Below are 56,723 nucleotides of genomic sequence, written 5' to 3' on the forward strand. Positions count from 1 at the left end.
CGTTGGTGCGATGGCTAAAAATGGTCAAAATGACTCAATGAGCATGGTGATATGATGGAGTTTTTTCACTCTAATGGAAGAAAACAGCAGGCTGCTGGCGTGACTGACGCATCAAGTGTGCTAATGGCCGTGGCATGCACTGGCAGGCATGGCGATCGATCGGACCTCATCGCTTCTATCGTACGCGTACTGCTTGCAATACATGTGGCTGCGCGTGCGGCGTGACAACTTGGTCATGATGATTATGTTTTGTAGCGAGATGTGCGTTCGATCGACCAACAGACGGGAAAAAGACAATACAGAGGAGTACTGTAGATTCCGTAGGATCGATGAAGGATTTTTTTAATTTTTTTTCTTCTATATTATCTTTAGGGTTTTGTTCTTCGTGATTTTTTTTCGTCGTTTTACTTGGTGATTTGTGAAGTTATTCTTATGTTTATTGTAATAAATAAATAAATAAACAAGGACTTTATTTTAAAAAAGAAGAGAGAGAGAGAGAGATGGATTTTGTCTTCTTCGATTCTTTCTTTTCTGATGGTATATAGCAAATTAGGGTACGGCAACAACCAATCATAAATAGGTAATGATTAATGATTATGACATTAGTGAAGATATTATGATATTTCTATATCAATTTTAGTTTTTTAATTTTTTTAATTTTTAATTTTTCACACCACGCACTCTCTTTTTTTATTCAAAAAGCGAGAAGGGGTGATCAGTGTAATTTTTTTCCTAGGGCGTGACTATCGGGGTTTCTATCTGTTGTGAAATGTTTGGTTTGAGCCATAGCTACTGTCTGGGAAGACAAGTCCATCATCATAGCTCCATCAAAGTGCAAGTTGGTAAAATCTCTTCTTAGTAGCATCTGGTTTGCGGACTACTACCGCAAGCGGGTTCGAACCCATGACCACTAAGAAGAAAGGAGGGAAAAATTGAACCTTATTCCCTGCTGCTTTACCAACTCAACTGCCACCTTGATGATTTATTTGGTGGTTCTCACCCCAACTAAAACAGTGTGATATAGGATCACTTTTAATTCCCTAAAATTATTTTCTGTCATTAAAATGAGAGACATGGCTCATCAAACCATTGACTTTAAAAGTGAATTAATAGATATGATTACAATGATCATGAGAGCCCAACTTTTTTAAGCGTCTCACATGCAGGTATTATTTTTCTTCTACGATAAAGACAAGGTTTATCATTTTGATCACATATAAACTATATATTAAACTAACTCCAACACCCTTAATTATGATCAGAATTAATTTTAAAAAGCTTAATCAACTATATATTAATTAATATCTCTATCTTATTCTATATATATATATATATGTTCTGAGTTTTCCCCCTCTCACTGTCTATTCAACCATCGATCTACCAATTCGGTAAAGGTACAAGCCTACAAGTCAACACACACACACACACACATGTACATCTGCTTGGTTCGTTGGGCAGTCCTATCAACATACATTCCCTTTTGTTTGAACTCCCAGATCACACATATATACCCTGTTATATCTCTTACCTTCCCTAGGCAATCCTCTATTTTTCCGTCTCTTTTATTCTCTCCCACTTTTCTACTCTTCCTCTTCCTCTCCCTTTTACCCCATGGGTGGTCGACGTCGCCGGGCGCAATCCGAAATCACCAGTTTTGAGTCTGAGGGTCAGTGTGCTTTTCCACTTCTTTTGCTTTTATATATATATATATATATATATATATATATATATCTGTGTGTGTGTGTGGGATTTTTTGTTTCTTCTCTTATTTTCTCCTCTTAGATTAAAGTTTTTGTTTTGTTCATTTGTCTGGCAGAGGTTAGTAGTATTGAGTGGGAGATTATAAACATGACTGACCAAGAAGAAGATCTCATCTGTAGAATGTATAGACTTGTTGGGGAGAGGTAAGCTGATCATCACAAAACTGTTAGTAGATAATTATGTCAGTCATTTTTGAATTGAATTGGGTCCCATGCACAGGAGTGAGAGGTATATAAACTTGATATATATTTGTGATTAGTAATTAGTAATAATGATCTATTGACTAATTTTTACTATTACGTTATCTCTAAATATAACATTACTCATTTGTGATTTATATATTAATATTTTTAGCGTTTTCTTTTTTCTACTTTCTAAACAACATCATTAAACAAACGCCGTTAATGGGTTTGACAATCAAACCACACTGTTTTCTACCCAAATTGGAGTGAATTTAGGTGGTAGACAAAGATCCATTTACATGGGCAAGAATTCTTACTTTTTAGATCAGACTGATACCAACGCACATGGGCATGCGTGAAACAGTACTGTATAAAAGATCAAGAAGTACTGACTAGAAGAAACATGTGGACTGTGGCTTTTGGCCACCAGAACCAGAAGAGTCTGAAGAGACTCAGACACCCTAGTAGATAAGGCTAAGCTTACTTGTTGATTCTGCTAGCTGCACAAAATCTTCTTATGATATATAAAATAATGCCTCGGATTTGTTTGTATTACTTATATTATGATTGTCTTTTTTAGTGCAGTAATATAAATTAAAAATTAAAGGTTGTGCTCCAAATCTAGTTTGTCCTTTTATTTTTATTATAATGACTAGTTTTGTGTTGTATGATCTAATTAATATTTATGATAGTTTTAATCATAGCCATTTGTGTAGGGGGATTATTACTTCTGTATTGTCCCTATTTTTGCATTATGGGCACTAATCTAAAAAATTCTTAAGTTAGGGTTTGAATTCATGGTTGATGTTCCGTACTATTTTAAATCATGACTATTCGAATCTCAAAAAGTCTATAATGATGAGGGACAAGAAAGAGATAATTGGGTCTAGTAGTTTTATTTAAGTTTTATTAATTAATGGGTTATTAGTATCTAATTTTATGTTTTGAGTGAATTTGTAAGAGTCATGGGTGTTATTTTATAATTTAACAAATGAGTTTTGTCCAAAGTAAATTCATTAGGTTATGGTTAAGGTTTGGTCCTTTGTCTATTTATTAAGGGTTTGGCTTAAAGTCAATCAAATTAAGGTTAGCATCTAGTTAGTGGGTCTATTAATTTAAGTGTACTTTTGTGCTTCAATAAAAGTAATTAAAAAGATTTTGATGAATAAACATAGTCCTTTCTTTTTAGTGGCTAGACTCCACCGCATTCTATTATTGGTAAATGAAACTCTGGTTAATTTGAAAGTTAATTTGTGATGAGATTCCATGCATGAGTCGTGATTAGGGTTGTAAGACTCAATCCTCCCACGCATATCATTTACTACTTTTTATTCTTTGTTTGTTGTTGATATCCAGCCTACATCACTTAAGTTAATAGAAAAATGGTAATCTTAATCTTTTAAAGTAATATCCTAACACATGTAGGCTAGAATTGAGGGAAGATGAAACCCTATTGCTACTAACCTTGTCCAATATTCATATGAGACTCATGTTGGGGTTATCTCACATCGGTTGTGGAAGAGATTGGTAGCTAGTTTCTAAGTGTGAGGAAAAGTTTCATCTCTTAAGTTAGTTTTTAGGTTAAGAGAGACCCAAGATTATCCAACATTGGTATCAAAGCCCAGGTTCAACCAATAAGTCTCGGGCCAATAGTCCACTGGAGAAACATGTTGTTTCCACTTTGACCTAGGACCCGATGTGTGAAGCGGAGATTGTGTGAATTATCCCATATCGGTTGTGGAGGGAGCTGGTAGTCATTTTATAAATGTGAGGAAAAGCCTCACATCTTAAGCTAATTTTTGAAGTTGAGAGAGGCTCGAGTCACCCTAATACCCTCATTGTTTTGGGCACTTTCAAAAGGAATTAGCCACCCAAATGTTTTAAAAAGCAGATCCGGCTTACATGCTGTAGTTTAAGTAACAATCAAGATTGAATATCTAAAAATGTGTTGCTTACACTACAGCATAAATGCTGTTATTAAGCCAAATGTAACGACCCAGGGAAAAGCGCTAGCCATATCTGCGCTATTACCCCAAAAGGACTAGTCAATTTGGAGTTTTCCTAGAATTCATTATAAAGCCCAGTTTCACCTAGTAACTAGGCAATGTGGGACTTAGCACCCATGACTTATCTCTATAAACCACCCACTCTATGTGGGCTTCTTTTCATCTTCCCAATATGGGACCGGGGTGTTACAAACTCCCCCTCTTAAACTCCTGACGTCCTCGTCAGGTCCACGTCATGCAGTGCTCCAATACCACATGACCTGGCGTTACTAGGTGGCTCTGATACCACTTGTAACAACCCAGGGAAAAGCGCTAGCCATATCTGCGCTATCACCCCAAAAGGACTAGTCAATTTGGAGTTTCCCTAGAATTCATTATAAAGCCCAGTTTCACCTAGTAACTAGGCAATGTGGGACTTAGCACCCATGACTTATCTCTATAAACCACCCACTCTATGTGGGCTTCTTTTCATCTTCCCAATATGGGACCGGGGTGTTACACCAAATCCTTAAAAAGCTTCCAAAATATATGTTTTTATGAGTATCTTCTTTGATCGACAGACTTGAAGATCATGAAGTCTTGGCCACTAGCTAGTCACCAGTGATTATCAAATATTAACACTTGGGATTCCTTTCAGGTGGGATTTATATTAACACTTGGGATTCCTTTCAGGTGGGATTTAATAGCGGGCAGGATTCCAGGCAGAAATGCGGAAGAAATAGAGAGGTTTTGGATAATGAGACGCTGGGAAAAGCTCGCCGATAGAAGAAAATTGCATAAGAAAGAGAATTCCAAAATCTTTGATCATTGATTTTCAATTAATGCTACACAAAAGTTGTTTCTGTCTTTTTAGTTGTATTTTTTGGCTTTTAAATTTAGTAAAAATATATATATATATATTTTTAAACTCTCAATTGCAATGGATATTATCATAATAAAAAATAAATCTTCCCCCTCCCACCTTTACTTTTGGCCAGTGGATCAACAAGTGAGACAAATATATATATATATATATATATATATATATATATATATACAAAGGAATGTATAATTTAAAAAGTTTTTGTGATATATTCAAAGTTTTGCAGTGGAGCAGAAAGGCATCGGTTCCAAGAAACAGCAGCATCTTTGTCCTCAGGTGCTGTCAACGTTACTGCTAAAACCTTATCCTAATTGATATGATATATGAGCTGTACAACATATCCCATTCACGATGAACCACGCTTTGACTAAATAAAGCAAATGAATTATGTTAAATACCAATAATTTTATAAAGAAATTAATAATAATGATTTCACCCCTTTATTAGGGTCAATCCTTGACCAAATAATAATAATAATAATTGTTTTAAACTTGCATTATGATTTATCCATAGATGTTGAAAACATACATTAAGTTCTAAAATGCACCCTTGTACTTGCTTAATTTACTGGGCTGTCATTTGTGCTTCCTATTATTACATTGCCAACATGTCACAACATTGTGAAAATGTGTGAATCCTACCATTGGGAAGAACTAGGGTTTGGGAAAGACCAAATTATTTCGTCACAATCTATAATTTAATTTCATCACATTGATATAATTAATGGGAAGAAAAAAAAATATACATTTCATTTATACATGCCTATCAGCAATGCTGAATACATTTCTATGTTTATCTAGCTTCCTTTTCAGGGTTTTTTTTTTTTTTTTTGGGTTACAATGTTTGGGTTGTTGCAAGACTATATATAATACAGAGAGAGAGAAGTATAGAGAAGGACTTGGCAAGCAGAAACCCTTGTGAGGGAAAGAGTTAATATAGGAGACGTATATGATGCTTCTCTATTCAGTTTATAGTAAATGTTGGCGAAGATAATCCACTCGAGCTGGATGCTTGAGCTTCAGCAAAGCCTTCACTTCATGCTTCCGAACCATTTCTCTTGAAATATTTAAGTTTCCAGCAATCTCTCCCAATGTTCTATCACCTTTACCATCAAGCCCGTATCTTTGCCTCATTACCAAGCTCTCCTTGGGCTTTAGAGAATCAAGCTGGGAAAAGAATTTCGAATACAAGTTTTTAACTTCTGACAGCAAGATTTCAAGTAAAGGTAAAGCCTTACTTTTAAACCCTAGCCCACTAGCTCACTAAAAATAGAAAGAATGAATTTAATCATTAATTTATATTCATTCTAACACTTATCTTCACGTGTGTGTTCAAATTCTTTTTTAAAATAAGTGAGAACTAATAAGTAGAATATATAATTAAAATGAAAAGTAAATGACAGAAACAAAATGCAAACTCAAGACATTTGCTCTATTACCAAATTAAATCATCATTTATCTCAAAAGTTTAAACATATAAAAATGGATGAGTTTGGTCATTTAACTTGATTATTCTAAGATCTAATTCATTAGCAGATGGTGATGAAATTTGTTTAGAAACTAGAGAGAGTAAGGAATGCAGAACGAAATGCAAGGTTGGGGAGGATGAGTGATTACCACATCATCAAGAGCAATCCTAAGAAGAGCAGGTTGCCTCCAGTTATCAGCTCCAACACCATCAACATCAGTGATCCCCTTAATGTACTCTTCTTGTGTGGTTGCATGCCTTGAATGGAGAGAGAGAACAGGTCTCGCGGCTTTCATAACTTCCTGATACCTCTCAGGGGAGATCCCAACTTTTTTTACTATCTCTTCCTCTGTGGGTAATCTATGAAGCTCAAACAACAACTCAAGTTTGGCTCGTTGGATTTCTACTCTAACCTGCATAAACACAAGTGAACACATGCATATTAAGCACGCCTGCCATGTTATTTCTACCTTTTCTTGACTTTTGTATTAATTGCAACAATGTACCACTTTCAAATAATGAATTTTTCCATCCCTCACAGACTACTATTAACAAAGAGAAGCATAGAAAGCTTGGGAGGAAGAAAATAAAGCATACCGATTCAAGGCCAAAAGAAACACGAGTAAAGCTTGAGAGTGTCATGGAGCGTATAATGGCATGCCTAATCCAAAAAAGACTATAAGTGGAGAGCCGGAATCTCCTTTTTGGTTCAAAACGATCAATGGCTGTAATAAGTCCTTTCACTCCTGCCTGGCAAAGGTCTTGAAACCTTGGGCCATTTGCAAAGTCTTGGAAATACTTGTTGATTACAAACAAAATGAGCCGGAGATTGTGCTGCAATGGATATAAGCATTATGTGTTAATCCAAGATCCTTAAGAGCATCAATGCATTCAATGTAATCAGTTCTTGGTAAGTAAACGGAAAGCAACCATGCATGGCTATTTGCTTAATACCATCTGCAGAAAATATAATCAGCCTCAACTCTTGATGAAAAGATACAAAAGCCAAAAATAACAGAGAAAATAGAACAACAGAACACCACAGAGACTGAGTTTTTAGACCATTACAGGAAATTAAAATGTGCCTATTGTAGCTGAAGTCACTTGGACTGGAAGTCAAATGTTGTAATTGTCACTCGCGGCACATTTTATATGCACCATAAAATTTTAAGCCAAATTGACCCTAGGAAGATACCCATTTCTGACATAACTGTCTCAATTCTTTACAGGCGCTCTTTTTAATGTGCATTTTCTCTTTGCTTCAATGTAAATAGTATATATCCTCTACAATGTCTTTTAAATGAAGATGAGAAGATCTCTAGAACTTTCCCTAAATGAAAATGAGAAGACAAGATAATTTGTTGCCAAAAAAAAAAAAAAAAAAAGGAGGAAAAGAAACTTTTAGCAGCAATTCTGCTTAACCAAAGGGAGTGGAAAAAAAAAAAAATAAATAAAAAAATACTACCTTAATGAGCTTGTTTCTTGCAGCTCGACCAACCTCCATGCGTTTTCGCACTTGAACTACATTCATCTTCATTGCTTCAGCTAATTCGCCTTCTGTTGGTTCTCTCCCCAAATCTTTCTGCAAATTCTCTTTCACTTGAAGGAGTGCCTAATTGTCAGAAATCATAACATATCAGCCAAAGCTAACTCAATTTCATTTCAAAAAATAATAGAACTAATACGCAAAATTGAAATACAGAAAAAGGGAAAATTTTGTATCCAAATTTTAAATAGAATGCCCACCTTCATGGGTTGCATCAACTTGAACAACCAAACATGTTCAGAGGAAGGAAGAACAGGAGGTATCCTCATTTTTTTCCAGTTCAAACTAACCAAATCAGTTGAAGCTGAGTACTCCCTTACAAGCTTCTCAATCTTCACATTTTCATCCTTAACATCTTTCCTCTTCCGCATTGGAGCAACCACTTTATCTTCTTTATTCTTTTTCAATGCAATCCTTTTATCAAGACTCAACCTTTTAACCTTCTTTACTTGGTTCTTAATCACATTATAGCCGGTTCTCCTCTCTGCTTTTTCATCACCACCACTAATCTTCCTCCTCCTTCGCTGGCTTTTACTCATCATGCCACCTACATTTTCCACATCAGAAGTATCAGATGTTGGGCTTCGCTTGTATATGTTTTCAAGCTGGGCGGCGGCTTCATTGTAATCCACTTCCAAGGTGGTACTCGGAGAAGCTTCATCTGTAACGACAGCTTTTACTCTTCTCAAAGGTTTGCTAGCTTTTCCTAGTCTCTTCCGTCTATCCTTACTGGTTTCTATGGGCAAAGGGATCTGCTCCTGGGGCGCAACCAATGCACTGCTATTGGATTTATCTGCTTTAAAAGCTACTATCAAGGGTCTTTTCAAAGTAGAGCGTTGAGCTGAGAATTTCCCACTCAAACCAAGCGGAGTTCGAGCAGCTGAGCTGGAAACAGTCACAACTCCCATGCCAAGTTGCCTGAGCAAAGTTTCAAAAGATGAATGTGACACAAATCCTGCAATCACAAAAGAAGCATGTATTCCCAGTTCACTTCAGTCCTCACACAAATTTAGAAACCGTTAAATGGGAAAGGGTAACACTTAACATGTGGGCTCAAACTCGTCCTTACTAAGTATTCGTGGAATATTTAATTAGAAATGACTTTTAACTCTAATAACATGTAATCATTCGTCCTAAAAGCTTAGGCCAATAAAAAATGATAAATTTAATCATTTAATTAATATTCTAACAAGTTCCTCTACATAACTGTAATATATTCCCCAATATTAATTATGTGACCCAATTTAGATATAGCTCTAAGACCAGCAGCAAAATTGCATATACAACTTGATCATCTTCATAAAGCTTGTTTATTGAAGTGTCACAAAACAAACTAGCAATCTAAATCTTGCACCTCTCCTATTTAACGGGTCACCTTACTGATTATTAACCCAAATAGGCTGATTCTAATGAACCCAATTTCATTTTTTTTTTCCCTCCAAAGGAAAATCATGCTGTGATTAATATAAACTTGAAATGAACAAGTACACACCCAAAACGCCCTGATTATACTCATCAAATAACCAAGGGTTTTACATACAATCTCAAACAGGGCACCTTTCTTTTCCACTGATGGTACACTTCAAAAATCTGGCTGCATAATACTTGCCCATATGGACCAATTCGACTTACTAACGATTTTATGCGTCCAAATTCATTATAGTACAGAAAATAATTCACTGCTGAAACATGTCACAACACGTTCTTAGTAAAAGATATCATCAAGATTCTAAAGCAATGTACACCCAACGAATTATTAACGTTTTTTTTTTTTTGGATGAATGAATTCTTAACGTTTCTCTTAGAAGAAATAGAAATGAAGAAGAAAAGGGAATTCAAAGCAGAACCAGAGCAACGTACCTGGATGATTCGTCACTGTCTGATCCTCCTTGCCGAGTTGGTACACAAGTTTTAGGATCTCCGAACTGAGGAAGTTTGGGAGTTTATGTTAGAAACTCATAAACGTGAATTACCGTGTCCACAATTATATATCCGGAAACCAACGGCGGAGATTTTGGGGTCTCATAAAACAACGGCGGATAATGCAAACACGTGGGGAAGTTTAAGTCTTTAATAAGAAGGTGGTCAACGTGGCAATTACAGGAGCAGAGAAATGATCGTTGGGAGGTTCCAACGTGGCGACTTAAGAGTGGAGGAGAAGATATTTTCGGGGTATGGATGGTGTTGGTCCAACGTTCCATTGTTATTGGCTGAGGAATATGACTTCAGTTTTGGGACCCACTTCGTGTGGTGGTCTGCGGAATCTTTACGTTGCTCAATAGCAACCATGTGAAGAACAATGGAGCTAAAGGATTAGAGGTTGGGGATCCTTCAAGCATTTTTCCTTTGTTTATTATAATTTCTTACATATTTATTTTGTCACAGGATATAGGTATTCTTGTTTGTAATTTTGTATTTATTAATTACTGTATTATATATGGTGAGACAAAATACTTCATGCCTAAATAAGGCCCAAATAGAGGCCCGTAGTTAGGAGCCCACGATTAATGGAGGACAGAGGAACCAAGGCTCAAAGCCAGAAGCCCACGACGCAGATCTAGTCCCAAACTGTTCAGTTAAAGCAGGGTCACACGTATCCACAAAATAGGGAAAAACAGAACCTACCTATAACAAACCCAATCTCGCCCATGCAGAATCCAGATACGGTCAAAGACCGTCAAAAACCTTCCAGCGGAGGTTGAGGTAAATCTTCACCTGGACTAACAAACTCCATGGAATTCGGAAGAAGTCAAGCTAAGTGAAAGCCCTGCCGACTCTGGAAAAACCTATAAAAGAGACAGACCTACTACAACACGAGTCCTGCTATGCGGCTGCCAACTTGCGTCGGACATATATTAAAAAAAAAAAAAAAAAAGTTTTTTAGTTAAATTTCTATGAGTTAATATTTAATTTCTAATATCTCAAAACTTTTTTTTTTTATTTAAAATTAAAACTTAGGGGGTGTAAGATTAATCATTTAAGAATGGTGTCATCAAAAAGGGATTCGATCATCCTAAATCTGGTACTAATACCTCAAATTTGGTGCTAATACCTCAAATTTGAATTTTCCTTTAATATCTCTCTTCTTCAATTTAAACAAAACAAAACAAAATGTTTGACGCTTGGCTGCCTCAATTTGGAAGCCAAAAATCTCTATTCCTACAACATAGGGTACAGTGAAAAATACTCTCTCTACTCTCAATCGTCGCATTCGAGGTGGAACGGCAGTCACACCCTCCACTTAAGGTTAAGTATGTATAGTGTTAGAACATTTTTCGGTTTAACAGTTTTCGATTAGTGTGAATCACATGTTCTTCAAGACATTTTTGATCTTCAATCTTCACGTTCTTGCAAGACAACTAGGGCCGACTCAATGTATTTGGGGCCTTAGGCAAAATTTTGAAGTTGGACCTTATTTTTTTAATATTTAAATATTAATTAAATAATATCTATTTTAATAATATTATTATTATTTTCATTCTCATTGTTGTTTCATGACTTTTAAGTTTAACTTTTAACTAATTGCCTAAAAATATTAATGTGGCATATTTGTTTTTTTGGGTTAATTAGTCTTATTTTACAATGTGCTTATTATATTATGGCCTTATTTTAGAGGCCTTAAATTTTTATGGGAAAAAAGTTTGGGCCTTATTTTTCTTTTTTTTTTTAAAAAAAATTAGTCCTTAAGTTAAAATAAAATTAAAAAAATTTTAGGCCCCTCAAAATTTTTTTAGGCCTTATTAAATTTTTTTTTTTGGGCCTTACTAACTGGGGGCTCTAGGCAACTGCCTCAAGCCATTGAGTCGACCCTGAAGACAACAAGTCAATAACCAACCAATTAAGAGATAACTCGCCACCGGTGTGCTGGCGAGTCTCACTCTAATGTTTAAGTCAATCTCTGAGGGAAGAGTATACTCAATAAACAGTAATTGAGTCTAGGGTTTGTATCTAGTGTAAGGGCCTACTTATAGGCTAAGAAGTGGAGTCATACATTGATTATGTGTTCTACTTCAACTTAACCTAGAAGTGCTGAGAATTGTGGCTTAGTATTCTTCTGGTGTGATGGTTTGGTCTTGAGGCCCATGATGTATCTGGTCGGCCAATAGAGTAGGATTATTCCCAACATATAGTGTTAACACAACTATATTATATTAATCACTTGAAATTTTTTATTAAGATTAGTTAAATAGACTTTGAGGCTTAAGCCAACAAATTTAACAAAAACTATTTCTTGTATTAAAATATTAAATAAATTTATTTATTTATTTTAATTTATGATATTTTTATTTTTATTTAAAATTCGTTCTACTTACTTTTTGGAATGCATAATTATTATTTAAGTTTTTTGATGTTAAATTATCATTTCTTACAAAAGCTTAATTATTTAATCAATATTTTAACATTCCCTGTTACATAAAGGCTTAAACTCCATTTTAATAGTGAAACCCAATAAGTGAAATATTTAATTCAAATGAAAAATAAATAACAGAGACATGGTTGGAATTAATAATCAATGGCTTTGATATCACATTAAATTATCATTTATCTCAAAAGTTCAAGTTTATAAAAATATATAAATTTCGTCATTTAATCAATATTTTAATATTTAAAGTCTTATTTTCTAACTACTCATTCAGTCATACACATTTAACAAATTATTATATTTGGTACTCAAAGAACGACCAATTGAATTTAAAAAAAAAAAAAAAAAAAGTGATTGTCACATAACAATCTATAATGGCCCATTTCCATTTGGAAGGGGATGCAAAACTCGTGTCGGAGGCAGTTAATTCAGTGGACCCAATTGGAGTAAGATAGGGCACATCGTGGAGGGTATGAGGAGTCGAGGACGCTGTTGAAAACTTTCTCACAATGGTAGGTATTTTGGGTGAGTCGTGTTGCTAACAGTGCAGCACATACACTTGCTAGATTGGCTACTGCGAAAGGCTTAAATGGAATACGGCTAGGTGTGACCCCTAATTGTATTTATGAGATTTCCTTGATGGAGCGATTTGATTGATTTATAAAAGTGGTAACGCATTTTATTATTTATTTTTTAAAAATAATAATATAAAAATAATTTTAAAAAGAAAAATAGAAGCACCCTCAAAAGAATTAAGTACGTATTAACACGGGCACTACGCTTATGGCCGGTTTCATACTTGCGCACCTATTAGGAATTATCAACGTGCGTGGAGTTTCCACCCATATAACTTTTACGGTCCAAAGCAAAGGAGCAACACGTCTAGAAGACCCACTATTGCGGCTTTCTTCTCGATGACTCATTAATTCCGCATTTCAGAGGGATTTACAGAGTAGCTTCCCTTTTCAAACCTTGTTTTCTCTCCTCCCCAGAAAAAAAGTTGTTCCCTAACTTTGTACAAAGCATTGACATTGAACTGGTCCAAATCTACTTTTGAATGTTTATTCCACAAAAAAAAAAAAAATAAATAAATAAATAAAAAAAAAACAGAATTTATTTGGTTATAGACAAGAAGTAAATTCTTATATATTAAAAAACTAAAGAAAAACCATAGTTACAGCATTCCGAATGATATATATATATATATATATATATATATATATATATATATATAATGACTAATCAAAACTTATTTTAGCTAATGAGTTTTGAAATACATTATACATCCGATTATCTATTTCTTTTTTATTTATGTCATTTTAATTTTTTTTTTTAATAAGGATTGTATTTTTTTTCTTTAAAAATCATATTTTTCAACTTTTGGAAAAAAGAGATGTGGAGATAAATACTAGGAAATTTTTTTGGGAAAACAGAGATGTGGAAGATAAATAATCAGATAAAATTTTGGGAAAAAAGAGATATGTAGAGAGAAATAATATATTAATGAGATGGATGTGTGAACATAGTCTCATCTACATGTAGCGATGCACTGTTCACAAATATTTTGCTTATCTATTTTAAATTAAAATAAGAAATTGCTAAGCCATTGTGAGTGCTCTACATGATTTTTCTTTTTTAGCATTTTAATATAATTTAGTATCAAATATTCTTTTGCACTTGGAGAAAAATATATAAGGATATTTTGATATACATATTTCTTACATGGTGCTTAAGAATGTTAAATTAATCACCAAAAAGATCACACGTACATGCTATTAAAACACGGAAAGGTTAGGTGCTCTCCTATTGTTTTTATAATGTTCTCTTTGTGTCTTTCTGGTCCTAGCATGTGGATATTATTTAAAACAAAAACAAAAGGAAACTGTCTCTTATTTCTCTTACTTGGTTTTTAAAAAATAATATGTACCAGATAACACAAGAAGAACACTAGGAAACCACCTAGCTAGCATTTCCCTCTGATAATTACCACATGTGATAATTACCACAATCTTTTTGAAATGTGAAAAGTTGAACATTTTAACCTTTTGTGAGGGGCTGAATTTCTGCAAAATAACCACAACAAACAAGTATGTGGGATTCTCAGATTTTTTTTTTTTTCGTTCTTATTTTATATAGGGCCTTGATATTATAAACAAATCATATTATTTTTTAAAAAACATGTTGACTGTTGAGGACCTCGTGGCCGTTGTGCAGAAGGTCTCAATCTTATAAAAAAAATAATATTATTTTTTAAAAGCATGTTAAAGGCCTCAAGAAAGCATGTTGGGGCCTTAATATTATAAACAAATAATAATATTTTTTTTAAAGCTTGTTAATAACCTCAAGAAAGCATGTTGATGGCCTTTATACAAAATTTTTTTGGCTTTATTAAAAATATTTTGGGCCCTAAAATTTTTTTTTTTTTAGCATTAAAAATCTGGGGCTCTAGGCATCAGCCTAACTCGCCTAGCGGTTGGGCTACCCCTATATATATATATATATATATATATATTAAACTTTAAATTGCGAAAATATCTCTATCAAGTTCCGATGGTGACTTAGTCAAGTCTCACGAGTCCCAACCGAGTTCAAATAGGGTTCCAACGGGGTCTTGGTGGTGTTCCGATGGGGTCTTGACGGATCTCAATTGGGTCTTAACCGAATCTCGGTAGGTCTGGACTAGATCACAATTGGTTTGAGCGAGTCCCAACAACATCCTAACCGAGTCTCATAGGTGGCTTGATCAAGTTTCACTAGATCATAACTGAATCTTGACAAGTCATCAGGTTCCGACCGTCTCACTGACCAAAAGGCACAAAATTAGTTTGTTTGTGATGTTGTTTACCACCCTTGTCCTCATCTCCCTCTCTCTCTCTCTGTCCTACGTGGAAATAGCACCGATTGTAGTAACTGTAACGCGGAGCTAGGTTGAAGATTCTTTGGTCTCCTCGTCACCAAGTTCCAAAACTCTGACTTCTTTTCCATTATATATATATATATATATATATATTTTATGTACCTCTATTGACGACCCACATTGAGAATTACTATACTTACAAACAAGTTGTCCCAAATCTTGGTCCGAATCTTTTTTTATTAAAAAAAAAAAAAAAACTTAACTATAGTTTACTTAACTACTGCCACGTCAATAGGGAACAAGATTCGGGACAACTTATTTGTAAGTGTGCAATTCTCACCCACATTTGCCCTCATCAATTCAAATAGGTTCCAAAGAAGTGGTCAGCGATTGGACTTGCTCACTCTTTGAACCTCTTGGAAGACAGTTCCTATGACCAAAGACCGGTCTCAATGTAGAAAATCCACTCGGCTATTCTTGGTCAAACTTTCTCTTTTTCTTTTTTCTTTTTTCTTTTTCTTTTTCCCCTTTCCAAAATTCCAAATCTGAGTCTTCCTTAAATGCCATACTGTCCCTTCTTCCTCATAACGCTTTCACCTCTCCATACTCGTCCTTCGTAGATTCTTCCTTCCTTGTTCCCACAACCCCAAAGCACTACAAACTGATCACTACTGCATTTCTTCTTCTCTAGTGTTCTGTTTTTGTTTCTTTTAGACAATGGTTTTGGCCTTTTGCGACAAACCCGTTTGCAAAAGCTTTTCATAAATGTCCAAATTTTGCAGTTAAAAAGCACAAGAAAAAAAAAAAAAAAAAAAAAAGAGCCTCTTTTTAGCATCGATTTCCGAAACCCACCTCGTATTTTGGCTAAACTCTATCTGCGTGCCTTTCTAGATTTGTCTTTCCTAACAAAAGCTAGCAGGCTGTATTTTGAGCAAACATTTGTCATCTCCTAGACTTGTTTTTGGGGTTCAATGGAAAACATGGGAGATTGGGAGCAGAAGAATCTTCTACATGAGCTAAAACAAGGGAGGGAGCTAGCAAGGCAGCTCCAAGGCCATCTCAATGTGCCATCTTCATCGCACGAGACCCGCGAATTCTTAGTAACAAAGATCTTGACTTCGTATGAGAAGGCACTCTCAATGCTCCAGTGGAACAGCTCGGTGGGTGATCAGCCGCAGCACACAGGAGGTGCAGTTTTTCGAATGTCCGAATCCCCACCTTCTCTTCCTGGTAGTCCACGGGGCGAAGATTCCGATCCGGAGCACAGAGATGCCTCTCGAAAGAGGTAATTTCAAGTCTACTAAATAGCGTTTGATTTCAACTGCCTAATTGTTAGGTATACATTAATGTTTGAGTTTTTGTGTTTCTGCAGAAAGGCTGTGCCAAGGTGGACACAACAAGTGAGAGTTAGTCCGGGCGTGGGACTTGAAGTGCCTCCTGATGATGGCTGTAGCTGGAGGAAATATGGGCAGAAAGAAATTTTTGGTGCCAAATATCCGAGGTAGGACATAATCCTGCACAAACCTGTTTTGGTTCTTAGCTTTCAAATAAGAGATTTTGAAAACATGCCCTTTTTTTATGCATGGGTTTTGAGTTAGATTATTGATGCAATATGACTATGTGGAAGCGAATCAAACAATCTATGAAGAAGGATAAATAACTCTTAGATCTTGAGTCTATCAAGGATCTGAGAGTTTTTCTCAAAACAATAGAGTCTATCTAGGTTTTAAGGAAAATATGAAGAAAACTCCTCTGAGTAATTCTTATTAAAAGAAAATTGATCAAATAACATAAAACTGTCATTTTCAAGAGGCTATAATTATATATATATAGCCCTAAAACCCTAGTACTAATAAAGAATGAAATTAGGGCTCCCACAACCCTAATCATAGTAAAACAAGTAAACTAAGTCGGTTTAAAACAAATAACGGCGGAAAAATAACATAGGAAGCCCCGAGTGCGCTCGATCGCAGAGTGCGATCGATCGCACTACCAGGGACTTGTGCGCTCGATCCTGCGATCGATCGCAGGTGCAGTCGTAGTTCCAGGGACTGCTGCAATCAATCTTGCGATCGATCGCCGAGACAGAGGCCAACAGGGGTGCTGCGATCGATCGCAGTTCCAGGGGGTACTCTTTTTGCTGCGCGAGTCTGGGATCTTGTCACCATTTTCTGGGGCGTCTTTACATATGTATCCCTTCGGGTCTTCCTCATATACTCCCAGGCATTGTAGTCTACATCATCCTTCCCAGGTTGAATAGAATTCGCCCTCGAATTCGCATCCTCTTTCGACGAATCATCTATAAGGGGCACCAGATGTTTGACGTTGAAGACATCGGAGGTCTTGATATGACTGGGCAACTTCAACTGATATGCATTGGGGTTGATCTTCTTCACAATCTCTACCGGGCCAATCTTGCGAGCCGCTAATTTATTGTACTCACCAATAGGAAATCTATCTTTGGTGAGCACCGCCTATACAAAATCACCTTCTTCAAACTCCACAGCACGTCGCTTCTTGTCCGCATCCGCCTTATACTTTGCTGTAGAATCTTCGAGGTTCTTGATGGTTAACTTGTGGCCCTCTTGTATATGTGCAATAAGGTCCTCCGCCTTGGTATGTATGTGCTTTAAATCAGGGAGAGGTGCTAAATCCAGTGGTGCCCGTGGATTACTCCCATAGATAATGGTGAACGGACTAAGGCCGGTGCTCCGGTTGACGAATCGGTTGTAGGTAAACTCAGCTTGGTACAACTGCTGGTCCCATGACTTGAGGTGTTCTCCCACTAAACTTCTAAGCAACGCCCCCAACGACCGATTAACAACTTTTGTTTGCCCATCCGTTTGTGGATGGTAAGCACTACTAAAATCAAGTCTCGTGTGAGATAACTGCCATAAGCACCGCCAAAAGTGGCTAAGGAATCGCGTGTCGCGGTCGGAGACGATGGACAATGGAAGGCCATGGAGGCGGTATACCTCCCGAAAATATAATTGCACCACGTGCACGGCATCAGCAGTCTTTTTACACGCAATAAAATGAACCATCTTAGAGAATCGATCTACTACCACAAAGATGGAATCATTACCTTTTTGGGTCCGAGGTAAACCCAACACAAAATCCATGCTCACGTTAGTCCATGGGCCCTCCGGAATGGGTAGTGGCATATATAACCCGGCATTTGTAGCCGTTCCTTTTGATACTTGGCACACCCTACAGTAGCGTACCAACTTCTCCACCTCCTTTCTTAAGCTTGGCCAATAAAACTTCTCTGCCACCAGCTGGAACGTTTTGTCCCGCCCCATGTGCCCTTCATTATGGCGCTCTTGAATAATCCGCAACCAAAGACTACCCTCGGGGATGCAAAGCTGAGTGCCCTTGAAGAGGAACCCATTATGCAGCCCAAAATCACTCCGATTACCCAACAACACCTCATCAACAATTGGGCCAAAAAGAGGGTCAGTTGATAAAGAATCCTTTAAAAGGTCAAAACCAATTACCTCATTTGCCATGGTGGTCAAGAGTGTCGACTTCCGGCTAAGGGCGTCGGCCACTTTATTCAAAGCTCCCGACTTGTGTGTAATGGTGAAGGAGAACTGTTGCACATATGCAACCCATTTTGCATGCCGGGAGGAGAGCTTATCTTGACTATTGAGGTGCTTCAACGCCTCATGATCCGAGTACAAGATGAAATCATTGTAGGCAAGGTAGGAACTCCAATGCCTCAAAGATTACACCAAGGCGTAGAACTCCACATCATAGGTACTATAGTTGAGTCTTGAACCACTCAACTTCTCACTAAAAAATGCCACCGGTCTCCCACCTTGACTTAGAACCGCTCCAATACCGGCTTTGGAAGCATCACAATGCAACTCAAAATCCGGAAGGACAAGTAGTGGAGCCGTTGTCAACTTGAGTTTAATTACCTCAAATGCTTCGATAGCCGCCTCACTCCAAGAGAATTTTTCCGCCTTCATACACTCCGTGATAGGTGCCATGATGGTGCTAAAATTATGAATGAAGCGCCTATAAAAGGACACCAACCCATGGAAACTCCTGACCTCGTGTAATGTGGTAGGAATGGGCCAATCCCGAACGGCCGCCACTTTTGCTTCGTCCACCGCCAACCCATCTTTAGACACCACGTAGCCAAGGAAAAGCACCGAATCTGTCATGAATGAGCACTTGGCCGGTGATGCGTAGAACTTCTCTTTCCGGAGCACTTGAAGTACTTCCCTCACATGTAGAAGGTGTGTCTCTCTATTGGGGCTGTAAATGAGTATGTCATCAAAGTATACGACGACAAATCTCCCAATAAAAGGCCGAAAAGCTTGATTTATCACCCGCATGAATGTACTAGGGGCATTGGATAATCCGAACGGCATTACCAACCATTCAAAGAGTCCTTCCCGCGTCTTAAACGCTGTCTTTCACTCATCATTCGGTCGCACCCGAATTTGATGGTATCCACTCCTTAGGTCCAGCTTGGTGAATATCTTTGCCCCACTCAATTGATCTAACAAATCATCCAACCGGGGAATAGGGAACCGATATCTCACGGTGATCTTGTTTATGGCCCTACTATCCACGCACATCCTCCATGAGCCATCTTCTTCGGGGTGAGTAACGCCGGTACCGCACAAGGACTCAAGCTCTCCCGAATGTGTCCTTTGGCTAATAACTCCTTCACTTGTCGCCTCAACTCTTCATGCTCTTTGGGACTCATGCGGTAGTGTGGTCGATTGGGTAGGCTTGATCCCGGCACCAAATCAATTTGGTGTTGTATGTCGCGAAGAGGAGGGAGCTCATCGGGTAACTCAACCGGAAATACATCCGCAAATTCTTCGACTAACCCCTTGGCTTCTTCCGGCACCTTTTCTATCTTCTTGCCTTCTTTACACACTAGTAAGTACCCACAATCTGCTTCGAGCATCTCCTTAACGAACTCATGTCTGGCCAACAATGTTTGACCCGTTCCGGTTGAAGGTTTGGGACATTCACCCGGATCGGGTAGGAGAGTGAGCTTCACATTGTCAACCAAGAAGCTGTATGTGTTCTTCCTTCCATCATGATGCGCATTCTTATCATATTGCCAGGGTCTCCCCAGTAATATATGGCATGCATCCATTGCCACCACGTCACACCACACTTTATCCTTATATCTTTTCCCAATTGAAAAATTCACAAGGCAACGTTTAGACACAATTACCTCATCTCCTTTCTTGAGCCACTCCAAGCGGTATGGTGTAGGGTGTTTCTCCGTTGCAAGGCCCAATTTTCGAACTGCTTCCTCAGCCACGACATTCTCACAACTGCCCCCATCAATAACAAGTTTGCACCCTTTGCCTCCAACCGTACAAATGGTGTGGAAAAGATTATAGCGTTGTCTGTCATCTCCCTCTACCTTCCGGGGTGTATAAGATATCCTTCGCACCATCAATAAAGGAGTGTCATCCCTAGTGGCAAATTCTTCTTCGGCCTCATCAAAGTCATCGAAGTTTGCTGCGAGCTCTTCTCCATCGCCTTGCTCATCGAAGGTTTCTCCCGAATCGACGAGTAGGGCCTTTCCATACTTCTCACCCTTGCGACAATCTGCCATCCGGTGACCCATCTCTCCACAACGAAAACGCTTGGGCCCGGTTGCAGCTCTGGGTCGGCTTGGCTGCCCCATGGGTGTGGGGTTCTTACTTGTGCCGTTCACTTGGGAAAGGGCCTCCCGAGTTGTGAACGGAACTCTTGACCGGTTGTTACTTCCACCGCCACTATGTCCAAATGAGTGGAATGACCCACGTGCCAACGCCTTCTCAATTAGCAATGCCCTTTGATGAGCCTCCGACACCTTGGAGGGGTCAAATAGGTTCAATGTGTCTTGAATTTGTGGCCGCAAACCCCCAATATACCGGGACACTAATTGCTCTTCCGTCTCGGACAAATCAACTCGTGTCAATAATTTGTAGAACTCCTCCATGTATTCATCTACGGACTTCGAACCTTGACTCCAATTTTGCAACCGTTGATACATGGTTCGTAGGTAATTGTGTGGCAAAAAGGCGGGTCGCATCTTCCCCAATAATTGCTCCCAATTGTCTAGTTTTCTCTTGCCCTTACGTGCCCGAGCTTGCTTCAATTGTTGCCACCATGCCGCAGCCCTTCCCCGAAATTTGGTTACGACCAAAGAAACCCGCTAATCTCCCGGTACCTCTTTGAAGTCGAGAATCTCTTCAACTGCCACCACCCAATCCAGAAATTCTTCAGGTTCAAGACCCCCGTGGAATTCTGGAATCTCAAGTTTGAACCCGCTCTCCCATCTATTAGCATAAGCTTGCGCAGGGGGTTGACGGCCCTGCGTTCGGCGCTCCGCAAAAGGGTTTGCAGATCCATACCCGTCGTCGTCTTCGTCTTCCTCCTCCGCCATGCGTGGTGGGGGTCGACGTAAATGCCAGTCATGGAGGCGTGCGTCGGCCAGTTGGGTGGTGAGGTCTTCAATTTGATCCCTCATAGCCGCAATCTGCCCTTTCTCGCGCCTTCTCGGTGTCACCTCATGTTCTTCATGAACTGAATCATCGCGTTCATACACGTCATGCAAGGTTGCAAAGCGGTTGCCCTTCCTTCCTCTTGTGTTTGGAGCCATGGAAAGTGACTGTGCTCTGATACCAACTAATGCAGTATGACTATGTGGAAGCGAATAAAACAATCCAAGAAGAAGGATAAATAACTCTTAGATCTTGAGTCTATCAAGGATCTGAGAGTTCTTCTCAAAACAATAGAGTCTATCTAGGTTTTAAGGAAAATATGAAGAAAACTCCTCTGAATAATTCTTATTGAAAGAAAATTGATCAAATAACATAAAACTATCCTTTTCAAGAGGCTATAATTATCTATATATAGCCCTAAAACCCTAGTACTAATAAAGAACGAAATTAGGGCTCCCGCAACCCTAATCATAATAAAACAAGTAAACTAAGTCGGTTTAAAACAAATAACGGCGGAAAAATAAGATAGGAAGCCCCGAGTGCGCTCGATCGCAGGTAGAGTGCGATCGATCGCACTACCAGGGACTTGTGCGCTCGATCTTGCGATCGATCGCAAGTGCAGTCGCAGTTCCAGGGACTGCTGCAATCAATCTTGCGATCGATCGCCGAGATAGGGGCCAGCAGGGGTGCTGCGATCGATCGCAGTTCTAGGGGGTACTCCTTTTGCTGCGCGAGTCTGGGATCTTGTCACCATTTTCTGGGGCGTCTTCACACATGTATCCCTTCGGGTCTTCCTCATATACTCCCAGGCATTATAGTCTACATCAATTATTCTTAAATATGAATATAAATGCAACTAAATTTCAGCAGCTTTAACTCATGACATGAATATGATATTATCATTAAACTGTCGCTTATTTAGGAAGTTTAAAATAATAAAAAAAAATGAATTTAATCATTTAATTATACCAAATTATTAGCCACCTTCGAAAACCAACAAATCTAACCTACTATTAGACTTGTGCCCAAGTGGTGAGCAACTCTGATATGTCCCTTTAAGCTTCATGTGGTCCTGATCGAACTTTATTGATCTTCATGGGCATTAAAGGAAGTTTTCACACCAAAACAACGTAGAGTGCATATACAATAGCAGAATTGCATGGGAATTGCCTATTCTTTCATGCACCCGTGAATCCTTCTTAACCTATTCCAATGATTTAGGCTCTATACATTGAAATTATGTGTACATCTTCTTTTTCTCCTTAAATCTGCATGCCCTCAACAATTGATTGTTGGAATTTGCAGAGGCTACTATAGGTGCAACCATCGAAATGTCCAAGGCTGTCTAGCTACAAAGCAAGTTCAACGATCCGATGAAGACCCAACTGTCTTTGAAATCACTTACCGAGGAAGGCACACGTGTGCACAAGCCTCCCACATAAATCCTCCCCCAACATCTCCTGAAAAACAGGAACAAAACAACAAGCACCAACCGCCACAAAATCAGCAGCCATCACAAGATGATCAAATTCAAAAGCTCTTGAACTTCCAGACAACCCTCAAAGTAAAAACGGAAAACTTAGACACCCAGGGCCAGGGCGACGTTGCTGTGACCAGCCCTCAGCAGGTACGGTTCTTCTTTCTGCTTTCACATGGGCCACATGGCTCATTTAAAATTTTTGGGAGCTCGGCTAATACTAAAATTTGAGCTCGGCTCGGCTCGCCAAAGAACTCGGCCAAGTACTGACCCAGCCGCTAATGCAGAGTTTAGTGTGTTTTTTTTTTTAAAAAAAAGTTTTTACAAAAAAAAAAAAAAAAAAAAAAAGGAAAAAAGTCGGAACAATTCAATTGGTGGACTAAATTGGATGGTCTCACTTTTTACTCTATTGACATGGAGGAAGCTACGTGGTTGGAAAAAGCCTTTAATTAATTAAGGTGGTGAAAGATCTAAACAACGCTAAGGCCACGAGTGCGAGTAATTTTAAAAGTTTATTTTGTGTTACTGTAATGTCACTCAAAAAGTGAGATAGCTTTTAAAATCACTGTTTGATAAAAATTTAATAATAATCAATCAGAAGTCTAAATGTGATTTTTTTTTTTTTTTTGATAAGTAGAAGTCCAAAAGTGATTTTAAGAGTCATATCATTATTAGAGGAACACATAAAAGTGACACAAGAAGAACTTGTAACAATTCTCCACTAGCCTTGATTTTTTTTCCTTTTTTTTTTTTTTTAGCTTTCTTCCTGTCTTGTTGGGTGATTCTTAAAGAAGATGTCATGAGCTTCTTTCATGATATCCACCAAGGCTGTTTTTTTTTTTTTTTTACATGTTTGGTATTCCAATTTTGTTGTCTGGATTTGGAAACTTAAAATTATTAATCACATAGAAAATGGGGTCTCTATGCATTACATAAGAAAGAGTTTTGTTGAATAAAATAGAGAAAATTACACTTTACCTCTCTAAGTTTCATTCGATTTACAATCTGACATTCGATGATTAACAATTTGCAATGTATCCTAATAAAGTATCAAAAATTTGCAATGTGACTCATCTGTTAATAATTTCTATTTTCTTTTATGGAAATAAATAAAAATACTTAATTGCCTATATATATATATATAAAACCCTCCAAAAAATAGAAAAAAAAAAAAAAAATTGCGGGTGGCTACCTTTGGCCATTTGCATGGCCAAAAGGGGTGGGCGACCACCCCCAAATGGCCAGATTGGGGGTGGCTAATTTTTATTTTATTTTATTTTATTTTGTGATTTTGGTTTATTAACTTGGGAGCATTTTTGGAAATTATTAAAATACATTGCGGCAATTTTGAAAATTTAAGACAAAAAATGTACGTGCTAAGCACGTGAACAATTTTTCATCAAATTGGACGGAAATAGTTAACGGGATGGTTCCATTGCAAAATTTTGATAGTTTGTTGGGTTACATTGTAAATTTTTAAATATTGAAGGTCAAATTGTAAATTGGATGAAACTTTGGGGGGTAAAGTGTAATTTTCCCCGATAAAATAATTATTCCAGGGATCCTTAATGAAGCATAATAAAAAATAACAATTAGTCACACAAGACACCAAAATTTAAGTTGTTCGGCTTAACAAGCTTACATCCACTGGCGGAGACGATCTAAAAGAAAAAAAAAATTCACTAACAAAACGCAGAGTACAAAGAGTAATATAGAAAATGACTCATATCCAAAAGTTCCAATACACCTAGATCTCACTCACACCAAAAGAGAATACTCTTATTTGTTTAAGCACTGAATTGCCAAAACAAGTGAGAAAAATTAATCTTCTTCATGTTGCTCTGGAGATGTATCTGTTTTTCGCTCTTTTCTTCTACCCTACGAAGTTGCTGCCTTGCTGCTTCTCTTGCATGAAAATGACCGAATAATGAGTACTGTAGTAAAATGAAAGTCAAGCCATAAGAATCTTCTTATTGAAGTAAAAAGAAAAAACTTATTTTCCGTCGTAGCGAACCCCACGAAAAAACGAAAAATATTTTTCAAAAATCATTTTAAACCGAAACAAACCGACTAGGGCGCCTAGAAGAAAAGTGAACAAAACTTCACTGAGAAGTAAAACCAAGAGAGAAAATGTGTAGCTAATAAAGCACAACAATGGAGCTCACCCTCTGAATTGTATTTTTCCTTTATATCACTAAACATTGTGGAAGATGAGTTAAATTTGTCGTTTGAGGAAAAGGGATAGTTGTTCACACACCAGACTACTACCTACTTGAGCTAAAGTCGGTGTTGATGCTATCTATCATCAAAATTCAAAAGAACAGAAAACGCGTTCAATAGACAAACTTCCTGACACAATTTTTCCACGAAGTCAGCAATCATCAATGGTTTGTCCCTACTCACACGAGGAAGTTCGTTTTCATGTCAAGTCTTCTCTGAAGTTTCTCTCTAAACATTATTGATGTTTGTTTCACACTCAGCCTTCAGTTTGTATGACAACTTGACGTACGTTGTTGAATTTCCTTCTTTTTTTTTTTTGAATTTCTTTATCTTTTTCTGATTAAATGTTCTCTTGTATATTTTAAGTGTATATTTGGATGTGCCCATTGATTTTTAATGAAATCCTTTTACTGGTCAAAAAGTAATATTTTCCTCTCATTCTTCTCTTAGAATAACTTTATGTGTCTCTGCCAATCCGTAGAGTCTGTTACCTTTTTTCTCATGGTTAGTTACTCCAAAATTGACTTTCATTCAGGCCTCGAAATTGTGGCCGGCATGATACATGCTTAAATTTTTTGTGTGACATTCTTAGATATATCTTTTCAATTTGATACATTCCACCTTTCACATTATGCAGGATACCTTTGATCTGTGTCATTTGTTTCAAGGGGAACAGTTCGATGATAACAAGGACGATAAAATAGAAACCTCTATCTCCTCCTCTCTTATTACTACCATATCCTCTTATGCTGACAATTTGGATCCATTGGATCTTAATGAAGACCCACCGGATCTTGCTAAGGAAGCACAGTTGCAATGTTACGGTATGTATAGACCAATACTTGACTAATAAATCAAACAACATGGGCCCTAATTACCTGATTGTTACCAAAAATCTACAAAATGTTTTAGCAAGAACAACGGTATTTGAGTGAAACGTTTAACATCCAATAAGATTTTCTTTGGAATAATTTTCATGTCAATGACAAAAGAAATAGGAATAAAAGTTAGAAAAGATAAATCTCATATAAAAAATAAACCTCAAATGAAAAAATATCTATTGCTCCGAATTTTTTGGTAGTAGCATTTAATTCTTAGGCTCTAATTTTTCGTAAATTACTAATGATTCACTGATGCTCTTTGCAACTATTTTCACAGTTATTCCACAAAGGTACATGACTTGCCCCCTTTGTTCAAAATTCAACAAAGAAGCCAACATAGGAAATTTAATCCGAGTTAGATTGTCTTGCCACTAGTCAGTAAACATGGACTCATGTTTGGAGGTCCAAACATTAAATGTTAAGCATGATGCAGGTGGTGTGTTATCACTTTAGTGGTAATAAAAATTGGTTTAGACAGATTTATTTGTTGGTATTTAATTTCCACTGCAATGAAATCAAAATCATGTCTGTTTTAAATTATTTAAAGTTTCCTTTTTTTTTTGAATTTTTTATATTGCAGAATTTTTACCGGAACCTTTTGCAGAGGAAGGAATTGAAAAACAAATAACTTCAGAGTCTCAAGGAATGGTGTTTGACGTTGAAACGGTTGAGATGAAGAGTTCTGGTGAAAAAATTGGGGTAGAATTCGAAGCTTCTGGGCAAGATAAGAAGTTTGAAATTGAAGATATTCGGATAGAACGGCCTGAAACTTCAGATATAGACCGTAACACCTTTTCTATTATTCAAGGTGAGGCACATCAATTGTGTCTTATGTTGGGTGGTTTAGGATTAACTGAAATGCCAAAGGAAGAGGATTGGAAGAATGTCAAAGAGATTTACTTGATGCACAATGAGTTATCTAGTTTACCTGAGAATCCAAGGTGCCCCATGCTCTTAGCATTGTTCCTTCAAGGAAACCACAAATTGAGAACGATCCCTCCCTCATTTTTCGATAACATGCCTGCTCTCCAAATCTTGAACTTATCCAGGACTGGCATCAGGTCTTTGCCGGAGTCCATTTTCAGATTAGTCAACCTCAAAAGACTATTTTTAAGTTACTGTCATCGTTTCATGAGGTTGTCGCCCAAAGTTGGAGAGCTCAAGCAGCTTGAGGTTCTTGATCTTGAAGGGACAGATATTATGGATTTACCTAAGGAGATTAAGGAGCTAACTAATCTCACATGCTTGGAAGTTTCATTTTATGCATATCTGAGTAATGTTAGGAGGGCCATGCAATCAGATGTAGTGGTTCCTTGTGGCATAATTTCGGCACTGTCCCACTTAGAGGAGTTAAATATGAGTGTGAATCCAGATGACAAACGATGGAGTGCATGTGTGGAAGCTATTGTTACTGAAGTATGTACCTTGCAGAGTTTGAACACTCTTAAATTCTATTTTCCAAGTGTGGAGCTTATGAGGCTCTTTCTATTGAATAGCCCAATGTGGGTGCATCCATCACTGTCAAATTTCATATTTACTGTTGGCCATCATGTCCAGCGCACTATGTCTCGACTCCCTCGCGATGTTGAATTTGAGTTGGAACGATGGGAGAGATGTTTGAAATACATAAATGGTGAGGTTGTTCCTGAAGAGATTAAAAAGGTACTCCATTATTCAACAGCATTTTTATTGGAACGGCATGCAACTGTTAAGAAGCTATCAGATTTTGGTATTGGAAATATGAAGCACCAAAAATGTTGTGTTGTGGGAGAATGTAATGAGGTTGAAGTTATTATAGATGCAACAGATGCTTACGAAGAAGATAGTGAAGCAAATGCCCACGAAGAAGATGATGAAGCATATGCTCACGTAAGAGATAGCTAGTGAAGCAGATGCTCACGAAGGAGATGGTGAAACAAATGCTCACGAAGGAGATAGTGAAGCAGACAAAGAAGACAGTGAAGCAGATGCTCATGAAGAAGATGATGAAGTAGAGGCTTATAGAGAAGATGGTAGCAGTGGAATTGTATCTAAAACATCTGGTGCTAAAAAAATTGTTCTTGGATCACTTGAATACCTCTACATATATTATATGAAGAATCTAAGGAGGATATGGAAGGGGCCAATACAACCAAAGTGTTTATCTCTTTTGAAGTCCTTGACATTGCGCACATGTCCCAAATTGACCACTATTTTCACAACATGTTTACTTGATAACCTCTGTAATTTAGAAGAGCTTACAGTTGAAGATTGTCCCTCCATTAAAACTTTAGTAAGTTGCAAAATTTCTGCTGAGCCTAAAACCTCTGACTTTCTCCCGAATTTGAAGAGAATTTCGCTTCACTACATGCCTGGACTAATTAGCATCTCTAGTGGTTTACACATTGCATCAAGATTAGAATGTCTGAGTTTCTATAATTGTCCAAATCTTAAGCATTTGTTGATTGAGGAAGTATCCAGTAAAGATTTAAAGAAGATCAAGGGTGAGTGGAATTGGTGGGTAGCACTGAAGTGGAGATGCGGCCGTCCGAGTTACTTGGATGACATTTTTGTTCCAATCAACATATGAGATTGCCGAGTGCTTGAGATTTTCCTTAATTGGAATTAGTCTGTGCTTTGCCCTATGTAGGTCTCATAATTGTAAGTTGATGCATCCTTGGACTGCTTTCTCTCCGCTATGCTCATACTCTTGTGTCAATTATGCCATTGAGTGCTTAGTTCCCAATTGGGTAATACCTTCAGATATTGACTCCGTTGCCTCCTCGATCTGCTCTAATAGAAGACAGAATGTCAAGCGTCACATGCAGTTGGATTTTTCTTTATAATTGCTAGAAAGTTGTGTTTTAGAATATGGAATTGTATGTGTAGGGAAAGAGTTGACAATGTTTTCTTATACTTCTACCTCTATCTTATTTGAGAAATGTTTTTCTAAGGGATAGTTGAGATAGCATTGTGGCAGTGGCAGGCAACAAGGTTTGGGTGTTGAAGGTTGGCAGGCAACAATGTCAGAGTTCTATAAAACTCTGACATGTAATTTCTGAGTTCAAACGAAATGTTGAAGGGGGCTGGGTGTTGAAGGTTGGCACCCGCACCGATTGGATCATGTACGTGTATGGCGCCACCAAGGGCGACTTTGCTGCTGGGACAAGCGCACAGCAGGTAATAAAATTTATTATAATTTTAAAGAAGTATACGTAATTTTAATTATTTTTAAGCATGTTAATAAAACACAATAATAGAGCCCACTAGTAAGGGATTTGTTTAAGACAAAAAAAATTTCCATGCAATGAGGTCGAGGGGGTATTTTGATGATATATTGCTATCTATCATCAAAATTCAAAAGAACAGAAAACGCGTTCAATAGACAAACTTATCCCACACAATTTTCCCCCGAAGTCATCAATCAACAACGGTCTGTCCTTTCACTCACTTATTATTGATTTTTGTTTCACACTCAAAGCACTTCAGTTTGTATGACAACTTGACGTACGTTGTTGATTTTTTTTTTTTTTTTTTGGGAAAATTTTACTTACCCGCTTTTGCAAACACATCTTAAAGTTTAAAATTTCTCATTTTGATCCATCGAACTTTCGTTTTGTTCCAAATACCCCATTCTGTGAAATCCAAATGGAGGGGGTGTAAAATTTCTAAAATACCCTTATTTTTTATTAAAAAATAAATTTTTATTATTAAAAAAAAATAGAACCATCATGTGTCACTTTGTGACCCACTGTGACCCTCCGGTGGGTCACAAAGACTCTTATTTCAAATTTTTATTTATAAATAAGAGTAAATTTGAAATTTAAAAAAAATTTAAGGATATAAAGGTATTTTATTCATTGTACCGTTTGATTTAACTCCAATATCTAATGGTAGGAGGTATTTGGAACGAAACAAAAGTTCAATACACCAAAGTGACTCAAGTGAGAGATTTTAAACTTTGGGGATGTTTGCAAAAGGCGCGTAAGTTCAGGAGAGTAAGTGAAGTTTCCCCTTCTTTTTCTTTTTCTTTTTTATACTTGCGTTGTTGAATTTTAGTTCTCAATGAAATTCACTTGAGAAAAAATTGGTATCAATATTTTACTCATATATATATATATATATATATATTATATCATCTTATAAATCAACCATTAGATTTGTAGACTCCATATAAGTCAATGGTGAACCCCACAAATCTATCTACCGAATGTGTAAGAGAATATGAAAAAAAATATGAATAAATTATTGACATTAATTATTTCTTGATTCACATTGGATTTTATTGGAAACCACTGTTTTCATTTCCCTATGCTGTTTTTTATTTTTTATTTTTGTGTGTGACATTCTTAGATATATCTTTTCAATTTGATACATCACTACAAAAAATAATCCCATTTAGTGATTGAGCCAAGGTGACGTAGAAGCCAAAAAATGTCATTACTGGGGTAGTGACATCCCAATTGTGACGTGTGGTGAAATGACAACAATTCGGATGACTTAAAAAAAAAATAGTGGCATGCGAATTTTTCACATGTCATGCATGTCACCCTAATAGAGGAGACGTGCATATTTCTGCATGTCACCCTAGGAGTGACGTGCGAAAATATGCACGTCACTCCCAATTGGTGACATGCATTTCTAGTGTGACGTGCGACATGCTTTTACACGTCACAAAATAAGGTATTTTTTAAAAAAAATTTCCCCCTTGCTCCCTCTATATTTTTGTTTTATTTAGGGACTTTTTATCCAACTATCCATTATCATATACATTACAACTTCAAATATAAATATATCCAATCACAACTTATATCTACTGCAACTTCAAATATATAAATATATCCATTAAATCAAATGACATACTTAAAAAAATAAATAAACATTTGGAAATGGATCCCATAATCGCATCGAATTTCACCGGCCATCTAATGTCCTAAACAAAGAAATACAAGTGTGATACTAAAGAAATTCAACAGTAATCTACATATATAAAAGCGGTAATCCTACATGATGCCATCAAAACACAAAAAATGACGATACAAGACCGACCGGCAAATGCACTCCTGTAATATGCGCAATCTGCCTGACTTGGATCTCCACAACTTCACTCAACTGTCAACTGCAAATGATAAAGCAATATAGATGTATTAAATTGTAAAAGCTATAAGTTTACTTCCACCCCACATATATGCACCTTCTAAGTTATATAATTACTATATAGGTAGGTAGCTACCTAATGTATGAGGTAAAGGAATCTAAAATGTGTGCAACAATTAATAATTGCTGTAACAAACTCAAGCATACAACAGAATCACTTAAGTACATCATATGAAGAGAAAAGCAGTTATTAAGCAGTTATCAAACAGATACAAGAAAATACAGGAACAGAGGAATAAGTGTCATCTACATAACATTAATAAATATAGAGAAAAAAAATATCATTCACGTAATGCGTACCTTTTTGATGGGGTGAAGCAAAAGATTAGTTCAGCTCCTTCCACTTACAATCAAGGAAAGGTGTCCTATATTCACCCTAGTGGAGATATGCAAGCTGCAAGGAAAAATACTATTTCAGAACTTGGTTCCCTTATGGTCTAAAAAGATGAAACATTATACAAATGTGTAGTAAAATCATATACATATGCTATTGTGGAAACCCAAACACGGCAGGAGATAAACTATTAATGATTAATAACATATGCAAATAGCAAAAGAATAATGTAAACATATAGCATCATTATATTATATGAGTTGATTTATCTCACAAACATACGAATTTCTAACCCATGATTAAATATACTATATCACTACCTTGAAGAATTAAAACCACCAGAAATTCAATTGCTTCACATTCCTAATCTATCTATTACATCTCAATCGCTCAAAGCAGATAATGTCATTGTTATGATCATACAAATAAAATCGTCAAAGAAATGACATAGAGCTAAAATGATCACCTAGAGTTGAAGATTCATCCAATATAACTCTTATTTCAACAAAAAAAATATAAATTTCAATAAAACAACAATTTCAACAACAATGCTTTCCTCGGTTCTTGAAAAGAACCTCAGCAAAAAAACAAAGATCATAATTTTGAAGCATTGTTTAAAAAAAAAAAAAAAAAATCTAAAATTTTTCATGGTCCAGAACTAGCTTTCCCAGCAGCCAAATATAAAATACGGATAATGGTACCTGAGCCGAACATGAAGCTTGTAATTCACTAAATTTCTAGGTGTTTTGATTTTCTTAATTGGCGGCCGAGGCAAAACACAACAACCTGTCCAAATCCAGAGCTAGTACACCAAAACACAACTTCAATTTTTAACTAAGATTTTACTGAAGTCACCAAAAATTAAATATTTGCAAACGTAAATTGGACTAAATATAGCAAAAATCAGAGATTTCTATCCTATTGAACCACTTAGTCAAACACCCAAATCAACAACAAAAACCCAAACTTCCACCTTCTTTCGGCCTCCTCTGTTCTAATAGAAAACAGTGTATCATGTGTCACATGCAGTTGGATTTTTCTTTTATAATTACTAGAAAGTTGTGTTGTAGAATATGGAATTGGATGTGTAGGAAAAGAGTTAGACAATGTTTTCTTATACTTCTACCTCTCTAATTTGAAAAATGTTTTTCTAAGGGATAGTTGAGATAGAATTGTGGCAATGGCAGGCAACAAGGTTAGGTGTTGATGGGGGCTGGCTTTCTTAGTAGAGGATCGAACTCAGATGCATGTAATATATTTTCTTCCTTGGCATAGTATTCTTAATGTTAGACCACCAGGAGTATAATTGGATCATGCAAAAGATTACGTTTCGTTTGGTAAAACGTTTTAGATTGTGTTTTTTGCTTTTTGGTTATGATGTGACATAAAGATGAATGTAATTTTGAATATTCTATAAGTATTTTGTGTTTTGATATGTTTATTAATGCTTGTTTTTTTGCTAAAAAGCAAAAAGTTGTCCTAACGAGTGTTGCCAAACGAGACCTACATCATTTAATGAGCATTTTTGCTGATTTTTTGATATGTTTGTTAATGCTTTTGTTCTTTTGCTAGAAAGCAAAAAGTTGTCAGTATTGAGTGTTGCCAAACAAGACTTCATTTAATGAACATTTTTTTTTCAAATCAGCTTGCAACTTACTCGCAAACACAAAAACTAGGGGAACCCTAAAAGTGATAAGACTTCCACCATTCTTTCACTTGACCCACAAAGCCCTCAAACATCAGCTACATATTTTCAAACTTGAAATACCGAGTTCTTCCCCACAATCTTGCATCAATGAAAAATGATCTGACAAGAGTTGATGATATCTCCTCTAAACTACATCCAAAAACTATTCTTCACAATCAGGAGAAACTAAAAATCTATCAATCCTTCACTAACACTGATCATCACGATTATAAGACAATGTTAATTTGCTGCCCACAAGAGGGATGCTGGTAAGCCCCATTCAAATACAAAATCTAAAAACTCCCTCATAGCTAGGGACACACGGATCTTACTTGATCTCTCACTTAGTCTCCTCCAATGCACCTAGGCTTCTCCCACCAACTCATTAACTCCAACCAATTTGTCCCAAAGCAATCTCCTATCATTATCATTATTAATTAGCTCTATACACCCCCAACAAATTCTCACTCAAAATTATCAATGATGAACCTAAAAGAACACGCATAGAAAATCTCCCCTCACGATCCTTCAACTTATCTATCACGCTTCTATCTCACATTAGCAAAATATCTCCGGAAACCCCTCACCACCCTAGGAAACACTGATCCACGTGTTGACACCCCCACAAGCTCCTTTCCACTTCCTTAGTAACGAACTTTAATTTAGTTTCTTGTAAGCATACAATATCCGCCTTCCAAGAAGTCATTTAATCCTCATTCTTTTATCCTTATTTGTCAACTCTCTTTCACATTCCATTTTGGGTAGGAAAAAAGAATTTTTTATTTTATTGGAAAAAAAAAATTAAATCTCGTGGCACCCCTCAAAGACCACCGTGGCTCTGCCACTGGTTATACATAACTATTTTTCCTAAGTTTAAGGAATTAAGTTACTTTTTATTTAAGTAATTTCACTATCCAATTATATCACAAACAATAGATTCTCTTAACATTTTCTTATATAATTAAAATAATATTTTTTACTTTTACCTTCTTTTTTTTTTTCGTCTAGAAACTCTTTTCTTCTCTCTTTCTCTCTCGTGTCTCCGTCTTCTTTCTCTCTCGTCTGCGTCACTCTGTTCTTTAGGTAGCAGATTCCTTTATATTGGAAGATCACAAAACCCAGTGCATCAGTTCATCCACAATTGACAATTTTTTTTCTTCTTAAAGGACATTAATTTCAAGTGCAAAAGACCCTGGGCAGACCACTTTCACAATCTTAATCAACGAAACCCGGTAAATCAAAGGACCCAGCTCAACATTTCAGAACACCCTAAGCAAACCAATTCAGCATGATAACCAAAATTTCCCTTCAAAAAAAAAGAAGCCCATATTATGATTATAATCGAAAGCCATCCCAAGCAGATCAACCATCAACCCAAAGCAAGAACTCCGCGACTAGAGATCCTCCAGTTGGCATCTGAACTCGACACGAACGACCACGAGTTTGTGGCCGCCGCCTAGTACTCTCCGGCGTCAAAGAAGTAGAAGCAAGGAGAAGAAGAGGTTGCGTGCATAGAGAGCCGTGAGAGGAGAGAGTGTTTTTAGGATTATAATAAGCGTCGGATATATATTAAGATAAGAAACAAAATTCATATTCTTTATTTTTTATTTATTTATTTTTGAAATGAATTCGATCATATTCTTTATTGTGAGCATGCTTTGTTATTTTGAATGGAAGTATTTTGCTCCCAAATCTCTATTACAAAGTTCAAGAGAGAGAAACAAAAATCACTCGATATCTCAAAATGATCAGATCATGTTTAATAAAGAATGGTTTATATAAATGAATAATAAAAAGACAAACCTTTAATAGATCAACGTAATCACCAACACGGATCTTTGCAGATTGGTTTTAGGTTCTGTTATTGACAATTTATGGCGCACTAGGAATGAGATAAAACATTCTGGTCACCCTAGTACTGAGCAGCTCTTGAAGAAGATACTTTGGGAGGTGCAATCCTTTTATCAAGACTCAGCCTTTTAACCTTCTTTACTTGGTTCTTAATCACATTATAGCCGGTTCTCCTCTCTGCTTTTTCATCACCACCACTAATCTTCCTCCTCCTTCGCTGGCTTTTACTCATCATGCCACCTACATTTTCCACATCAGAAGCATCAGATGTTGGGCTTCGCTTGTATATGTTTTCAAGCTGGGCGGCGGCTTCATTGTAATCCACTTCCAAGGTGGTACTCGGAGAAGCTTCATCTGTAATGACAGCTTTTACTCTTCTCAAAGGTTTGCTAGCTTTTCCTAGTCTCTTCCGTCTATCCTTACTGGTTTCTATGGGCAAAGGGATCTGCTCCTGGGGCGCAACCAATGCACTGCTATTGGATTTATCTGCTTTAAAAGCTACTATCAAGGGTCTTTTCAGAGTAGAGCGTTGAGCTGAGAATTTCCCACTCAAACCAAGCGGAGTTCGAGCAGCTGAGCTGGAAACAGTCACAACTCCCATGCCAAGATGCCTGAGCAAAGTTTCAAAAGATGAATGTGACACAAATCCTGCAATCACAAAAGAAGCATGCATTCCCAGTTCATTTCAGTCCTCACACAAATTTAGGAACCGTTAAATGGGAAAGGGTAACACTTAATATGTGGGCTCAAACTCCTCCTTACTAAGTATTCGTGGAATATTGAATTAGAAATGACTTTGAACTCTAATAACATGTAATCACTCGTCCTAAAAGCTTCGGCCAATAAAAAATGATAAATTTAATCATTTAAGTAATATTCTAACAAGTTCCTCTATATAACTGTAATATATTCCCCAATATTAATTATGTGACCCAATTTAGATATAGCTCTAAGACCAGCAGCAAAATTGCATATACAACTTGATCATGTTCATAAAGCTTGTTTATTGAAGTGTCACAAAACAAACTAGCAACCTAAATCTTGCACCAATACCCTCCTATTTAACGGGTCACCTTACTGATTATTAACCCAAATAGGCTGATTCTAATGAACCCAATTTCATTTTTTTTTTCCCTCCAAAGGAAAATCATGCTGTGATTAATATAAACTTGAAATGAACAAGTTTACACCCAAAACGCCCTGATTATACTCATCAAATAACCAAGGGTTTTACATACAATCTCAAACAGGGCACCTTTCTTTTCCACTGCTGGTACACTTCAAAAATCTGGCTGCATAATACTTGCCCATATGGACCAATTCGACTTACTAACGATTTTATGCGTCCAAATTCATTATAGTACAGAAAATAATTCACTGCTGAAACATGTCACAACACGTTCTTAGTAAAAGATATCATCAAGATTCTAAAGCAATGTACACCCAACGAATTATTAACGTTTTTTTTTTTTTTTGGATGAATGAATTCTTAACGTTTCTCTTAGAAGAAATAGAAATGAAGAAGAAAAGGGAATTCAAAGCAGAACCAGAGCAACGTACCTGGATGATTCGTCACTGTCTGATCCTCCTTGCCGAGTTGGTACACAAGTTTTAGGATCTCCGAACTGAGGAAGTTTGGGAGTTTATGTTAGAAACTCATAAACGTGAATTACCGTGTCCACAATTATATATCCGGAAACCAACGGCGGAGATTTTGGGGTCTCATAAAACAACGGCAGATAATGCAAACACGTGGGGAAGTTTAAGTCTTTAATAAGAAGGTGGTCAACGTGGCAATTACAGGAGCAGAGAAATGATCGTTGGGAGGTTCCAACGTGGCGACTTAAGAGTGGAGGAGAAGATATTTTCGGGGGCAAGGTATGGATGTGTTGGTCCAACGTGGGTGGTTGTTATTGGCTGAGGAATATGACTTCAGTTTTGGGACCCACTTCGTGTGGTGGTCTGCGGAATCTTTACGTTGCTCAATAGCAACCATGTGAAGAACAATGGAGCTCGAGGATTAGAGGTTGGGGATCCTTCAAGCATTTTTCCTTTGTTTATTATAATATCTTACATATTTATTTTTAGGTATTCTTATTTGTAATTTGGTATTTATTAATTACTGTATTATATATGGTGAGACAAAATACTTCATGCCTAAATAAGGCCCAAATAGAGGCCCGCAGTTAGGAGCCCACAATTAATGGAGGACAGAGGAACCAAGGCTCAAAGCCAGAAGCCCACGTCGAAGATCTAGTCCCAAACCGTTCAGTTAAAGCAGGGTCACACGTATCCACAAAATAGGGAAAAACAGAACCTACCTATAGCAAACCCAATCTCGCCCATGCAGAATCCAGATACGGTCAAAGACCGTCAAAAACCTTCCAGCGGAGGTTGAGCTAAATCTTCACCTGGACTAACAACTCCATGGAATTCGGAAGAAGTCAAGCTAAGTGAGAGTCGGCAGGACTCTCATATACTTGAAAAACCTATAAAAGAGACAGACCTACTTCAACACAGGGTACAGTGATTAAGATTAAGTATATATATAGTGTTAGAACATTTTTCAGTTTAATAGTTTTACGTGTTCTTCAAGACCGTTCCTGCAAGACAACAAGTCAATAACCAACCAATCACCGGTGTGCTGGCGAGTCTCACTCTGATGCTTAAAGCAATCTCTGAGAGAAGAGTATGCTCAATACATAGTAATTGAGTCTAGGGTTTGTACCTAGCGTAAGTGCTGCTACATTTAGCTTTTTTTTTAGCTCTTCTAATCAAATATCTATTTTACATTTTCTTTTAGCTAATCCAATGTAGGAGGTTTTTTAAACATTTAAAGAGTTATTTTAGATAAAAGTAACATTTAGCTCTTCCATTGAGAATGCTCTTATAAGATAAGAAGTGGAGTCATGCTTGGATTAGGTGTTCTACTTCAACTTGACCTAGGAGTGCTGAGAGTTGTGGCCCATTATTCTTCTGGTGTGTTGATTTAGTCTTGAGGCCCATGATGTATCTGGTTGGCCAATAAAGTAGGATTATTCCCATATAGCGTTAACACAACTATATTATATTAATGATCACTTGCTATTTTTTATTAAGATTAGTTCGATAGACTTTGAGGCTTAAACCAATAAATTTAACAAAAGCCATTTCCTGTATTAAAATATTAAATAAATTTATTTATTTATTTTAATTTCTTATATTATTATTTCTATTTAAAATTTGTTCTTCTTACTTTTTGGAATGCATAATTATTAATTAAGTTTTTATATTCAAGTTTTTCGATGTTAAATTACCATTTCTTACAAAAGCTTAATTATTTAATCAATATTTTAACATTCCCTCTTACATATAGGCTCAAACTCCATTTTAATAGTGAGACCCAACAAGTGAAATATTTAATTCAAATGAAAAATAAATAACAGAGACATGGTTGTAATTAATAATCTATGGCTTTGATATCACATTAAATTATCACTTATCTCAAAAGCTCAAGTTTATAAAAGTATATAAACTTCATCATTTAATCAATACTTTAACATTTGAAGTCTTCTTTTCTAACTACTAATACTGTCAAACACATTTAACAAATTATTATATTTGGTACTCAAAGAACAACCAACTGAATTTAAAAAAAAAAAGAAAAAAAAAGAAGAAGTTATTGTCATGTAACAATCTATAATGACCCGTATCCATTTGGAAGGGGATGCAAAACTCGTGGTGGAGGCAATTAATTTAGTGGACCCAAATTGGAGTAAGTAGGGGTGGCAAAAACCCGTCCAACCTGCCCGCCTCGCCGGATTTAAGGTTTTTTTTTGCATATACAGGTTGGGAAAAATCAGATCCGTGCGGGTCAGGTCGGTCCGCAGGTATAGAATTTTTGAGAGGCGGGTACCTGACCTGCCCCGCCCCTATATGCTTAAAACCAAAAAAACTCTAAATTCCTAATATCCTCTTCGCTTCTTCCTCTAATCCTCCAACCGTCCAGCGACTCTCTCAGTCTCCTCTCTCATAAATTAAGGCCAGTCGCAACTTTTCTCTTAAAGTCACTCTCGCCGGTGCCGCTCCTCTCTCTCTCGCCGCTCCCTCTACTACCGGAGCACTAACCTAGCCGATCCCAGGTTTGTCTCTCATCTCTCTCTCTCTCTCTCTATCTCTCTTTGAGAAGACAGAAAACTAAGGCACCTGTTTGGTTTTTGGTATGTACAATTGTGTGATTGTATTGATTAGATGCATTACAATTTCATTTCTTTCTTCTTCGACATTCTTGTATGAATATATTAAAATGGAGTTGGATTGTGTAATGATGTAAAATTGAAATTGCAGAGTTATAGGAATAAGAAAAAGATGGTAAACAATTGATATTCTAAATAAGAGAAATACCTGACCCGCCCGACAAACCCACCCCGTCCTACCCGAAACCCGGCGGTTTTAGTGCCTTCAACCCGGGTAACGGGTAGGGTTTTACCAAACCTGCCCCGAACCAACCCGTGCCCAGCCCTAGGAGTAAGATAGGGCACATCATGGAGGGTATGAGGACGCTGTTGAAAACTTTCACATAGTGGCAAGTATTTTGGGTGAGTCGTGTTGCTAACTGTGCGGCACATACACTTCTTAAATTGGCTGCTGCGAAAGGTTTAGATAGAATACGGCTAGGTGTGACCCTTGATTGTATTTGTGAGATTACCTTGATGGAGCGATTTGATTTATTTATAAAAGTGGTAACGCATTTTATTTTTTATTTTTTTAAAAAACATTTTTAAAATAATAAAAATAAAAATTTTTTTAAAAAAAAAAAGAAAAAGAAAAAGTATTAACACGGGCACTACGCGTATAGCCGGTTTCATACTTGCGCACCTATTAGGAATTATCAACGTGCGTGGAGTTTCCACCCATATAACTTTGACGGTCCAAAGCAAAGGAGCAACACGTCTAGAAGACCAACTATTGCGGCTTTCTTCTCGATGACTCATCAATTCCGCAGTTAAGAGGGCTTTACAGAGTAGCTTCCCTTTTCAAACCTTGTTTTCTCTCCTCCCCAGAAAAAAGTTGTTCCCTAACTTTGTACAAAGCATTGACATTGAACTGGTCCAAATCTACTTTTGAATGTTTATTCCACAAAAAAAAAAATTAAAAAAAAAATAACAGAATTTATTTGGTTATAGACAAGAAGTAAATTAAACAGTATAAACCATTTATATATTAAAAAACTAAAGAAAAACCATAGTTTACAGCGTTCCGAATGATATATATATATATATATATATATATATATATATATAAAATGGCTAATTAAAACTTATTTTATCTAATTTTAGCTAATAAGTTTTAAAATACATTATACATCCGATTATCTATTTCTTTTTTATCAGTATCATTCTTTTTTATAATAAAGATCATATTTTTTAACTTTTGGAAAAAAAAAAGATGTGGAGATAAATAGTAGAAAATTTTTTTGGAAAAAGAGAGATGTAAAATATAATTAATAAGATAAAATTTTGGGAAAAGAGAGATATGTAAAGAGAAATAATATATTAATGAGATGAATGTGCGAATAAAGTCCCATCTACATGTAGCGATACACTGTTCATAAATGTTTTGTTTATCTATTTTAAATAAAAGTAAGAAATGGCTAAGCCATTATGAGTGCTAGCTCTACTTGATTTTTCTTTTTTAGCGTTTTAATATAATTTAGTATCAAATATTCTTTTGCACTTGAAGAAATATATATATATATTTCTTACATGGTGCCTAAGAATGTTAAATCACCAAGAAAATCACACGTACATGCTATTAAAACAAGGAAAGGTTAAGTGTTCTCCTATTGTTTTCATAATGTTTTCTTTATGTCTTTCTAGTCCTAGCAGGTGGATATTATTTTTTTAAAAAAAAGAAACTGTCACTTATTTCTCTTATTTGGTTTTTAAAAAATAATATCTACCAGAAAACACAAGAAGAATACTAGGAAACCACCTAGCTAGCATTTCCCTTTGATAATTACCACATGTTAAGAGATAATTATCAATCTATTAGAGTGGTTTGCGATTAATTACTATAACATTACTTAATGACATGTTTATCGTTTGAACGAAAATTAATTTCCTGAATTAAGATGTATGAGTTATTTTCCAAGCGTGGTCGGAGAGTTTCCACCCATACAATACAAAGCCATGTGTTCAAAGCACATGAGCAACGTTTAGAAGAAGACCCACATGCAATTGAGGCTACAAAAACGACTTTCTTCTCAACGACTCAGCAATTCCCAATTTCGCAGAGATTACACTTGCCTTCTCTTTTCAACCCTTGTATGCATGCACTACTCTCCTTTCTAGAAAAAACAAAAAAAAACAAAAACAAAAACGAAAAAGAAAAAGTCTTGTTCCCCTACTTGGTACAAATTAATCATGCATTGACATTGAACTGGTCCAAATCTTGTTTTGAATGTTTCTCCCATGAATTCATTAATTTCATCATCAACTTCTTGTCGTGTTGGATTAATTGGTACGACAATATTTTTTTTTTGATGGTGTGTACGTAGTTTCTTCCCCCTCACCCCCCTATAAGATAGAAATAAACTTACAAATTAAATGATGATTTAAATTTACTCTTATCAATACATGGGAAACAAGGACAGAAAACTCCTCTCACTTAAAAAAAAAAAATAAAAAATGTCACATATTTTCAAGGATGGACCTATAGGCTGCTAAGGGAGATCGATTTTATTTTAAAATTATGTTCAACTTTCTTGATTAGACACACAACATTAGGGGCCTGTTTGAGATTACATTTGAGGAACTTAAAAGTGTTTTTAACATTCAAAAAGCCATTTTAAAGAAAAAAATACATGTTTGATAAAAAAATTAAAAGCGCTTTTAAGGGTTTAAAAAGTTTAAAAATGGCTAAAACGCACTTTTGACAAAAACTTCATTTGCCAAAAGCTCTGTTTGACTTAAAGGCTCTATTTAACTTAAAAACTCTATTTTTCAAACACAATCCTTAACAAGCTCTAAAGATGTTGCTTAAAACTTCTAATGCTTTAAATATTGAGCAACGTATGATAAACTATAATTAGTGTATATTAGGCCAAACAAAATATTGGTGCATCTATAGCCTCGTTTGCCCCCAGCCAGGGCCGATACTGTAGTTGGAAACTTGGAACGACACTATTCCAGCTACAGTACCAGCAGCAAAAATTGACTTTTTACTTAAATTTTTTTTTTCTAAAGTAAAATATTAAAAAAAAAAAGAAAAAAGAAAAAAGAAAAAAGGAGGAGAAAGATGGGGTGGTTCCAGCCACCCCTTGGCCAAAATGGGGTGGCCGGACCACCCCATTTTTGGCCAAGGAGCCACCCCGATCGGTTCTTCGATTTTTTTTTAAAAAAATAATATTTTTCATTTTCGTTTAAAAAAAAAAAAAATTAGTTAGAATTATCGGTTGGGAAGTGAATAAAAAAAGATTTGTTTTTGAAATTTAAGATGATTTTTTTGACTTGAAGGGGGCAATAATCAGCTGGTACTGTAGTTGGAACAGTGCCGTTTCAGCTACAGTACCGGCCCTGGCTGGGGACAACTAGGCTTATTAGACCAAATTATCAGGATCTAGCATCGAGACTTACTAGGACAAGCCAGTTACCTTTTATTTATTCAGAGAGAGACAAAGAAGCCAGCTGCTTTATATTTAAAAATAGAAAATTAATTTTTTTAAATCGGCCTCCCACGTTGGAATATGTACTTCCGGACGTAAAGGAGCCATTATAATAGAACACAAAAATTAAGCAAATAAATGGTTACGTTATATTAATAACCGATTTTTTCCACAAACACAATCAGCGCGCGTGATCAAATTGAAGAGTAAATAATTACATTACCTGAAAGCCTAAAAATATTATGACTCTTCCAAAAAAAAAAAAAAAAAAATTATAACAGCGCGTGATCATTTTTCAGTATTTAGCGTGTATGAAAAATCACAAATTTATTATTATTATTATTATTCATTGAATCATATTAAACTTTAAATTACGAAAATGTTTCTATCAATTTTCGACGGTAACCTAGTCAAGTCTCGTGAGTCCCAACCGAGTTCATATGGGGTCTCGACCGGGTCTTGGTGGTGTCCCGATGGGGTCTTGGTGGGTCTCGATTGGGTCTAAACCGAATCTCGGCAGGCCCGGACTAGATCATAACCGGGTTTGAGCGAGGGCCAACAACATGCATCCTAACCGAGTCTCATAAGTAGCTTGATCAAGTTTCGACTGGATCATAACTGAATCTTGATAAGTCCCAACAATATTCCGATCAGGTTCCGACCGTCTCCCTGACCAAAAGGCACAAAATTAGCTTGTTTGGGTTCTCACGAGTCCTGTTATGCGGCTGCCAATAGCGTAGGACAAATATTAAAATAATAATAAAAAAAAAAAAAAATTTGGTTAAATTTTTATAAATTAATATTTAGTTTCTAATGCTTCAAAACTTATTTTTAGATTTAAAATTAAAACCTAGGGGTAGAAGGTTAACCCTAGCTTTTAGATTTAAAATTACCTAAAATTGATTCGATCATCATAAATTTAGTGCTAATACCTCAAATTTAATACTAATACTTTAAATTTAAATTTTCTTTTAATATCTCTGCTTCAATTTAAAAAACAAATTTTTTTTTAAAAAAAAACAAAAAAAAAAAGGAGAAGAAAAAAAGAAAGAAAAAAGTCAGATGTCTGAGGCAGCCGAAAATCTCTATTCGGTTCTCACTATGTCACGTACTTCTTCCAAGTGTTAACGTAAGCAAAGGTTTGAAGTTAACGTCACGCGCGTGTCATCACCTTGTCCTCATCTCTCTCTCTTTCTCTCTCTGTGTCCTACGTGGAAATAGCACCGATTGTAGCAACTGTAACGCGGAGCTAGGTTGAAGGTTCTTTGGTCTCCTCGTCACCAAGCTCCAAAACTCTGACTTCTTTTTCCATTAATAATATATTAATATATATATATATTTTTTATGTACCTCTATCGACGACCCACATTTGCCCTCATCAATTCAAAAAGGTTCCGAGGAAGTGGTCAGCGATTGGACTTGCTCACTCTTTGAACCTCTTGGAAGACGGTTCCTATGACCAAAGACCGGTCTCAATGTAGAAAATCCACTCGGCTATTCTTGGTCAAACTTTCTCCTTTTCTTTTTTCTTTTTTCTTTTTCTTTTTCCCCTTTCCAAAATTCCAAATCTGAGTCTTCCTTAAATGCCATACCCATACTGTCCCTTCTTCCTCATCGCGCTTTCACCTCTCCATACTCGTCCTTCATAGATTCTTCCTTCCTTGTTCCCAATACCCCAAAGCACTACAAACTGATCACTACTGCATCTAGTGTTCTGTTTTTGTTTCTTTTAGACAATGGTTTTGGCCTTTTGCGACAAACCCGTTTGCAAAAGCTTTTCATAAATGTCCAAATTTTGCAGTTAAAAAGCACAAAAAGAAAAAAAAAAAAAAAAAAAAAGAGCATCTTTTTAGCATCGATTTCCGAAACCCACCTCGTATTTTGGCTAAACTCTATCTGCATGCTTTTCTAGCTTTGTCTTTCCTAACAAAAGCTATCAGGCCGTATTTTGAGCAAACACTTGTCATCTCCTAGACTTGTTTTTGGGGTTCAATGGAAAACATGGGAGATTGGGAGCAGAAGAATCTTCTACATGAGCTAGCACAAGGGAGGGAGCTAGCAAGACAGCTCCAAGGCCATCTCAATGTGCCATCTTCATCGCACGAGACCCGCGAATTCTTAGTCACAAAGATCTTGACTTCGTATGAGAAGGCACTCTCAATGCTCCAGTGGAGTAGCTCGGTGGGTGATCAGCCGCAGCACACAGGAGGTGCAGGTTTTCGAAAGTCCGAATCCCCACCTTCTCTTGCTGGTAGTCCACGGAGCGAAGATTCCGATCCGGAGCACAGAGATGCCTCTCGAAAGAGGTAATTTCAAGTCTACTAAATAGCGTTTGATTTCAACTGCCTAATTGTTAGGTATATATTAATGTTTGAGTTTTTGTGTTTCTGCAGAAAGGCTGTGGCAGGGTGGACACAACAAGTGAGAGTTAGTCCGGGCGTGGGACTTGAAGGGCCTCTTGATGATGGCTATAGCTGGAGGAAATATGGGCAGAAAGATATTCTTAATGCCAAATATCCGAGGTAGGACATAATCCTGCACAAGCCTAATTTTGTTCATAGTTTTCAAATAAGAGATTTTGAAAACATGCTGTTTTTTTTTTATGCATGGGTTTTGAATCAGATTATTCTTACATGAATATAAATGCAACTAAATTTCAAAATCCAAATCATCACCTATTTCAGCAGCTTTAACCTATTTCAGCAGCTTTAACTCATGACATGAATATATATATATATATATATATATATATATATATATATATATATATATATATATAAGAAATGAATTTAATCATTTAATTCTACCAAATTATTAGCCGCCTTAGGGGAAAACCAACAAATCTAACTTGTGCCCAAGTGGTGAGGCAACTCTGATATGTCCCTTTAAGCTTCATGTGGTCCTGATCGAACTCCATAATTCTCTTATAGCAACTTTTTTGATCTTCATGGGCATTAAAGGAAGTTTTCACACCAAAACAACGTAGAGTGCATATACAATAGCAGAATTGAATGGGAATTGCCTATTCTTTCATGCACCCGTGAATCCTTCTTAACCTATTCCAATGATTTAGGCTCTATACATTGAAATTATGTGTACATCTTCTTTTTCTCCTTAAATCTGCATGCCCTCAACAATTAATTGTTGGAATTTGTAGAGGCTACTATAGGTGCACGCATCGAAATGTCCAAGGCTGTCTAGCTACAAAGCAAGTTCAACGATCCGATGAAGACCCAACTGTCTTTGAAATCACTTACCGAGGAAGGCACACGTGTGCACAAGGCTCCCACATAAATCCTCCCCCAAATGCATCTCCTGAAAAACAGGAACAATTAATAAACAAAAACATGGACGGCCAGCTTCAGCACCATAACAACCACCAACCGCCACAAAATCATCAGCAGCCATCACAAGAAATGCTCTTGAACTTCCAGACAACCCTCAAAGTCCAAACCGAAAACTTAGACACCAAGATGGAGCAAACTTTTCCTTCATTTCACTTCGCTTCTACATCGAACACAGAAAAACAAGTGTTTCAGGCATCCATTATGGACAGCAATTTCGTGGGAAGCTATTCTCCTTCTTTCGTGTCTCCTGCAACATCTGGAGCAAACTATTTCTCGGTTTCTCCAAGTGGGATGAGTGGCTTTGGAGGGAACCAGCAGCATTTTCAGAGCTGTGATTCTGAGCTGACAGAGATAATATCAGCTGCAACATCAGCTACAAATTCTCCAACGGTTGGTTTTGACTTTCCATTTGGTCAGGAATTGGACCCCAACTTCACATTTGACAACCCCGGATTCTTTTCCTAATTGCATGCATCGATCGCTGAAAGAAATATTAATAGCAGTAGATTTGAGGTATACTTTTTAGCCAGTTGATTTTTCTAGCAAGTTCTGAGGAGATGTAGAAAAAACTCATCTACATAAATGCGTGTGGTATTTATAATTAAATATATACTACGTACCCGAATGTGGAGGTCTCCTCTTAGCTTGCCAAAAAAATTTTGCTTAATTTGTATAGGTTGCAGCTTGGAAGTGCTCTGATGGCTTTTAAATGCAAAATACTCGTTGATTTTGCTCCAAAAGCATAATATGTACGTACTTTCAGGATGTTAATCTAATAGTTATTTTATTTTTCTGATTGTATTAGAAATTTAATTTGCTTCTTTAATTGGATAATTGAGGAAAAGTAGGAAGGTTTGTAATTACTGTTTGGTCCCATAATATCTTTCTATTTCTTGTTTTTACTACCATCTCCTTCGCATATAATTGATTAAATGATTAACAATATATCATTGATAAGTTAATTATTAATTGATTAAATTGATCAGTTATATTTTTTATTTAATTATTTTACTAATTATGATTGTTACTTCAGATTTTTTTTTTAATTATTTATTATTTATTTTGTCTCCAAAAACTGGTTTAAGCTCTCTTAAGTATTTTTAATTTTGGTGGAATGCGGTTCTCGGAATCAGAACCTGGCATTGGCAACCGTGCGTCAATGTCAAGGGAGACCAACTAGAGCCCAAGAAGTGGACGGGCGAATCTAATTAAGCTATGTCATCAGGCCCAGGCCCATTCATAAACAATATGATTGAACAAGTGGGCTTTGCTAAAAAGAAAGGACTATCCTAAAGACATCCTTAAACTCCAACACCGTAGCGTGCTGGGCCACCACCGACCTGTTTCATAGTACGTTTTGTTTTGGGTACAATAAACTGAATAAAGTTCTAAATAACTCCTCCTTTGAGAACTACTGCTGTACGGTTGTGGCAGAAAACATGGGTTTTCTGCCACCAATTACCACATGATATATCAACATTTTAAGAAAAATGCAAAAACTTAAAATGAGAATAAAACAACAAAATAAAAAAAAAAAAATAAGGGCAGCCACGAGGAGAACCACTAGCCCCATCTCGATGGCCCCCGTGGCCTAAGGATGGCCGGTGCGGCCATCCTAGATCTGGTTAGGGGTGGCCGGGGAGCCACCCCCATGGCCTGGAGGTGGCTGGGGTGCCAGCGCTCCACCCCAGACAAATTTGGGGGTGGCGCGTGGCCACTCCACCACCATTGGCGGTGGCGCGCAGCCACCCCTAAATCGAACTACGTACAGTAACAAGGAAACTCTAAAGATAAACCAAATCAAGGGCGGACATGGATCTCTCCATTTCAAATGAAATGGAGGGGATCCATTTAGTTATTTTTAGGGGGGCAATTTTGTCATTTAATATTTTTTGAACAAAAATGCCCCCTAAAAGTAACTAAATGGATCCCCTCCATTTCATTTGAAATGGAGAGGATCTTTCTCCATTAAGGGCAATAAAATTTTTTCAAGTACATACGTTGGGGGTTCTGTTAATTGAGGAGAGATAACCCAGTCGAACCAAAGACTGGTAGCAATTCGATTCAAAAGCCTGCTAAGAGTAAAGACTAAGTTAAAAACTTGGAAAAGTGAGAGTAGATAATAAGAAAGATAATAATAAATTGAGAGGAATAGTCATGATAGAATTCACCTTCTTTGACATTGTGGCGCGTGCTCTTTTTATAGATGGAGCTTGAGAGTGAGAGGACTCTCACTTGCTTTCCTCAAATATGGGTAACCACCCTTGGAAGGTGGAATTGAGTTTGTTGAGAGTATATCTCTCCCATAATAATCTCTGGAGTGGTTTGTGCGATGATTGTGCTTCCTTAATATGTGAGAGACGTGGTTGAAAACCGATAATATGAGAAATTTAAGTAGATAGAATATTGCGCACTTAAACGGACTAGGTGATGACAAATACGTTTGAAAACGTGCTCTTGGCAGCTTGGTCGGTCGTGGCCTTTAAACCATAGTGGGCCTTTTATTTGGGTCTGCTGGAAATATTTCGTATCAACAACAACTTTGTGTACAAGTTTCTTAGAAATTGACCGGGTATTTACCACTTCACTCACTAACCAATTATATTTACGCATCAAATTTTGTTGTGTAATTTGTTCACTCATGCAGGAGGTTGTAATAAAAGAAAACCACAAAAAAATTAGCTCATAAAAATTGTGAGTACATTTTGTCTCTCGTGCAGGAGTTTTGACACTTCGTAGCTTATCTATTTACTCTAGCTATCTAATAACGACTTATGTTTTATTATTTATTATTTATTTCTTTTAACCATTAAAAGCACTAAGTTTTGGAACAGCAGTCCATTCATGCATATTATTTCAACCAAAGGCGCAGGGCCTTCACATCAATATAGAAGGGAAACTGTTGAGTCCCTTGGCCCACTTCTCGATCTAATGATGTTTTTGCCTTTTTTTCCCCTAGATTTGTAGGTATTCACAAGCCAAAATAGTATAATTACGAGGTGGGAATTAAGGTGGAAGATCGAGGATGCTAATATTGTATATGGACACACAAAAAGGCATTAAATCTTAAACTACAAAAGGCCTCAAGTACTCTATCATAGGTTGTAACCCCACTCTTGTGAATAGAATGGTACCAACAAGTGGATCAGTATGTTTTAATATATATGGGTTGGACCATTACAAATTAATTAGATAAGGAGATTATAGCTGGCAAAAATAATAACAATATTGACATTGAAGATCATAAATAAATGTCGTAAGATTACAGGAAAAAGTTGAGGCTAGCTAGCTAGTCTCGCCCCACTCTTGGTTTAGGGTGGGGAGATCGATCGACAATGAGAATGTCAAAACACTAGATTGGTCACACGCAGTAGGTTAGTGTTGCCCTACTATATATAGTGGTGCCCTACTATAATATTAGGTTAGAGAGACAAGAAGAATGTCCACATGCACCATAGGCTAGCTAGCTGCTAAAAGATTTTGAAGTACGTAATTGATCAATTAATATTGCAGGAAATAATCGAGGTGATGAATCAATGGTGGATTGCCATATTTTGGCATGCATGGACCTCTTGTAGCTAGCGGATTAATTGTTTGGTTCAAGCCTTTAGGATGTTTTGGATTTTCCTTTATGGTCCAGTCAAAAGGAGGCAAGATATTAATCCTCAACTAAAGATCCTACCAAAGAAAAAAAAGAAAAAAAGAAAAAAGAAGAGAGAAGAAAAGTTATTTTATGCTAGTTAAATTTGGACCCACAAAATGCTTTCAAGGAGGCCAAGATTATGTATATATATAGGGTTTGGCTTGCATCCTATAGAAACATATAACATAATATATATGATGAAAGCAATAATCACATGGATAACCCTTATCTATATACGACGAGAACATGAAAGAAATGACATCCACAAAATGTGAGTGAAGGTAATTATATTGTGTTGTGCATATATAATACTATGATATTAAGATTAGTAACTTATAGTATTTCAAGGTGAAGTTTTGTTCATTTACTTTGTAATCGAGCTTAAAGTTGAACTTATTTTTGTTTTCTAGCTAGATTTTCATTAATTTTTTTGAACAAGCTCTAACTCGTTCATGAATCCCGCCTGTTGAGTTAATTTTTTTTGAACAAATTAACTTACTATAACTTTTACTTGGAAAGCATATATCCAACCTTTACCAATGCAGATTATCAACCAAAGTATGTATTAGACATTTATAATTTATTTAATGAAGCATAAAATAAAATACAAATTTTGGTAATTAGTGTTTCCTAAAAGCGCAACATATATATTGCAAATAATCTTTACTGCTCACAACTTAATTTCTAGCTAGAGTAGAGCCTGGGTTTGTTCAAGCTTTAATTGTGCATGTGATAGGGATAAGATAAGGTTGAGTTGTAATTCCAACTCATTAGGATTAGAATGTACGTTAGGATTAGATTTGATTAATAGTTGATTGAAAATAGGATTTCAAATCTTTAGGATTAGGTTTATTTGAATATTAATGGTGTTAATTATCATGTTATCAAATGTAGTCTATTTATAGACTATTTTATTAATGAAGAAAGTAGTGAATGATTTAATTAAACTGTGGTTTTCTCTTATCCTGAGTGGAGTATTGTGGTGTTCTTCTACCCTAAGTGAAGAGTTGTAGTCTCTCCTACCTGAAAGGAGCTCTCAAATCCCATCTTACGTCACTACCTAACCTTGGGTACCTATCAACATGTCTGAAGTAGTTGAGTTTCACATTTGAGCTGAGGCTTGGTTTATTTAGGTAATAAAACCAGTTTAAAATGAGCAGTTTGGGTTGTTTTATAAAGTTTTCTTTTTCATTTTTTTAATTTTTGCTTGGATATATAAGATCTCTAGCTTGATTATCATCAATAGATATGCATACATTTTGTAGTTTCCCTGGCAAAAGCTGTGTGCAAGCACACATGCAGCTTAGACATGTTGCTTTATTCACTGATGATGATAAGAATTACTTGGGAATGAAAATTAAAAATCCATAGATTAACTTAGAATTAACTTGAGATTAATGCTGATGATCAGCTTACAAAGAGGTTGACAGTAGCAAATACAGATGATCATGAGTAGTACTGATTACAATTAAATTTGTAGTTAATTAATAGGAATGTTGGTAAATGCCTTCCCACATTCTCTTTTATTATTGCACTTCATGAGCTGAGAGACAGAGAGAAAGAGAGAGAGGTCTTCTTGTTAGGCTTCAGACTGCTGGAACTATCTTTAGCAGAATGTTTGCTGAATTTGGTGTGCCAGTTCCTCGGCGCTTAGTTGGCATTCAATTCCAATCTATTAATTAACAAAACAAAATTAATACCCAATCATTAGCTTCAATCAATTTAATTAATTAAATCATATTAAAGCATTCTCATATAACTTTAATTTCTTCCACAAATAACAAATTAATTAATGAGGACAACCGCTGCAAGCCTGCAATGTACCATGCATAGTTTTCTGCAACATATTTCGTGGTTTCCAAAGACATGCATTAAACTTAAACAGTCAATACGGTCAGTGCAGTACAAAAAACGCCAGTTTGTTTTTCAAATATGGGTCGGAAATTAGTGCATGTATACAAAAATTTCCTCCAACATGGGTGCTTGTCGTTGGTTTATTTAAAATATATACAATATTAATTAATATCTAAAATTTAGATAATTTAAAATATATACAATATTAATTAATATCTAAAATTTAGATAATTAGATGTACGTAGAATGGCATTTAAAATTTTGTCTTGAAAAGCACTACAGACAAAAAGGACCAGAAAAAAAGTAACATGAGGAGCACTTTTCACAAGTTTTAATTTTTTGTCGACCATCAATGCTATTAATTAATTTTTGTACTCAGACCTGAATTGAGAAAGATAGAGAAAAAAAGAAAAGAAAAGATGGAAAGTGGTAATTAATCAACTATATAGCAAGAGTTTTTACCTTAACGGTGAAGGAATTAAGCATGGTTTCGTCAACAGTTTTGATGCTTACGTTGAGAATTTCAAAGGAGAGATGTTGGAGGACGGAAATGATTTTCGTGGCTTGCCCTGGAATCCGATGAGAAACTGTCTTCAAAAGAAGATTTGGACCTGAAAACTTCACCTCCACGTGTGCAACCGGAGACTTTGAATTTGCTACGAGCTCATTGACATTATCATTGATGGAGGAAGTAGACGATGAAGAAGGAGAAGGTTCAAGGGAAGTTGAAGCCATGGTCGGGGAGTGGTAACCCTGCTGCATTAACCTTGGCTTGTAAGGGCTGCTTGGCTGCGGGGTTCTTGGGCTAATGGGTAAGTTTAGTCTAGGGCTTAGAGGTGGCTTTCTAGGGCTAAGTGGTGAGTTTAGTCTTGGACTTGAACAAACATTAAGCCTAGGGCTTAGCACTTCACTGTATACTTTTCTTTGCTTCTTCGCTTCAAGCGACTGTAGAACTTGTTGTAATTCGTTGATGTAATCCACCACCCCTCCAATTATCGACGCTTGATCTCCCTAAACAACCGTAACCAAAATAAATACAGACTGATATTCTGAAAGATGTGAGCTCTCTTGATCGTTTTTATAAGATCGAGTCGAGCAATGGAGAGGTGACATAATATTTAAAGCGTGGAAAAGACAGAAGAAATTAAAAATATATAATTAACTTACTCTTTTGACATAGAAGCAAGGCATAAGAGATCTCAAGACAGACAAATGCTCATTCATTTGCTTCCTCCGGTTGCGCTCGACAGTGATATGAGACATCCTTTGTTGCCCATCTGGGTTTGCTTCCTCCTCCGAAGTAGTCATGATTAGCTTCGGCCTCTTGCTCTTTGGTGATGTCTCAAGAAGCTCGGTCTCCCACTCTTGCAAAGCGCTGGACGATGTAGACTTCTGAGAGACCAATCTGGCGCCTGTCTCTTCGCCTTCATCAATCGGAGGAAACTCTGCCACGCTCTCTAAGCTCTCGAAGATGCTAAAAAGATCATCTGCGGCCAAGTTGGTGTCTCCGAATTCATTTTCTTCAAAAATATCAGAGAAAGTACCGTCGCCCATTTTTGAATACTTCCGAAAACTGCTGAGAGAAAGTGTAGGGGATGGATGATGATAAGGATAAAAAAAAAAAGAGTGGGGACTGAGAAGGAGAAAAGGACCCAGATGGAGAAGTAGAGGGGTGAGATTGTCAAGATCAAGAAAAGTATTTGTTAAATTATAACAGAGCTCAGGTGAAAGAGACTGAACATCGCCATCAACGTCTCTGTTGTGTTTGAATTGGTTGGGTCCTTTACCGTTAGATGCTGGGGAATCTCACGGGAATCAGGGAGGCACACATGAGGAGTGAAACGCAGAATCCCAAGACAATGAAAAACTAGAAACAGCAATGATCAAAAGAAAGAACCCCGTTTGTGAGAGCAAAAGAGAGAGAAAAATGGGTTATATATATAGAGTGCTGCGAATTGTGCATACCTTTTTAACTATATATATATATATTATTATTATTATTATTATTATTATTATTTTTTTTTTTTCATACCTTTCTTAATTTCGTCCAATATCAAGATATATTTAGTATCTGTTATTGTCAGTTTAATAGCTGGTAAGTGATCCATATATTATATACGGTAATATTAAATCAATAATTCTTTAGGGAAAAAAAAAAAAACTATTTTCGATGTTTACTATATGCACAATTGTGGCTAGGATGCGTCAATAATACACAATGTATTCTAAGAACTAGAAGTTTTTGGGGCCTCTAATGATCCCTTCATTCATATAATTAAATTGACACTAAGGTAGCTTATAAACCATGTAAATAGTGTCTCGACATTTACAATTTTTAAATAACGTGACAACGTACTCACTATATATATATATAAACATATAAATTAACATGAAATTTAAGGTATTTAAGAAATATATATGGTTGTGATTGACACATCAGTATTGTTGGATAGTTTTTAAATAAAAATATGATTTCTTTCATTATTGCTCATTGTTTTAAGTGTGGAGTAATTTTTAGAATACATTTTGTTTTTAATTTCACAACTATCTATGATGCTAACTATCAGTTTTAACCAACTCTTGGACTCTTTTTTTTTTTGAAGCTTCATTTAACCTCCCTGAATTGCCACCACTTTTGCAATGTCCTCATTGAAGTTCAATTTCTCTTAATTTATTGTATCAATCTTTCAATTGTTTGCAATCTCACCCATCTATTAAATTTTTCCAAAATACCCCCATTTGTGTTTAGGAAAAAAAAGAAGGAAAAATTTGCAAAGATTAAAGCATTGGTCCGAATTTAATAGTATTTGCAAAAAAATTTAAGTATTTTTTTTTTTATAAAAAATGAGGTATTTTGGGAATTTTGTTGGGATTTAACCAAAAATCCTGATAGAGGGGGGTGATAAGTGAAGTTTTGAACTTTATGATGGACATTGCAAAATGAGCGATAATTCAAGGGTGATAAGTGAAGTTTCCTTTTTCTTTTTCTTTTTTCTTTTTTTTTTTAATTCAATAGTACTTAAGATAATTCATATGATTAGCATCCTGAATAAAAATTTAGTTTCTTGCATTACTGTACTCTTTATATGCTATACCCGGCATTGTTTTAAGCTTAATAGCTGATCGTTGAGTTGCTTAGTTTGCATGTTTTTCTTTTTTAAATTTTCAAGGAAGAAACTTAGCACAAAAGGGCCTTTATATGTTGTTCTTTCTTTCATTTTGGTCTTGTCAATCAGGTAAGACATAAACGTGGGATTAATTACTAGGCAACAAAGAGGATGTAATTAAACAGATCGATAGAAGCAGGTCAGACCAATAGGGAAAAAGGAACAGTAGATTGAATGTTCAACGTGCCTCTTCCGTTTTTTCATTTTGACTTTTTACCCTTTAAGCTTGATCTTGCTTCAGTGAGCAGCTAGCTTGCTTGATTGTTGGTAAATGACAAAGATATCAGTTGTAGTCATTATGCTTTCGATTGAAAGGAGTCTGATTTTGAATGCTCTAGTGTCAGTTTCTGACAATCACTTGTGGGTACTGGCTTACAACTGAGACGGCTGCCCACCCATGGTCCCCACCTTTGATTAATGGTATATAGCAGGTTTACATATATTTCTTGCACATAAAAACCTCAATTTTTCCCTTGCTTTCAAAGCCTCTGATTTAGAGGTAAACCGATAATTATTGCTTAGCCTATATATATATTTGTACCTCAAAACTGTATATAGTATGTGTAAGTGTCCCACATTGAAAAAAAAAAAATGTTATAATTGAGAGCTCAAACTCAAAACTATTCCATGCACATCTTTGCCTGATCATGAACCAAGGAAAAAGAAGCCAGAATGAATGCTCTTCATGCTGCAACCACAAGTGGAGAATGTTTCGACCAAAGACCACAATTGTGTAGTAATGTCTTATGCATCTTTAAACAAATGATGTATGCAAGCTGTCATTCTCTGCGTTGGCTGGTGATTTTTGTCATCATGTCTTCTTAAGGAAATCAAAATCTCAGAAGTGAACTTCCAGCATATGTTCCTTTTCCCCCCCTTTAACTTTTCAGAAGTAAAAAACAGATACAATTCAGAAGCTTTTCAGAGGTGAAACTAAAGCTCTCCCTTCAGTTGCTTTTATTATGATCCCGCGAAAAGATGCATAACCTTTAAATTATGACTATAAAAAGAAAGATTGAATACTTGTAATTAATGGTGACTTATTAGTTTTAGACAATTCATTATGGTCCAACCATTGCAACGTACTTGGTTGTCGGGTTAGAACAATGAGTTAAGAATGGTAGGGCGACAATGGCATAAATCACGTTATTAATTAAACATGTCTGCTAAAATTTTTGGAAGGATGGCTAGCTATTTGTTAAGGACGACAGAATGAACATGTATAGGCGGTGTGCATGAGAGAGAGAGAGAGAGAAAGAGAGAAGAAATAAATGATCGAGGAAGGCGATGACGTCAAGTGCAGAGGGAAAAAAATCTGCAAGTTGTGTGCTATTTTATACGATTTATTATTATTATTATTGTGGTGGCTTTCAATGTGCAGACACGGCATCTCCGTGTCTACAATGAGCCATAAAACATATTTTCTATCTCATCTTCAAGCGCCTGCACTCTCTCTCTTCCTGGAAGATGAAGATGTGGGGGTCACCATGGCAGGGTGGCTGACATGAGTGAGAAAGGAAGAGAGGAGTTAATGCGAGCTTCAGCATGGATTTACACTACTGGAATAAGCGAGTCTAACATCTTTGGTTTTTTTTTTTTTTTTTCTTCACATATACTTAATTTCCTCCAATGAGTCCACCCTCTTGCGCCCTCATCCATCAATTTTCACATTTACATTCCTCAACAACCCCTCTCTCTCTCTCTTACTCGGTAGATTATCATTAAAAAATGATTTTTGTTCTTGAGGTGAACGGGATTTATTATAAAAGATAAAAGATAATGACTGATTTTTACTGTGATATTATTCTAGTTGTGATATTATAATATTATCATTTCTTACAAAGAGGATTAATTTATATGATCATTGTGATTATTGGATTCTGTTTATATATATAATGATATGCTTCGCAGCATACATTTGCATTATCAACTAATATGAAACTTAGCGTACACATAAACATATGACA

General features: G+C 36.4%; 6 protein-coding genes across 8 annotated transcripts; 4 read left to right on the plus strand and 2 right to left on the minus strand.

Annotated features, from left to right (window-relative positions):
* Nucleotides 1-1,374: 1,374 nt before the first annotated feature.
* TRY (Homeodomain-like superfamily protein) lies at nucleotides 1,375-4,850 on the plus strand. Its single transcript, XM_059606752.2, has 3 exons — nucleotides 1,375-1,666; nucleotides 1,817-1,904; nucleotides 4,622-4,850. The coding sequence occupies exons 1-3, from the start codon at nucleotides 1,612-1,614 to the stop codon at nucleotides 4,758-4,760; spliced, it is 282 nt and encodes a 93-aa protein (XP_059462735.2). The 5' UTR covers nucleotides 1,375-1,611; the 3' UTR covers nucleotides 4,761-4,850.
* A 495-nt stretch (nucleotides 4,851-5,345) lies between these two features.
* SIGE (sigma factor E) lies at nucleotides 5,346-9,778 on the minus strand. Of its 2 annotated transcripts, none has more exons than XM_059606712.2 (6): nucleotides 9,685-9,778; nucleotides 8,025-8,742; nucleotides 7,744-7,890; nucleotides 6,876-7,112; nucleotides 6,428-6,691; nucleotides 5,346-5,977 (listed from the first exon to the last, which is right to left on the minus strand). In XM_059606712.2, the coding sequence occupies exons 2-6, from the start codon at nucleotides 8,730-8,732 to the stop codon at nucleotides 5,780-5,782; spliced, it is 1,554 nt and encodes a 517-aa protein (XP_059462695.2). In that variant the 5' UTR covers nucleotides 8,733-8,742; nucleotides 9,685-9,778; the 3' UTR covers nucleotides 5,346-5,779. The 2 variants fall into 2 exon arrangements, with proteins under 2 accessions (XP_059462695.2, XP_059462703.2); XM_059606720.2 differs by having other exon boundaries at nucleotides 8,025-8,779.
* Nucleotides 9,779-16,015: 6,237 nt separating this feature from the next.
* On the plus strand, nucleotides 16,016-26,467 carry LOC132162249 (putative WRKY transcription factor 53). Its single transcript, XM_088512841.1, has 5 exons — nucleotides 16,016-16,329; nucleotides 16,417-16,545; nucleotides 22,820-23,141; nucleotides 25,849-26,035; nucleotides 26,370-26,467. Exons 1-5 carry the CDS (start codon nucleotides 16,016-16,018, stop codon nucleotides 26,465-26,467), a joined length of 1,050 nt encoding a protein of 349 aa, XP_088368967.1.
* A 9-nt stretch (nucleotides 26,468-26,476) lies between these two features.
* LOC132162312 (disease resistance protein At4g27190-like) lies at nucleotides 26,477-28,749 on the plus strand. Its single transcript, XM_088512842.1, has 3 exons — nucleotides 26,477-26,525; nucleotides 26,673-27,917; nucleotides 28,102-28,749. Exons 1-3 carry the CDS (start codon nucleotides 26,477-26,479, stop codon nucleotides 28,659-28,661), a joined length of 1,854 nt encoding a protein of 617 aa, XP_088368968.1. The 3' UTR covers nucleotides 28,662-28,749.
* Nucleotides 28,750-44,579: 15,830 nt separating this feature from the next.
* On the plus strand, nucleotides 44,580-46,890 carry LOC132167134 (putative WRKY transcription factor 53). Its single transcript, XM_059578036.2, has 3 exons — nucleotides 44,580-45,051; nucleotides 45,139-45,267; nucleotides 45,903-46,890. Exons 1-3 carry the CDS (start codon nucleotides 44,738-44,740, stop codon nucleotides 46,555-46,557), a joined length of 1,098 nt encoding a protein of 365 aa, XP_059434019.2. The 5' UTR covers nucleotides 44,580-44,737; the 3' UTR covers nucleotides 46,558-46,890.
* Nucleotides 46,891-51,092: 4,202 nt separating this feature from the next.
* Nucleotides 51,093-53,512, minus strand: SPCH (basic helix-loop-helix (bHLH) DNA-binding superfamily protein). 2 transcript variants are annotated; one of them, XM_059576569.2, is made up of 3 exons: nucleotides 52,757-53,512; nucleotides 52,103-52,600; nucleotides 51,093-51,407 (listed from the first exon to the last, which is right to left on the minus strand). In XM_059576569.2, the coding sequence occupies exons 1-3, from the start codon at nucleotides 53,141-53,143 to the stop codon at nucleotides 51,342-51,344; spliced, it is 951 nt and encodes a 316-aa protein (XP_059432552.2). In that variant the 5' UTR covers nucleotides 53,144-53,512; the 3' UTR covers nucleotides 51,093-51,341. The 2 variants fall into 2 exon arrangements, with proteins under 2 accessions (XP_059432552.2, XP_059432545.2); XM_059576562.2 differs by having other exon boundaries at nucleotides 52,052-52,600.
* Between the last annotated feature and the right edge of the window lie 3,211 nt (nucleotides 53,513-56,723).

This window comes from Corylus avellana, chromosome 2, assembly GCF_965113065.1.
Source record: "Corylus avellana chromosome 2, dhCorAvel1.hap1.2, whole genome shotgun sequence".
NCBI classification, from domain to species: Eukaryota; Viridiplantae; Streptophyta; class Magnoliopsida; order Fagales; family Betulaceae; genus Corylus; species Corylus avellana.

Coding starts and splice junctions, on each gene's coding strand:
- TRY (XM_059606752.2), top strand. CDS start 1,612: ATGGGTGGTCGACGTCGCCGGGCGCAATCCGAAATCACCAGTTTTGAG. Junction 1,667..1,816: donor CACCAGTTTTGAGTCTGAGG/GTCAGTGTGCTT, acceptor TTTGTCTGGCAG/AGGTTAGTAGTATTGAGTGG. Junction 1,905..4,621: donor TATAGACTTGTTGGGGAGAG/GTAAGCTGATCA, acceptor GATTCCTTTCAG/GTGGGATTTAATAGCGGGCA.
- SIGE (XM_059606712.2), bottom strand. CDS start 8,732: ATGGGAGTTGTGACTGTTTCCAGCTCAGCTGCTCGAACTCCGCTTGGT. Junction 6,692..6,875: donor TTTCTTTTGGCCTTGAATCG/GTATGCTTTATT, acceptor GTGTTTATGCAG/GTTAGAGTAGAAATCCAACG. Junction 5,978..6,427: donor GGATTGCTCTTGATGATGTG/GTAATCACTCAT, acceptor TTCTTTTCCCAG/CTTGATTCTCTAAAGCCCAA.
- LOC132162249 (XM_088512841.1), top strand. CDS start 16,016: ATGGAAAACATGGGAGATTGGGAGCAGAAGAATCTTCTACATGAGCTA. Junction 16,546..22,819: donor TTTGGTGCCAAATATCCGAG/GTAGGACATAAT, acceptor TGGAATTTGCAG/AGGCTACTATAGGTGCAACC. Junction 26,036..26,369: donor AGCACAGTTGCAATGTTACG/GTATGTATAGAC, acceptor CTATTTTCACAG/TTATTCCACAAAGGTACATG.
- LOC132162312 (XM_088512842.1), top strand. CDS start 26,477: ATGGACTCATGTTTGGAGGTCCAAACATTAAATGTTAAGCATGATGCA. Junction 26,526..26,672: donor AAATGTTAAGCATGATGCAG/GTGGTGTGTTAT, acceptor TTTATATTGCAG/AATTTTTACCGGAACCTTTT. Junction 27,918..28,101: donor AGATGCTTACGAAGAAGATA/GTGAAGCAAATG, acceptor CTTATAGAGAAG/ATGGTAGCAGTGGAATTGTA.
- LOC132167134 (XM_059578036.2), top strand. CDS start 44,738: ATGGAAAACATGGGAGATTGGGAGCAGAAGAATCTTCTACATGAGCTA. Junction 45,052..45,138: donor AGAGATGCCTCTCGAAAGAG/GTAATTTCAAGT, acceptor GTGTTTCTGCAG/AAAGGCTGTGGCAGGGTGGA. Junction 45,268..45,902: donor CTTAATGCCAAATATCCGAG/GTAGGACATAAT, acceptor TGGAATTTGTAG/AGGCTACTATAGGTGCACGC.
- SPCH (XM_059576562.2), bottom strand. CDS start 53,143: ATGGGCGACGGTACTTTCTCTGATATTTTTGAAGAAAATGAATTCGGA. Junction 52,601..52,756: donor CTTGCTTCTATGTCAAAAGA/GTAAGTTAATTA, acceptor ACGGTTGTTTAG/GGAGATCAAGCGTCGATAAT. Junction 51,408..52,051: donor TTAATTCCTTCACCGTTAAG/GTAAAAACTCTT, acceptor GTTAATTAATAG/ATTGGAATTGAATGCCAACT.